Below are 72,089 nucleotides of genomic sequence, written 5' to 3' on the forward strand. Positions count from 1 at the left end.
TTACCTGCTCGCTCTCTGCAGTAGAAATAAGCTTTTTAGATCGCACAGATGATAGAAGGGCACAAATGAATGCGAAATTAGAAACAGAGCTAAGTAAGAGGACTTCAGTAGATCATTATGATTTTGCCGCAATAAAGACACAAGGGAGAATAGCTTTAGATGCTTGGCATGTAGGGAAATTTTGTATATATCGAGGTGAATCTTATTATGATAACATTTTCGTAGGAGCGAGTGAGTGTAAACATACGTTTATCTTTAAGGCCAAATGGACATTCATGATGAACGGACTTGACCCTGTCATTCCAGGTATATATTACATTTGTGGGTATAATGCCTATTATCGTCTTCCAAAGGGATGGTGGGGAAGATGTTATTTGGGTATAGTGTTCCCAAAAGTTTATCAACTGGATGACCTATCGATGATTCCAAAGACATCTGGATCCCATCGTATCCAGAAAAGAGAGACCGCAGCTGCTGTGGTAGGAGATATATTTGGAGCCATGATTCCTTCATTGGGAGTTGTGCTGAATTCCATCAAAATAAGAAAGTTGTCTACTATAGTGGATAACATGTTGACAAAGTTTTCAGGTGCTATAATCCTGATAGATGCTGAACTTGCAGCGGAAAGAGCTATGACTCTTCAAAACAGACTTGCCTTAGACATTCTTTTAGCAAAGGATGGCGGCGTTTGCAAAATGCTTGGTGCGCGCCACTGTTGCACGTATATTCCCGACAACAGTGTGAAAATTAAAACTATGCTTGCTAATCTAACAAAAGAGAGTGCAGATTTGAAGGAACTGAAAGAACCAGGAGTGTGGGAGAAGGTTGGAAAAGGACTTGCTTCAGTGGGAAATTGGATTGGGGGAATTTGGAATGGAATATTACTAAAGATAATACAGGGAATTTTAATAGTACTGATTTGCATATTTGGAATTTGGGGAATAAAAAGGTGAATAATAATGATTATGGAAAGAATTAAAAGAAGGAAGGAAGAGAAAATGATGAAAAGAATGGCAGAAGAATACAAAGCGAAAACTAGGGGAACTAAAAGGAAAAGAGAACTGACAGAATTTTAATGGAATAAAATTTGTGGGAATAGTTTGTGTGATGACAAGTAGTCATCAGAGGAGGGATTGATGACGCAGAAATGAAGGTTTTACATTTATTAGCCCATAAACGTAGTGTGAAATAATCATGTGTGACTTTAACCGAACTAATAAAGATTGTACGGGGACAAAATGTGCCCTTAGAGTAGTTTGCCAACATTTATAAGCGTGCTTTATATAACGTGATGTATTAGAATTGCACTAATCTGACATAATCGTAAACGTGTGCTATGATTTGCTTGTTTGAAATGCTTTAGCTTAGCCTAACTTTAGTGGAGGCTTCGGCCTAGTTGCCTGGTCTCACGGTTTAGATGCTCGTATTTTTCCAATGTGCTATTAAACGTGTATTTTTGCTTGAAGCTGAACTTTTCCACTGAGATCGTTCACATGCTTATCTTAAGGTTTCGTGCCAGCCTGCCATTTTTTCTCTTTGCTCCAAGGTCAATCTGCAGGTGCGGACAATGGAAGCTCTGAAAATGAGTTAATTGGTATAAAATGTTGCAACTTGCGTACCCGTCTCCAAGGATAATGTATGCTTAAGTAAAAGCTTGAGAACTGTTGTTTTTGATTGGACAATTTGAAGCCAACCTATGAACCCTCCAATGGAAGACCCTACTGGATTTGAACTGTTGTCTATTTAAACCAGGTGCACGAGAAGAAAGCAGCCATTATTGCTGTTACCAGCCATTACCCGCCATTTTGCAGGACATTGCAGCTATTATGGCCCACCTTGCTGCGACGCCATTTTGAAAGAGACTTTGATGCTTTCTCTAATCGAGAGAAAGAGACTTAAATGATTCTTACCCTAGAGACTTTAACTTTGATCCCTTTGCATGAAGTAGTAGTTTATCTTGCCGCCGTGAGGCAAACTGCCCCGTCCACCCCTGCCCCTTTGCCCCGTCCCATGCTGATCGAGAAACGGTACCTGTGAGACGAAGACTTCCTTGAATGCTGATTGTAATTGGTAAATATGAAAGGAAATTGTACAATTGCATTGTGTTTCTTTTAGGTAACCAACTGCTGATTTTTGATAAGAGCCCTAGTTAGGAGTTTTTCTAAATTAATGTTGCTAAATTGTTTTTGCATGAAGTCCCACATGCCGATGCTAATTTGAGGTTAGATGAGGATTCCTTTTGTTGCACGATGCAATTTGAGACCTTGTTATGCTGACTAAATGTATGCAATTAGCTCATTACAGATTATAGTTTTAGTGATTTGCATTGCTATCATCGAATGCCTTGTTATTCAAATGCTGCATAGATTGCACCTGTTTCGTCGTTATGGACCGCTATTAATGTTCATTTACGTATATCATTTGGTGTTGAGACACATCTATATTGTGCTAGCTTTGTTAATATAGGGAAATAAATTCACTAACTTTGAATAAACTGGTGTGGTTATTCCTGACTGAAAGGTCAGGGTTCGCCGAAATGTATTCTGGATTAATTGTTAAGTGTTATGTTGATCAGGGTATTGCTTATGTTCGTTATTGATTATTGATTACCTTAAATTGACTGATCTCGGGTGAAGAGAGTCCCACTTAGCCAAAAGATTCATCGGCCTAAAGAGCGTCCAAATACAGGTAAATTATTAGTACGGAACGCTCTATCACCCCTCAGAAGGGACCCTATATCCCGGTGATGGACTGTCTGAACAAAGCACCTTATGCTCTTTTGTGATTTTTACAAAAACCTTAGTTGTTAATTAAAGCCCTTTTTCCTTGCCCACAATATTAGAGAACACAAGAAAGCAATGGAATACCTGTTTGCTCCTGGAGATCATTTTCTATGTTTTAATGTTGCGCTTTTTATACTGAAGGCTGTGGATCAGAGGAAAAGTAGGATATGCTAGATGTTGCCTTCAGAGGAAGAACCTTGTCTCTTTGATGTTTTCAGGATGTCTGAATAATATGTATATTTTATCTGTTTTATACTGTTTTTATTGTATGGACTTTTATGGCTGTTTTTAAATTGCTGAATAAAGTTTTGAAATGAACTGGATCCGATATGCATGTCTCAATGTTCTAATTCTTATAACGCTCAATTGCTAGGGATGAACCATACACCATCAGATAATAAATGAGTACATTTGTGGTTTGTGATAGAAACTAATTTAGAGTTCCTGATCCTAATGAGTCCGATAGTAAAAATAGGAAAAGATTGACATGACCTCGTAGCACTTTGCAGAATCTGGGTAACTAACTTTTTAAAAGAGTGGTTAATAGTGAGAAACACACAAAGAGTAAGCGAGGACAACCAAGCGTCGTTTAGATGAACAGACGCCTTAACAATAGTTAATAAATAAGGTATGACTTTTTAGACGTCAAAAGAAGTGTGTTGGTTTGATTTGTAGGATGTGAATCTCATATTTGCTGTCCCTTCTGCTCAAATATCTAAAGGAGACTGCATGAAGGGACATGCCTAACCAACTAATACTTTACTTTAGCCTAGTTATGTTCCTGCTGCCATTCGAGGTTTGAATTCCAAGAAGATTTTATTTCCAGGCAAACTAACCACTTGTGAATAAGTCTATAAAAGAGGGCCCTATCTGGTGTGTGCGTAGTGAAATAGAGGGTGGTCACAAACCGTCAATACTACTAATGTCATCAGACTACACTAGAACCTAAAAACAAGCTAAAACCAGATAGTCCTAAAAGTGAAGCAGGTTTGGCTATGTGGAATCCAAACCGGTGTGATGTGACTGCAAACCACAGCCTGTAGAGGACCCGCAGGAAGTCCAATGTCGTATCTGATTTAGATGCTTGCAAAACCGCAAACTGGCCTAGTTTAACTCGCGTCTCAAACAGAGTATGCCACCGAGCCTCTTGTAGCGCATTCTGAGAACATGTGATCTGAAATGCTACTTCAAAAGTGCAGCCTGCAATCCATTTGTGTTGCTAACCAGTCCGTACTGGCGCCTTCTTTTTTTACGAGACTGACCTACTTTTTTGTTTTAATTTAGATGTTTTGTCAGATTGCAAACAGCGTTCAGGAATCCATGCAGACTGACCTATGAGGCAAGCAGATCTCAGACATCCCAGATTTCTTGTCAGCGGGGCATAGCAAAGGAGCTGAAATTTGCATTTAAAATATTTTCTGCAGATTTTACCCTGAGGCAAGACATCGCTCATCGCAGCCAGTGAGATAAAAGTCTTGAGCTAAAATTATGATGAGTGCACTTTTGTTCAGTCAAGTAAGCATTGCAATTTCGTTCCCACAAACTAGCAGTTTTGCAGTACGAGAACTGCATAATGACGCATATTAAAATGAACCAGGGCGCCATTACCGAATCTATCATCAATCAGATTTTAATCATATGCCTTGCAGGTCGGACTGGCAGAAAATCAAATGTGCCGGTAATTTATACATGATGTTAAAAAATCAGCAAATAAACACGCAGAAGAGCTGATTGGGGCGAAATATATTGTAGTATCAGCATGACACTTGGCACGTGTTTGCAAACGCAGCCATGCTGAGGAGAACATTGGTTTGGCTTCGATTTCTGCTTTGAGGGGAACTAACTATTCGTGCTGCGGGTCTGATTGTCTGCCATGGCGAGGCTGCCCCGTCTTGTCAGATACCCGAGGAGGCTGCAGGAACAGACACGAGTTACCAGACATTGGGTTACAGCGGGCCAAGAATGCTGCACAGGTGACAAGCCTGTTCTTGCTACACGACCGTCCGGCTGCGGAGTTTTTCAGCGCCTCTTGTTCGTCTGCCTGGGGAATGGCCTTGACATTAGTGGCGAGGAAAAAAAAGAAACAACTCCCCCTCTCTCAATTTTGGAGAGCAGCCAAGTGCGCCTAGTGTGCCTCAGACAGAGAAGTGCCCAAAGAATTTTAAATACACCCTTGGAATGGCAGTCAGTCCTAGCTCTCACTGCAGTGCCAGCAGCTTTATCAGTATTCCAAACCGACCTAAAGGTGAGATTTTAACGTTGTGTGATAAATAAAGTCTTGTGTTCAAACATTCCCAAACCTGCTGTTCTGTTTTGTAATAAAACATATATTTCATAAACGAAAGTGAGCAAATGGTAAAAATGGCCTCTCTCTTCCCCTAGTCCGCCCGGGAACTGGTGGCGTTCATCAGATGCTTATTTCACGTCTTTTACAAGAGATCATGGTGCCCCATCATACTGTCTCAGGAACCATGAGCTCACCTGAAGGCATTTGGCCTCAGTGGCGATGATGAATACTCTGTTATGGACCAGGACAGCACTGAAGAATGGATGGGCCGCAGTGGAAAAATGAGCTTTGTAACCGATGAAACCAACCTCACCCCTGCTCTTCAACAACGTTGCCACTTTTCAACGTCAGCAAAAAAACTTATTGACCTAAGGGCCTAGTCCTAAAGTTACCTTTTCAAGTATGCCCCGTGCCTTTTTTTTCGAATAACTTAATTTTAGAAATGCCCCTCTGAGCTTCCCGATCCCTTGGTTTTAAAAGTCCTTATTGTTGTCAGCAGCCTATTTGTATTAATAAACCAAGCATTGGCAAAGCCAATAAATGTGGCTTATAAATGAATATGGTTATGAAATGGTGAGTACGTGTGTAGTATTACAAATGAGTGAGTGGGTGTAAGCGAGAAAGTCATTTGGAGGACAAATGGATGAATAAGTGCAAGGATGAGTGATTGAGTGCATGGAATGACCCATTTGACTCGTTGTATAAGCCATTCACCATACAGCACACAAACACTCTCATTACAATCAACAATGAAGAAGCTCTTCCAGTTATGTAAAAACTATTTTTTTTGTTCACTGTACCATTAAAAAGAGGCACGAGCATAGGTAATTCCGTCTTTGGCCGACTATAAAGTGAAAAGCCCAGTCCATACTGTTAGTTTAGTCCCCTCTAAGTAAGATCACAAGCCACCACAAATAAAGTGCACTCTTTTTGGCCCTCATAAGTGAGGCTGAACTTGAAGCCCAGCATGACTGAAGCATGCCTGGCATTGCTTACCTTTCTCTTTGGAAGAGGAGGCGTGGAGTAGAAGTCTGAGCTGAACTGTCTGCACCTTTTGGCTCAGGCCAAGTTGCATACAGTTAGTCTCTGTCATAACGAAATAAAGAAATTAGTGCATCCAGAGTAAGTATCTCTGGTTAAAATTAATTCATGCATTTCCAACTATCACGTTTTGTATCTGTCAATGAGTGGTATCTTGGTGTAGTCTCTCTATGGGTGAGATTCAAAATGACTTTGAATATGAAACTTGAAGGGGGATGATGTTGGCCCTAAAAGTTGACCTTGCTTGATTGAAGGTTATGAGATCATCTTAGTGAATGGAGGTAAAAGTAAGAGGGAAAAGGCTGCAGCGATTTTCACAATTAATCTGAACGTCCAGTTAAATACTTCAACAAATTTGCTTCTTTTCAACATCTGACATCTAAATTAAATTCTAGTTACCCCTAGATGTGCACAGTTATTTTAAGGGGGCCATTAGTTTTCAATTTCCACTGTTAGTCGTTTCAGACACGAGGGCAGAATTTTTACACTACTCCACTTTATTACCAACAACAGTCTTCTCCTTTGCTGCCGACAGTACCTTTGTCTAAAGCCCAGGTCACTAAGCTTATGCGGTCTACAATATATTTGTCAATTTCTACACCAATCCTCCGCCAATTTAGGGATTTTTGTAAGGCATTCTGTTTTTCTTTATCCCACCCTAATATATCAATATCTTGCTGCTATAATAAAATCATTTCTGGGGGATCTCTGCTTAATACATTTTGCACACTGCTTAAGCCAGCTGGTTTCACTGTCCACTGACAGGCCCAATGACGCATTAAGATTCTGTTCTGTCTCACTCCCTGTGAAGAAGGTTGCACTGTGTATCAGAAAGGGAGATGAGTAGAAGGATTAGGAGACAATCTACGACTCCTCTTGTCCCCTTATGCTTCAGCTAGATCATCTCCGTGGATTTCACTAGGTCAGCTCTCTCTGAAACCATCAATGTAGCCACGGCCATCAAGCCAAGCATCTGTGCTAATAGTGCGAGGGGCGAGTTTGACAGGAAAAACAGCGGTCTGTTAGACTTGACATGACTCAGCATGGTCTACTAAATAGCCAGAGGAGAGGGTACAGAACAGACTAGTGCATGCTAACCACTAGTGTGTGAGTCATAAACGATGTCGCCCTACTTGTCCAGTGAACACCAACTGGGTTCAGAACAGAGTAGTCCACAATTCCCACTAGGGGATGAGTCATAAAGGATAATACCTAACTTGTCTACACAATACCAAGCTGGTACAGAACAGAGCAGTGCACACCCACTAAGAAAACACGGTCAGCATCCATGATTATTACTGGTAAACTTCTATTACTTTCAAATAATCTTTACTCCAAAAATAGTATGACATACACTGTAAGAAATTGCGTTACTGGTTGAATGCAGTGAAACCCTACTCATGCAGCAACCACAATCCTTGTCAGGGTAAAGTCATCAAACTCTAAATTAACCTGTGCTCAACCCTCTGGCTACCTGGCAAAGAGCAGTCAGGCTTAACTTGGAGGCAATGCGTAAAGTATTTATGCAGCAATTCAAACAGTAATAAAGTGAAACAGAACACAAGAAAAATCACAAGCCAATCTAGAAAAAGACAGAATAATATTTAATAAATAGTTTAAGACCAACATTACAACAATCCAATTAGTAGAACCAGAGATATGCATTTTTAAAGATTGAAGTGCCAATAGCGGCAAAAAGCAAAAAGTACCAACTGTGTTTATCTGGTCACGCTGGACCAAGACAAAGACACAAGTGGCAGCCTGACCACGATGGAGTGCAGGATGAACACAGACACAAATTAGGCTCACTGAACAAGAATAAATTAAATCCTAGTTGCGTCACGAGATCCCACTTTGAGAATGCATCATGCAGCCCAGGCGATGTGAGGTCCTGGTGTGGAAATGTGTCATGCAGCGTTGGTTCTGGGAAGCTGCAAGACTGTGATGTGCGGCCCTGCGTCATCATTGAGGATGCCGTCATTGAAGGCTTGCGATGCGAAGTCCTACATTGAAGATGGGTCACGCTGTTTCGGAAGAAGTTGCAGGGCTGTGGTGCAGAGTCAAGCGCTGTCATTGTGGATGCTGTAGATGAGTGGCTTGCGATGCAAAGACATGCTTCAAGGATACATCGTGCAGTGGTGGTTCCAAAGCAGCTGCGATGCCACTGGTCAGGGATTGCTAGAAATTGTGATAGTGGTTTGACTGGGGTGTGAACCCTGGTCAAGTAGCAACCACAATCCCAGTCAGGGTAAGGCACTAGCAACCCCAAATTAACCTGTCCTCAACCCACTGGTAGCTTGCCACAAAGCTTAACTTAGAAGGAATGTGTAAAGTATTTCTGCAACACTTCAAATAATAAAGCAGTGAAAACACCACACAAAAAGATCCCACACCACCTTAGAAAAATAGAGCTAAATTTAATGAATAAATCACAAACAAAACATCAAAAATCCAATCAGTAGAACTGGAGTCCTAAATTTAAAAATAATAAACCACACTATAGCAAACAAAAGCATAACGTGCCAACCACGGCTATCTGGTTGTGCTGGACTGTATCAAAGTCAAAAGTTCAGGCAGACTGCAATGGAGCTTGGGTCAGATACAGTCCCAGATTAGTCCCGCTGAAGGTTTACCTTTTCAGGTTTTGTTCCAATAGTCTGGTTCGAATTGGAAAGAGTCTCTGGGAGAAAGATCATTGCATGGTATAAAGAGTAAGTTGGCATCGTAGACTGGTAGACTGGAGTTTCGCAGTGGCTGTCCTCTGCAATGTTGATGCTTGCTCTGTGAGGAGACAGGATGGTGGCTGCTCATTTACAACTTCAGTGGAAGAGGCGTGGTTCCAGTGCAAATTGGCCCATTCGTGGTCACAAAGAGACAAAAATCTTGTTTTTAGGATCCACACCAAGGATCCAGGATATGAGGAGCACTTCTTGGGGGGTAAGGATCTCATAGAAGACGGGTCCAGCAGCTGTTGGGAAACCTGTTACGTCCCTGATGCTCAGATCAGAAGGCCAGCAGACTAGCCCTTTAAGTCACTCTGGGGTCCTGGGTTAAAGATGGAGGTTGCAGGTCCAGTTCATCTTCCCTAGACATGAGGGCAGCAGTCAGCAGGTCAGTAAAACTGGGCAGCAGCTCCTTCAGAGAAGCAGTCCATCAGAGTGGCAGTCCTTGCAGCAGCATAGCAGTCCTTTTTCCTGGCAGAGTATCAACAGATCAAGAAGTGTAGTGAAGAGTTGGTGTCTGAGGTTCCCTTTTTATACCCAGGTACCTTGGTTCTGGAAGGTAAGAGACACTTCTTGACAGAGTCTTTGAAGTGCATGGAATACCCTAACTCCCCTGCCCTGATTCCAATCTGCCTAGAGTGACAATGCAGGCTTGTTAAGCCCTTTGCGTGGTGACAGTGCACAGCCTATTCAGGTGTAAGTGAGGCTGGGCTCACCTCCTCCCTCCCATTCTGTCAGTGATGGCCCCTCCAGTCACACATAAGCACCCATTGTGTGCAGCTATCTCAGAGGAATATAGAAAGCCCAACTGCCAGCTACACCCAGACATGTGACCAGAGACAGGCTGCAGGCAATAAATGGCTAAGGAAAGAAAATGCCAGCGTTCTCAAAGTAAATAAACACAAATGATGGACGGACTACAGAACCAATCAAACATTCACCCCCAATCACAAATCTGGGTTTAATCCATCAATTATTTTGCTCACCATGCCACCCCAGTTTGGACCCAGCCATATGCAAATCAGTCTTGACACTGTTCCCCATGGGAACAGCCCAGCCCGAACTGCCAGGCCAGGTCCTCCCTGGACCGGAAACAAGCACCCTGGGACCGGTTTCAGTGTATTACCCTTCATCAGCCAGGCTAGCTTGAATCCAGTGGCATAGTGAGCCCAGGACCCACGTCTGGGCATACCCGGCACACTGATGGCGGCAAAAGCAAACAAGCAAAAATGATGGACAGAATGGAGAACCTATCAAACATTCACCCCCAGTCACAGATCTTTGTTAATCCCTCAATTCTTTTGCTCACCATGCCACCCCAGATTGGACTCAGCCATATGCAAATCAGTCTTGATCCTGTTCCCCATGGGAACAGCCCAGCCCGAACTGCCAGGCCAGGTCCTCCCTGGACCGGAAATAAGCATCCTGTGACCGGTTTCAGTGTATTACCCTTCATCAGCCAGGTGAGCGTGAATCCAGTGGCATAGTGAGCCCGGGACCCACGTCTGGGCATACCCGGCACACTTATGGCGACAAAAGCAAATACAAATGATGGATGGAATGCAGGGCCAATCAAACATTCACCCCCAGTCAAAGATCTGGGTTTAATCCATCAATTATTTTGCTCACCATGCCACCCCAGTTTGGACCCAGCCATAAACAAACCAGTCTAGTCCTTGTTCCCCATGGGAACAGTCCAGCCCAAACTGCCAGGCCAGGTCCTCGCTGGACCAGAAACAAGCATCCTAGGACCGGTTTCAGGGTATCACCCTTCATCATTCAGGCTAGCTTGAATCCAGTGGCATAGTGAGACCAGGACCCACGTCAGGGCATACCCGGCACACTTATGGTGACAAAAGCAAACACAAATGATGGATGGAATGCAGAGCCAATCAAACATTCACCCTCAGTCAAAGATCTGGGTTTAATCCATCAATTATTTTGCTCACCATGCCACCCCAGTTTGGACCCAGCCATATGCAAATCAGTCTTGACCCTGTTCCCCATGGAAACAGCCCAGACCGAACTACCAGGCCAGGTCCTCCCTGGACCGGAAACAAGCATCCTGGGACCGGTTTCAGTGTATTACCCTTCATCAGCCAGGCTAGCTTGAATCTGGTGGCATAGTGAGCCCGGGACCCATGTCTGGGAATACCCAGAGCACTTATGGTGACAAAAGCAAACACAAATGATGGATGGAATGCAGAGCCAATCAAACATTCACCCCCAGTCAAAGATCTGGGTTTAATCCATCAATTATTTTGCTCACCATGCCACCCCAGTTTGGACCCAGCCATATCCAAATCAGTCTTGACCCTGTTCCCCATGGGAACAGCCCAGCCCGAACTGCCTGGACAGGTCCTCCCTGGACCGGAAACAAGCATCCTGGGACCGGTTTTAGTGTATCACCTTCATCAGCCAAGCTAGCTTGAATCCAGTGGCATAGTGAGCCCGGGACCCACGTCTGGGCATACCCGGCACACTAATGGCGGCAAAAGCAAACAAGCAAAAATGATGGACAGAATGGAGAACCTATCAAACATTCACCCCCAGTCACAGATCTTTGTTAATCCCTCAATTATTTTGCTCACCATGCCACCCCAGTTTGGGCCCAACCATATGCAAGCCAGTCTAGACCTTGTTCCCCATGGGAACAGTCCAGCCCGAACTGCCAGGCGAGGTCCACGCTGGACCAGAAACAAGCATCCTAGGACCAGTTTCAGGGTATCACCCTTCATCAGTCAGGCTAGCTTGAATCCAGTGGCATAGTGAGACCGGGACCCATGTCTGGGCATACCCGGCACACTCATGGCGACGAAAGCAAACACAAATGATGGATGGAATGCAGAGCCAATCAAACATTCATCCCCAGTCAAAGATCTGGGTTTAATCCATCAATTATTTTGCTCACCATGCCACCCCAGTTTGGACCCAGCCATATGCAAATCAGTCTTGATCCTGTTCCCCATGGGAACAGCCCAGCCCGAACTGCCAGTGCAGGTCCTCCCTGGACCGGAAATAAGCATCCTGTGACCGGTATCAGTGTATTATCCTTCATCAGCCAGGCTAGCGTGAATCCAGTGGCATAGTGAGCCAGGGACCCACGTCTGGGCATACCCGGCACACTTATGGCGACAAAAGCAAATACAAATGATGGATGGAATGCAGGGCCAATCAAACATTCACCCCCAGTCAAAGATCTGGGTTTAATCCATCAATTATTTTGCTCACCATGCCACCCCAGTTTGGACCCAGCCATATGCAAACCAGTCTAGACCTTGTTCCCCATGGAAACAGTCCAGCCCAAACTGCCAGGCCAGGTCCTCGCTGGACCAGAAACAAGCATCCTAGGACCGGTTTCAGGGTATCACCCTTCATCAGCCAGGCTAGCTTGAATCCAGTGGCATAGTGAGCCCGGGACCCACGTCTGGTTTAGTGTGAAAAGAATTGTATTAAAAGCCTTCTTTATTGGTAACGTCAGATTCTTTACAGCACAATGGGAAAGTTGGCATTCTTGTGTTAACCATTGCATACCTTGAACCTGTCCTTGGGTCACAAAAGCAAGTGTAGCTGGTAGTTGCTTCCAAACGGGGGACAAAATGAAGGTAGGTATTGGCAGGATGGGACACTCTGACTAAATGAGGGGGCGGAGCTGTAACCCATCACACTAGACAATCACTAAGGCTCTGCCTGACACACTCACAAAGGGTTTGTCACTAATTTTTTGTGTCCCCGTACAAGCTAGAGCCAGGGTAGAGAGGAAGGGGATGCCTGACCCTTAAGGTGGATGGAAACCTCTAGAAACCTTCTCCTACTTTAAAGTGGGCATCAGGTATAAATAATGAGTCCTCAGAACCAATTCTTCAATACACATCTGGACTTGTGGGAGACTCAGCAAAAGGACTGCTGTGCTCCTTTGTTGAAAGAAGAACTGTCTCTTTGCTTCACTGATGTGCTGCTCTGCTGCCCAGCTACCTCCTGACTGAATGAAAAGGTCTGGACCTGCATCTTAAACCCAGGACCAACAGATTGACTCCAAGGGGTAGTTGGCTGGCCTTCTTTTGATAGCTTCAGGGACCGAACAGGCTCCAACAACTTTGAACGCAGCACCCAAAGTCTGCAAGCTGTGAGTGCTGCCCTTCCAAGTGTTGCTATCCCAGTTCTGGACCCTTGGAACTGAGCTACAAGGTGGTCTGTCAACCCAACTGTGGACCCAGCAGAACCAATGCAGTTCAATACATTGCCTTCCAAAACTCTGCACAGGAGCTGCAGTGCGACCCATCATTTCATAGAACTGCACATTAGTACTGTTAGGCAATGCATTCCTTTTAGACCTGTCAGCCTTAGGGTGGTCTTCCCAGCTACTTTTTGCCTTCCTCCTTCATCTTTTCTGATCTTGGTTTTGCTGGTATTTGGACTCTGGACACTTTACCACTGCTAGCCAGTGCTAAAGTGCATATGCTTACTACCTTCAACATGGTAATATTGTCTTCTCTTCAATTTGCACATATAATTTACTCATTAGTCCCTAGTAAATTGGTACTACATGTACCCAGGGCCAGTAAATTAAATGATACTGGAGGGCCTGCAGCACTGATTGTGCCACCCACTTAAGTATCCTTTAAATATGTGCCAAGCCTTCCATTGCAGAGCCTGAGTATGCAGTTTTAAATTGCCATTTTGCCCTGGCCAAATAAACCTTTGTCATGCCAAAATCTCCCATTTTAATACACATAACTCACCACTAGTGTGTACCCTGGACAGCACTGAGCGCAGGATGTGCTGCTTTGCTGAAAGAAGAACTATCTTTTTGCTTCACAGCTACACTGCTCTGCTGCCTAGCTACCTCCTGACCGAATGAGGAGGACTGGACCTGCATCCTAAACCTCGTACCACTAACTGACTCCAAGGGGTAGTTGGCTGGCCTTCTGATGAAAACCTCAGGGACAGAACAGACTCCAACAACTTTGAACCCAGCACCCGAAGTCTGACATCTGTGAGTCCTTGTAGGAAGTTGGCTCTGTATATACTATCTCAAAGTGAGAGATATTGTGCACAGAGTCCAAGGGTTCCCCTTAGAGGTTGATAGTGCCAAAATTAGATAATACTAATGCTCTATTTTGTGGTAGTGTGGTTGAGTGGTAGGCTTATCAACGGATAGTGTTAAGCATTTGTTGTACACACAGGCAATACATGAGAATACACACCCACAGACTTAACTCCAGGCCAATCGGTTTTTATACAGAAAAATATTATTTTCTTAATTCATTTTAGAACCACAAGATTCAGAATTTAGTTAAGTACATAAATTGTAAGGCACCTCACACAGGTAAGTAGGGAACTTTGAATTAAAACAGTAATGTACACAGTTTTGGCAAAAATGGCAATAAGCCATTTTAAAAAGTGGACACACTGCAAAAATCAACAGTTCCTAGGGGAGGTAAGTAATAGTTTCTCAGGTAAGTTAAGCACTTACAAGTTCAGGCTCCTGGGCATAGGCAGCTCACCGTTGGGGGTTCAAGTTAACCCCAAACACCCAGCACCAGCAACACAGGGCCGAGGTGCAGAGGTCAAAGTGGGGCCCAAATAACATAGGCGCCTATGGAGAACAGGAGTGCTCCGGTTCCAGTCTGCTAGCAGGTAAGTACCTGCATCCTCGGGAAGCAGACCACGGGGGTTTGTAGAGCACGGGGGGACACACAGGCACACAAAATACACCCTCAGCAGCACAGGGGCTGCCGGGTGAAGTGTGCAAAGTAGGTGTCCGGTTTTACGTTGAAAGCAATGGAGGGACCCGGGGCTCACTCTGGCGATGCAGGCAGGGCACAGGGGGGCTTCTCTGGCCAGCCACTGACTGAGCTAGGATGAGTGCCACCTGCTGTTCACTCCTGCACCGGTAGTTGGTTCCTGTTGGTCTTGGGGGCTGCGGGTGCAGTACTTTGTCCAGGCGTCGGTTTCCTTTGTTACCAGGCAGTCGTGGTCAGGGTTAGCCTCTGGATCCTCTCTGCAGGTGTCACAGTGGGGGTGCAGGGAGGTCGGCTTAGGGTGTCCAAATCATTGAAATCACCTGGGAGTCCTCTCTGCGGTGTTGGTTTCTCCAAACTTGAGCCAGGGGCGTTGGGTGTAGAGTGTGAAGACTCACGCTTCTGGAGTGAGGCGGGAGTCTCTTTAAAGTTGGTTTGTTTGTTGAATTTTCTCGGGAGGTTCTTGGTCCTTTAGGTGCAGGTCAGTCCTCTGAGTCCTCAGAGGTTGCTGGTCCCACTGGATGCATCGCTGTGCAGGTTCTTTGAGTCTGGAGACAGGCCGGTAGGACTGGGGCCAAGTCAGTTGTCGTCTCCGTCGTCTCTGCGGGGCTTTCAGGTCAGCAGTCCTTCTTCTTTCTTCAGGTTGCAGGAATCTGATTTCCTGGGTTCAGGGTCACCCCTAAATACTCAATTTAGGAGTGTGTTTAGGTCTGGGGGGCAGTAGCCAATGGCTATTGTCCTGGAGGGTGGCTACACCCTCTTTGTGCCTCCTCCCTGTGGGGAGGTGGGGGTACAGCACTAATCCTATTGGGGGAATCGTCCAAAACAAGATGGAGGATTTCTTAAGGCAGGGGTCACCTAAGCTCAGGACACCTTAGGGGCTGTCCTGACTGGTGGGTGACTCCTCCTTGTCTTTCTCATTATCTCCTCTGGACTTCCTGCGAAAAGTGGGGGCTGTCTCCGGAGGGGCGGGCATCTCCACTAGCTGGAGTGCCCTGGGGTGCTGTAATACCAGACTTGAGCCTTTAAGGCTCACAGCCAGGTGTTACAGTTCCTGCAGGGGGAGGTGTGAAGCACCTCCACCCAGTACAGGCTTAGTTCCTGGCCACAGAGTGACAAAGGCACTCACCCCATGTGGCCAGAAACCTGTCTGGATGTGGCAGGCTGGCAGAAACTGGTCAGCCTAACACTAGGAATTGGACTGGTACACAGGGGGCATCTCTATGATGCCCTCTGTGTGCCTTTTTCAATAAATCCCACACTGGCATCAGTGTAGATTTATTGTGCTGAGAAGTTTGATACCAAACTCCCCAGAATTCATTGTAGCCATAATGGAACTGTGGAGTTCGTGTTTGACAGACTCCCAGACCATATACTCTTTATGGCTACCCTGCACTTACAATGTCTAAGATTTGGCTTAGAAACTGTAGGGGCATAGAGCTCATTCAACTATGCCCTCACCTGTGGTATAGTGTACCCTTCCTTAGGGCTGTAAGGCCTGCTAGAGGGGTGACTTACCTATGCCACAGACAGTGGGTTGTGGGCATGGCACTCTGAGGGGAGTGCCATGTCGACTTAGTCATTTTCTCCCCACCAGCACACACAAGCTGTGAGGCAGTGTCCATGTGCTGAGTGAGGGATCCCCAGGGTGGCATAATACATGCTGCAGCCCTTAGAGACCTTCCCTGGACACAGGGCCCTTGGTACCAGGGGTACCATTAACAAGGGATTTATCGGTGTGCCAGGGCTGTGCCAACTGTGGAGACAAAGGTACATTTTAGGGAAAGAACACTGTTGCTGGGGTCTGGTTAGCAGGGTCCCAGCACACTTTCAATCATAGCTAGCATCAACAAAAGGGGGTAACCATGCCATGAGAGGAATTTTTTTACAGTCCTGTACTCCCAAGTGTTGTTATCCCAGTCCAGGACCCTTAGAAGTGGGCTAGAAGGTGCTCTGCCAGCCCAACTGTGGTCCCAGCAGAACTGATGCAGTGCGATACATTGCCTTCCAAAACTCTGCACATGAGCTGCAGCGCGGCCTATCGCCTCATAGAACTGTGCATTAGTACTGGTATGCAATGCATCTCTTTTAGATCTGTGAGCCCTAGGGTGGTCTTCATAGCAACTTTTTGCCTTCCTCCTCCATCTTTTATGATGTTGTTTTTTTTTTTGTTAAACTTTCTTTATTGGTGTTTTTATGGTACAATGCAAATGGCATTTCAGAATAATTGATGGATTGTCATATCCCGCCGTGTGCTACATAGGAATACATCTTCAACAGAACATGGCTTACAGTGGCGTCCTATCAAAAAGTGGTAGGGGTACCCCTCCTAATCAAACCATATTGTAGCATGTTGACATAAGTACCAAATAACTAGTGTAAACAAGAAAAGAAAAACATAACAACAATACAATGTGTCCAAGCTAACTCAGCATAGCTAATGTGCCCGGGGAGGCATAGTCAGTGAAGTCGATCCGCGCCCCCTCAGTAGTACCATGCGCCACTAGGCCCTTCCTTCCCGAGACAGCCCCTCCCTATACATGGAATAGATGCAATGACCTGAGACGTGGGCTACAGGTTGTAAGTGGCAAGCCCCTGGAGAGGAACTGCACCAGGTGGTCCCATATATACTCAAAGCTTCTTCTCAGATCTGCCAATTTGTCTGTTATGCATTCCATGGAAAGGTTGTGCAATAGTCTAGTGTGCCACAGTTCTATAGGGGGCAGTTCTAGTTTCTTCCAATATGACGCCAAAGCCGTCTTGGGAGCTCCTAGTGCTAGCCACATATTGGAGCAGTCTCCCATTGTTTGGTATTTCATGGCTGGGGTCCGTATACCAAGCAAAATGTGTGCCGGTGATGTTGGGATGGGGTAACCCAGAATTTCCTTTATTTGTGACAGGATTTCCTCCCAGTTGGGACCAATAGTTGGGCAGTCACACCAGATATGTCTGAATCTCCCAACATGCCACATCCTCTTCAGCATCTATCGGACGTGTGAGGATGTATTTTTTAAAAGTTTTTCTGGGTAGAGGTACCAATTGTAAAGCAGTTTATAGTGTGCTTCTCATGCCTCCATAGAGCGATTGTATTTGGTGATATCGCGGAAGAGTAAGTTCCATTGATTTTCCTCTATTGTTGAGCCCAGGACCCGCTCCCAAAATGTAACATATTGAGGGGTGTAAGTGTGATGGGCCGATGTCAGTAGCTTATACAGCGTAGAAATACTTCCCCTTGCTACCCCCCACCCCTTGTTGTACAAATTGTTCAATCGGAAGGAGGTCCCTGGTGGCCGACAGATGCACGTCAGGCTGTGTAACCCAGTGTTTCTGTTGAGTGTCATGGAAGTGTTCTGATGGGGGTATCTGAAAATCCTTGCAGCAGTTCTCAAACGTGAGTATGTTTTCACCATGATACAAGTCCAAGATCCGCAGGCATCCTCCCTCCTTCATCTATCAAAGGGCCCTGGTGTCTACCTGGCCCCAATTGAAAGTTATCACTTATTAAAGGTAAAGCGAAAACCCAATGTTATCCTATGGGAGAGATAGGCCTTGCAGTTGTGAAGGCTGAATATAAGAGTTTTTCAATACCAGGACATGTAAAACACAAAAATACAAGTCCAACTTTTTAAATACACTACACCTTCCCTCCTGGCTTTTCAAGGCCTGCCTAGGGGTGACATATGTATTAAAAAGGAAGGCTTGGGCCTGTAAAAAGGCTTACTTTACCAGGCTGAAGTGGCAGTTTAAAACTCCACGCACAGTCTGCAATGGCAGGCCTGAGACATGTTTTATAGGGATACTTAAGTGGGTGGTGCAATCAGTGCTGCATGCCATGTCTGCCATGTTTAGGGGAGAGAGCACAGGCCCTTTTGCAATGGTTAGCAGTGGTAAAGTGCACAGAGTACGAAGGGCTACAAAAGGAGAACAGCAAAAATAAAAGGGGTAAATGGAAAAGTCTGGGGGAATACCATGCTAAGGCTGAGAGGCCTAACGTATGCCATGTATGTAGATCCACTGACAGTCATATTCAGATTTTATTATCACTTTAATACAAAGGTTTCAAAGAAAACTTAAACTAGTTATCATTATATAAATATACCACATCAAATAAATACAAAACAATATTTGAAAGCTTTAAAATACTTGAATTTCTATTTTTTTCATTTAAATGTATAAATCATAAAACAATCGTTTGCAGTTTGTCAGAGGTAAAGCACCTCCAAGCTCCCTCCTCTGAAAGTAAGGTATAGTAAACTATGAATGTAGAGGTAGAGGTGGAGAAGTTCTTCTTTTATGTTAACCTGTCCTAAACTGTAGAACTGCACCACTCTCAAGAATGGTAATAAAAAGTAAATGACAGTCAACATTTACACCTTCTACCCATCTGTTTTATAAACCATGAACCCTTCCATCTCCTTTCATCATTTTCTTTATGGTAAACATTTAAAGCTAAACTCCCCCTTCCTATCCAAAACAGGAGTACCTTTAAGCATTTTGGGAAGGTTTGACTTTTGTTTGGAAATTAATGGTAAAAATTGGCACTACCATATTGCAGAAACTTAGCAGTTGTAGTTCCTCTTTGTGTATCTGGCTTGTGGCCCAACATGATGCTGAGGGCATCTTTGTGTACCCGATGTGATCGCATTTGCATACCAAGCTAGAAAAATTGAAATCATGAAGAAGAGAAAGTAAAATCAGGAGAAGAATGACTGCTAAAAGAGGAGCCTTGATGTAAAGATTGTATTATTTTGTAAGCGAAATGGAAAACAGTTTAAAACCTAGGAAATGTATGAATTTTTAAGTAGAATGTAAGGTAAAGAATTGCCAAAGTTATTTCAATGATAGTATGGGAGAAAAGTGCATTCCAAGTTTACACATGAGAAAATGTTTAGGAATGAGAGAGAGTCAGGAACTAAAAAAGGCATTGAGGCAGTACAAAGTTGAACTGTGGAGATGGATGGGAAAAATAGGCTATCAGTTTTCACAGAAAGGTGGGAAAAGATAAAAAGCATTCTTGTTAAATACACCTGATCCAGTAATGTATACCTCAGTGTAGAATTGAAGGTCTATGCATGGTGTAACCACAAAATTGGAAAACAACTTCAGGAACCCATTCATAAACCAGTTCAGTTTAATTAAGACAAATAATTTAGACCTGTCAACACCAGAGCAGTACGTGCTCTTTTGGCGACAAAAATGCAAAAACCCAGCACTCTCAAAACAACGTAATTTATGCATTGTGCTGATATGTTGTGGTTTAACCATTTGCATTACAGAGTTCAATCCTGAAAACTTATTTTTAATATGCTTACAAATACTATTCCTTTGCAATGTATTGCTGCAGGCTTTCAGAGTGCGTTAGGGTGTGGCCCTTTCCAGGGCCTTCCAGAGACTTTCCCTGCAACATGCCTGGGCGTGGTTCTGGGCTGGGCCAAGACTCTATAAAAGAGAGCCAGCCCAACTCCCAGTGCTCACTATTCAGAGGTCCCGGTGCAGAGCAGCAGCTTCTTCCTGAGCTCCTGTCACGGCGGCCTATTTGGATCTTCCAGTCTTCTGCCCTTCATCCTTCATTGGTGATCATTGTTCCAGGCGGTAAGACGGTGGTTGGACTGTTCTGACACCGTTATTGAGAATTTTCATATTCTTGGTTTAATTCTTAAATGAGTAACAGATTACTTGCGCGCTACCATTTCTTGACATTTATATGGTAGTTTACAAAAAGGCAAGACGCACGATTTGTTTCATAAAGGTTTGACTTTGTTATTCATTGCGTGCTACCATTTCTTGACATTGGCATGGTGGGTTAAGAATCGGCAAGACGCGCAATTCGTTTTATGGTGTTTAAACATTGTTGTCCATTGCGCGCTACTATTTCTTGACATTTACATGATGTTTTACTAATTGGCAAGACGCGCAACTCGTTTCATGAGGATTTAACTTTGTTGTTCATGGCGCGCTACCATTTCTTGACATTTACATGGTGGCTTAAGAATCGGCAAAAGAAGTGCGATTTGTTTCATTGTACTTTGATCTTGTTATTTATTGTGAGCTGTTATTTCTTGACATTTACATCGTGTTTTACGAATCAGCAAGACGCGCGATTCGATTAATGATGATTTGACTTTGATATTCATTGCTTGCTACCATTTCTTGGTATTTTACATGGTGACACTCGAATCATCAAGACGCACAATTCTCTCCTCAAGTTTATTTCATGTTGTTTATTGTATGCCACTATTCTAAGATATTTATTATGTAATATTCGAGTTGACAAGTTATGTGATTTCTTTCCTGAATCCATATTGTGTTATTCATGGTGCACAATCCTTTTATGGTGTTTACTATACATATATATATGCCTGCAATATGCGCAATTTGTGTTGAAACATTTTAAGAGTACACAGAAGGCCAGAGTTTCTAGATGCAATATTGTATGGTCCTAGTATACATTCTCAAAACAGGATTTATATGACTGGTTTAAAATTTTGTCAGAATGTTTTTTCTGATTCTCATGTTAAGGAAAGTACTTGAATAAGAAAGTTTTCATTTAATTCATCTTGATTCCCTTACAGGTATCCAGCCATGTTGAAACTTAGTCATTTTAAACTTAACTCTTAGATTGGTTATGTTTTCAGAGTGACTAGGCTTAGAATCATAGTCTAGTATTGATTTCAGGAGATATCATTTTCATATTGTGTGTTCTAACCTTTTTCTTACTACAGGTCTCCTTCCCAGCTGTTCCCTTCCTAATACCCTCTTCCCCTCTTGAACTCTCTCAGTCTCTGTGATTTATATATCAGAGTCTTGGAGCTGTTCAGTGGTGGACGTGTTGGGAACGTGCACAGACCCTGAGGATCTGCTAACTCTGACAGAATAGTGAGCCCACAAATTGTTTTCCTCCTGGCTTGTGTATGTTCTCAGCATGGCCACGCTAGACGAGTTAGTCAAGGCTATCACCCAGCTCCAAGCAGAGGTGGTATCATCCAAAGAATTGACAACTAGCTTAGCAGAGAGAGTGAGTCAGTTGCAAGATAAGGTAGAGAAGAAGGAACAAAATCCCACAGGTGTGTCTTGGCCAGGTACTTCTTCTCAGGCTTCTGGAAGTAATCCGATTTCCCTAAATGTTCCTTCTGCAATTCCTTTATCTCCCCCAGAACGTTTCTCAGGTGACCCTTTGAAGGCGCAATCTTTCCTGTTTCAAGTGGAACTACACTTCACCTGCAGACCAAATACTTTCCCCGATGCCCAGTCCAAAGTAGCTTTCTTGTTATCATATCTGTCTGGGGATGCAGCTACTTGGGCAATTCCTCTTGTGCATAAAAATAGTCCCTTGTTGTACAACTGGAGACATTTTGTTCGTGAATTTGAGAGAGTTTTTGATCGTAGGACTGTAACACAGTCAGCAGATCGTGAATTATTAGATTTACGCCAAGGGAATCAAGACCTAGTGTCGTATTTAGCCAACTTTAACCGGCTGGTTGCCGAGACATCCTGGCCTGAAGAAAAACAAGCGGTCTTGTTTTACAATGGACTCAAAGAGGAACTAAAAGATATCTTAGCGCAAATCAACCCACAACCTACAGACTGTCAAGAATTAATAAATCTAGTCTTGAGACTTGATCATCTTTTAGCAGAACGTAAAGGAATGTGCAAAAAGATTGAAAAATATTCATGGCGCATTCATGATAACAGAGACTCAAGAACTCCGAAAGAAAGAACGCCGGAACTGATGGAAATTGGAACCATCAGAAGACCTTTGACCAAAGATGAAAAGGACCTAAGCAGAAAAAATTGACAATGTCTTTATTGTGGGTGAAAAGGTAATTTTGCCAAAGATTGTCCAATCAAACCAAAGAACAAGCAATGTCCAGTTCAGAAGGTCGCAGCCAATGCACCAGTCGAGTTGGAAAACTAAAACACCCAAGATGCTAGGAAGGGTTCCTCCTGGGTGTCTCCATGGACCCTTCACAATCTAGACATCTTAAACTGGAAATAAGAGTTCAGGTCAAGAAAAAGATCTATTTCAAAAAAGCTCTAGTCGATTCTGGGGCTACTGGGAACTTTGTTGATGTCCAATTGGTTCGTGCATGGGGGATCCCATGTATTGAAAAGAAGACCCCAGAAATCATCCAGGCAGTCGATGGAAAACTCTTGACTGGAGGTCCGGTAACTCTTCAGACTATCCCCTTGTCGATGATTTGTGAAGATAAGAATCAAAGAAAGAAACATAAAGAGAAAATCATCCTTGACGTGATCCATGCTCCCCAATATGGGATTATCCTCGGCTTGCCATGGTTAACTCATCACAATCCGGAGATCAATTGGGCAGAACGAAAAATCGTGTTCTCATCTGCGCTATGTAACGAACAATGTCTCCAAAAGATTAAAGTACCAAAAGTTTGCAACTCTTACATAGCTACTGCCGCGGAGAAAGAAATTCAGCTGCCCAAACAGTATTCATCTTACAAAGATGTATTTGATGAGAAAGGAGCAGAGACTCTACCTCCTCATAGATCTTATGACTGTCAAATTGATCTAGCCCCAGGTGCGATACTTCCCAACTGTCTTGTGTATGCCCTGTCAGAACATGAAAATCAACATTTACGAAAATACCTAGATCACTTTTTGGAGAATGGCTTAATTCGCCCCTCTAAGTCTCCTGCAGCTTCGCCTTTGTTTTTTGTTCCAAAAGCTAATGGAGAACTTCGAACTTGCATCGACTATAGGGGTTTGAAAAAAGTCACCATCAAGAATAAATATCTTTTACCCCTAATTCCGGTCTTATTGGAACAAGTAAAGAGAGCAAAAATCTACACAAAGCTTGACCTTCAAGGTGCTTGTCATTTGGTCAGAATGAGAGAGGGTGACGAATGGAAAACAGCGTTCAAGACAAGATATGGCCTTTTTGAATACACCGTCATGCCTTTTTGTGTGCGTAATGCTCCAGCATCATTTACATTTTTCTTTAATGACGTTCTTAGAGAGTACCTCGACATATTTGCCATAGTCTACATCGATGACATTTTGATCTACTCAGACAATGAAAACGAACATGTCCAACATGTCAAGAAAATTCTTGTAGCCCTTCGAAAATACCATTTATATTGCAAACTAACCAAGTGTGAGTTTCATGTTACCACAGTTGAGTTTTTAGGGGTTAATCTTACCCCTCAAGGTATGGTGATGGCAGAAAAGAAAGTAAAAGCCATATCTGATTGGCCCACCCCAAAGACTGTTCGTGATGTACAATGTTTCCTGGGGTTTGCAAATTTTTACCGGAGGTTCATAAATCATTTCTCCCAGACAGTGGCTCCAATCACTAAGCTACTAAGAAAGAAAGAAAAGTTTGTATGGTCCCCAGAAGCTGATCGAGCCTTCTCGACTTTGAAGGAAGCTTTCTCCACTGCCCCAGTCTTGACTCATCCTGATGCAAATCAACCTTTCATAGTGGAAGCTGATGTTTCAGATGTAGCAATAGGAGCCGTCTTATCACAACGAAATAAAGAAACTGGTCAACTTCATCCTGTAGCTTATATGTCTCGGAAGTTGAACGAAGCCGAACAGAACTATGTCATTGCTGAAAAAGAGCTTCTGGTGATTTGTGACGCCTTTAAAGAATGGAGACATCATTTGTTGGGTGCCAAATACACTGTCACAGTATATACTGATCATTGTAATCTTCAATTCATGAGTTCCGCCAGACTTTTGACCCCTCGGCAATTACGCTGGATGCTTTTTTTTGCCGAATTTGATTTTGTAGTAACCTTCCGGCCTGGTAAAGATAATCGCAAGGCTGATGCCTTGTCCCGTCAAGAGTCTACCACGTTGCCTGCATTTCAAGCCTCCAGAGCTATCATTGCTCCTGACAAGGTTCTATGTATCATAAAAACTGAAGATTTCTTTGAAGAAATTCACAACTCTTTCACTGTTGAAAAATGGCAAACATGGGCCCAAGCAGATCCCAAAAGGTCAATCAAGCAAGGTTTACCCTTTCATGACGCTCGTTTGTTCGTACCCACTACCAAACTTCGCAAGATAGTGTTTCATTGGTTGCATGTTATACCTACGGCAGGTCACCCAGGTACTCCTAAAACTCTTGAACTGATCCAACGCTATTTTTGGTGGCCTACCCTAACAAAATATCTAAAAGCAATGGTAAACAACTGTGAAGTTTGTGCTTGCATTAAAACAAGTCATTCAAAAGCAAAAGGATTGTTACATCCACTTCCAACCCCAAGTCGTCCATGGGAGCACATTTCTGTAGACTTTATTACCGGTCTGCCAGTGGTTCAACAGCATTCAGTAATTCTGGTGGTAGTAGATAGTCTCACGAAATATGGACATTTCATCGCCTGTAAAATATTGCCCACTTCTAGTGAATTGGCAACTATTTTACTGAACAGAGTGGTTCGTTATGATGGACTGCCAAAGGTTATCCTCCCCGATCGGCGGTCACAATTTTCCTCCAATTTCTGGAAGACATGGTGTAAAACACTCCAAGTTACATCTACGCTATCTACTAGTCACCATCCTCAAACAGATGGTCAAACGGAAAGACTAAATCAGACTTTGAAACAATATCTACGTGCCTACGCTGAAAAGGCACTTCATTCTTGGACATCTATGCTCTGGTTAGCTGAGTTAGCTTACAATAACTCATTCCACACTTCTATTGGCATTGCACCCTTTTTTGGTTTATTTGGCTATCATCCTGACACCTTGCCCATCACAATTCCTCAAGAAAGTTCTCTTACTCCAGCTGTGTCAGAAACCATTCAGCATTTACATCAAACCCAGAAACTGATTCAACAGCATTTAGAAAAAGCCAAACAAAAATATAAAAGGCATTATGACAAGAAACATTGTGAGGGACCGCAATATCAACCAGGTGACAAAGTGTGGCTCTCCACAAAACATATAGGCCCTCATTCCAACCCTGGCGGTCGGTGTTAAAGCGGTGGTCAAACCGCCAACAGGCTGACGGTAACAAATATGTAATTCCGACCCTGGCGGAAACCGCCAACAGAGACCGCCAATTTAACACACCGCCCGCCACGGCGGGACAAACAAACAGCGCGGCGGTCACCACCAACAGACAGGCGGGAGACAATGTACCGCCTACCCTATCACAACCCACCAATCCGCCACCTTTTCGGGGGCGGTAGCCCCGCCGATAAAAACACGGCGGAAACAGACATTTCAAACGGAAAACGCTCACCTCCATACACCCCACGAGGAATCTGGACAGCATGGAACCCGAACTACACATCCTACCAGCCATTGTCTTCCTGCTCCTCTACCAGGAGCACGAACGCCGGTGCAGAAGACAACGGTGAGTACTGCCCCTACGACACAGGGGAGGGGGAGGAAAAAAATTACGGGGCACACATATGCGACACACCCACCCTCACCCTCAACCACTACAACACACACATCAATGCATAGCAACACATCACAGTTACACCCCCAAACCCCCCGGAAGAATGCAAAGGCAAAAGGAAATGATTATAAATATAGAATTATATTGTAAGACTGAGTATAAAATATATCACACATCTATAACTTCATATACATAAATTGTTCAGTCCGATATGTCCATCAGCCATTGGTCGTTGGCCACTGGGCCAAAACACATGGGCAAAGCCCACACAGGATACCTGCCTCCAACGGAGAGAACACTGCAGGGGCATCAAATAGGAAAACTACAGGCACCTCAGGGGGAAGGGAAAGGGGGGCACCTCAGCCTGATCAGTCCATGACGCCAGATCCACGAGGGGCCTCCATGGCCACTGTGCCATCCTGGGGAGTGCAAAGCCACAGTCTCTCAAGTCTCTACAGTGGGTGGGTTGCCCACTGTGCCATCCTGGGGAGTGCAAAGCCACAGTCTCTCAAGTCTCTACAGTGGGTGATTTGCCCACTGTTCAATCCTGGGGAGTGCAAAGCCACAGTCTCTCAAGTGGATAACAGTCTCCACTGGTACTGGAGGGGGACTAGTGCCCAGAGTGCTTCGTGCAGCCCTGCCCGACACAGATGCGGGCCTGCCCCTTCCGCCAATGGGCCAGCGGTGCTTGAGATGAAGGGCCCAGTTCAGCGGTGCTTGAGACGGCGGTGCCCAGTTCAGCGGTGCTTGAGACGGCGGTGCCCAGTTCAGCGGTGCTTGAGATGAAGGGCCCAGTTCAGCGGTGCTTGAGATGAAGGGCCCAGTGCAGCGGTGCTTGAGACGGCGGTGCCCAGCGGAGCGGTGCTTGAGATGAAGGGCCCAGCGGAGCGGTGCTTGAGATGAAGGGCCCAGCTGAGCGGTGCTTGAGATGAAGGGCCCAGTGCAGCGGTGCTTGAGATGAAGGGCCCAGTGCAGCGGTGCTTGAAACGGCGGTGCCCAGCGGAGCGGTGCTTGAGATGAAGGGCCCAGCAGAGCGGTGCTTGAGATGAAGGGCCCAGTGCAGCGGTGCTTGAGATGAAGGGCCCAGTTCAGCGGTGCTTGAGATGAAGGGCCCAGCGGAGCAGTGCTTGAGATGAAGGGCCCAGCGGAGCAGTGCTTGAGATGAAGGGCCCAGTTCAGCGGTGCTTGAGACGGCGGTGCCCAGCGGAGCGGTGCTTGAGATGAAGGGCCCAGCGGAGCGGTGCTTGAGATGAAGGGCCCAGTGCAGCAGTGCTTGAGACGGCGGTGCTCAGTGGAGCGGTGCTTGAGATGAAGGGCCCAGTTTAGCGGTGCTTGAGACTGCGGTGCCCAGCGGAGCGGTGCTTGAGATGAAGGGCCCAGCGGAGCGGTGCTTGAGATGAAGGGCCCAGCGGAGCGGTGCTTGAGATGAAGGGCCCAGTGAAGCGGTGCTTGAGATGAAGGGCCCAGTGCAGCGGTGCTTGAGATGGCGGTGCCCAGCGGAGCGGTGCTTGAGATGAAGGGCCCAGTTCAACGGTGCTTGAGATGAAGGACCCAGTTCAGCGGTGCTTGAGATGAAGGGCCCAGTTCAGCGGTGCTTGAGATGAAGGGCCCAGCGGAGCTGTGCTTGAGATGATGGGCCCAGCGGAGCGGTCCTTGAGATGAAGGGCCCAGTTCAGCGGTGCTTGAGACGGCGGTGCCCAGTGGAGCGGTGCTTGAGATGAAGGGCCCAGCGGAGCAGTGCTTGAGATGAAGGGCCCAGTGCAGCGGTGCTTGAGACGGCGGTGCCCAGCGGAGCAGTGCTTGAGATGAAGGGCCCAGTTCAGCGGTGCTTGAGACGGCGGTGCCCAGCGGAGCGGTGCTTGAGATGAAGGGCCCAGCGGAGCGGTGCTTGAGATGAAGGGCCCTGTTCAGCGGTGCTTGCCTTGGCGGTCCTTGCCCTGTTCAGCGGTGCTTGAGTTGGCGGTTCTTCATTGCCCAGCTGGGCTGCTGGGCTGTGGCTGGCGGGGCCCTCCTGGGCTGCAGTACCGGGCCTGTGTGTGTCCTCATGCACACCTGGGATGGGGCTGGTGGGGCCCTCCTGGCCAGCTGGCCTGCTGCCGGACTTGTCGGGCGTGCTGCCCTTCCCACCCTTCCCTGCACGCTTGTGGCCCTTTCCCACCTTTGGCGGTGTGCCAGGTGGCACCTCACTTCCTGACGGTGTCAATGTAGGGATTTTGGTCCCTGGGGTCTTTGGTCGCTCGCGCTGGGCACTGGCAATCTTAGGATGCTTTTCCGGTGGTGGGCTGGCCGTGCCTTGGCTCCTAGCTGAACTGGATGCCCTTGAGGGTGGGGGACTCCACAGTCCATGGACAACAGTCTTCACTGGTCCCGGTTTTGTGGTGGCTGAGGTGCTGATTGGAGTCTTATGAGATGGACGGGGTGGGGGAGTTGTAGGAAAGAGGTCAAGTTTGGAAAGGAAAATCAATTTGGAAAGAGAGGGACGGGTAGGTGTAGTGGGTATGGGAGTGGAGGAAGAGGATGTGGTTGTAGGAGTGTGAAGTCTGGTGTCTTTGGGTGCAGGTGCTTGGGCTGGAGGCTGTCGTGAGGTGGATGGCTGTTGGGTGGGTGGCTGCCTGCGTTTGTGTAGTTTGGAGAAGGGGGTGACAGACACACTTGGAGAGGACACAGGGGACGTGTAAATGGTAGTGGGGGTGGTGACTGCACGTGTGCGGAGTGTTCTGTTGGGTGTGCTGGTGATGGACCTAGTGGCTGAAGATGTTGTGCATGCAAGTGTGAGTGGAGATGTCACAGGGAGGGAGGAGGGAGACGAGGAGGAGGGGGACACAGTGGAGGCAGTGGGTTTTGGTGTGGATGTTGCTTGTGTGAATGCTTGTGTGATGTGTGGTTCTTATGTCTGGATGAGCTTCCCTTGGGTGTTGAGGTGTGTGCAGGCTGGTCTGCTGGTGTGTCTGGGATAGGCAGAGGTACAGGGGATTGGGTCTGGGTGGAGGAAGTTGGAGGGGGGAGGCTAGAGACAGGGACAATTGCTGCCGTCAGTGCTGAGGCCAGAGCGTTGAACGATCGCTGATGGGCAACCTGACCCGAATGCATGCCCTCCAGGTATGCATTACTCTGGTGCACCTCTCTTTGTACACCCTGGATGGCATTCAAAAGGGTAGACTGCCCAACAATGATGCTCCTTAGGAGGTTAATGACCTCCTCACTGAGGGCAGCAGGGGTGACAGGGGCAGGGCCTGAGGTGCCTGGGGCGAAGGAGATGCCCACCTTCCTGGGTGAGCGGGCAGGGGGCAAACGCTGAGGGGCTGCTGGGAGGCTGGTGCTGGTGCGCTGGGTGGGGGCTGTACCTGTTGTTGCGGGGGGCACGGATGTTGCCGCCACCACAAGGGAGCTCCCTTCAGAGGACGAGTCGCTGTCACTGACATCAGCACGAGTCCCCGCTGTGGAGCTCCCCTCGCCCTCCGTCTCACTGGTGAAATCCGAGTCAGTTGCATGGCCCGCCATGGCCATGTGAGATGCAGCTCCCTCGTGCTCCGATGCCACTTCTCCTCCGCCTGATGATGCTAATGCACACATGAACAGGAAGACCACAAAAAAGGGGGGGGAGTAGAAATATAGACATGTTGAGTGCATGGATTACCGCTACCGTTGGCGGACAAGACAGACACAGAAGCCCCCTGCACTACGCCACGCACTTGGGGTCCACTACGCAATATGTGGGACATGGCCTACAAGCCTATGGACGACAACTGCACACATAGAGGACACAGGGCCATGGATACCTGTACTTGGCACCCTGCAGAGGTGGGGGGCGGGGGCACAGGGCCATGCCTTACGGAGGGGCCTAGCCTACAGAAATCGCCCTGGCCTAGGGATACCCACAGCCCTCCTCCCCCACCCAGACACCTCCACTGCGCGCAAAGTCAGCAGAATGTATTTGTACTCACCCCCTTCTGTCTGCTGTGATGTCCTCACGCGCCCATCCAAATCGGGGTAGGCCACCGCCAGGATCCGGGACATCAGGGGGGTCAATTGACGACTGGCACCCCTCCTACGTTGGGAGGCCATCCCCAGCAGAGCCTCCGCCGTCTTCCTGCTCCCGCGTCGGATGTCCTCCCACCTCTTCCGGCAGTGGGTGCCCCGTCTGTTGTGGACCCCCAGGGCCCGGACGTCCTTGGCGATGGCACGCCAAATCGTGACTTTCTGGTGGGCGCTGACCTATGTGACATGTACAGGGAGAGAAAAATGTTCATCACCTTCTGCATGCTCGATGTGAGTGGCCCCCCATCCCCACCCTTGCCATGTGGCACATGCTCTCATCTGTCGTTTGATGCATGCCTCAATCGCTCCCCTCCCCACCATCTTTCATCCACCCGACTCAACCCAGGCATTGCCCACTAAGCATGGTCCCAGTGTACTTATCTGTTGGTCTGGAGGACCGTAGAGTTGCGCATACTGGGGGAGGACCCCATCCACAACTTTCTCCAACTCCTCCGCAGTGAAGGTAGGGGCCCTTTCCCCAGTCGCATGAGCCATTGTCTCTTCCAGACCGAGGTCACAGCTGCACTTGCAGTGTAGGTCCTCTCCTGTCGAAGATCAGGTATTGAGTGATTAAGCAGATAGAAAATGGCGGTCACGCCCGCGGCGGTGCGTACCGCGACGGTGCGTACCACGACCGCCGGCGCACATCGTCATTGGCTCCTGAAACCCATAGGGTTCTATGTTAACCAATGCGGCTTAGCGCCGCGGTCTCCGACCGCCTACCGCCGCGGTGTGCTACTCCAGCGCATTGACCTCACATCCCACTGTCGCACTTCACAGGTCAGGCAGCTGCCATTTCAAGGGCCCACATGGCCTATTTACCAACTGCGTCACACATACCTAGGCCATGCACCAACACTCATACAAGCCATTCAATGCATTGGGAATCGTGCTATGTGCAAGCTGTGGTTACGTACCTGTGGGTTGCTTGACTCTGTGCTCGCTGTTGTCCTTCATAGGCACCGTCCGCTGGGACATGCAACGAGATGGAGGAATCTTCCCGTGTACAGACCGCTGGTGGACCTGTCGACAATGGAGGAACGACATGTCATACTGACATACAGGCTTGACCGAGCCACTATACAGGAACTGTGTTCCCAGCTGGAGCCAGACCTGATGTCACCCATCCGCCAACCCACAGGGAACCCTCCTCTAGTGCAGGTGCTGTCAGTACTCCATTTCTTAGCAAGTGGGTCATTTCAAACAACAGTGGCCATATCATCAGGGATGTCCCAGCCTATGTTTTCCAAGGTGTTGTCCAGAGTGTTGTCTGCCCTGCTGAAACACATGCGGAGCTACATCGTTTTCCCTGAGGTGGGGGATTTGCCTACAGTGAAGGGTGACTTCTATGCCCTTGGACATATCCCCAACATCATCGGTGCCATTGATGGGACCATGTTGCTTTGGTCCCCCCCAGCAGGAGTGAACAGATGTACAGGAACCGGAAGAGTTATCATTCGATGAATGTACAGATGGTGTGTTTGGCTGACCAGTACATCTCCCATGTTAATGCCAAGTTCCCTGGGTCAGAGCATGACGCCTACATCCTGCGGAATAGCAGCATCCCGTATGTGATGGGTCAAATCCAGAGGCACCGGGTGTGGCTATTAGGGGACTCTGGTTACCCCAACCTGTCCTGGCTACTGACCCCAGTGAGGAATCCCAGGACAAGGGCAGAGGAACGGTACAATGAGGCCCATGGGTGGACTAGGAGGGTGATCGAGCGAACCTTTGGCCTCCTGAAGGCCAGGTTCAGGTGCCTCCATATGACAGGTGGATCCCTAATGTACTCACCAAAGAAGGTGTACCAGATCATCGTGGCCTGCTGTATGCTTCACAACCTGGGTTTGCGCCGCCAGGTGCCTTTTCTGCAGGAGGATGGTCCAGATAGTGTGTTGTAGCAGCTGTGGAGCCTGTGGAGAGTGAAGAGGAGGAAGCCGAAGAGGACGACATAGAGAACAGGAACACAGTAATACAGCAGTATTTTCAGTGACACACAGGTAAGAGTAGACACCAGCATATTACATTTACTTAATGACTCCTACCTCTCTACTGTCTGACATTTTCCCCCAGTGTATGGTTAATGTGTTGTGACTTTCCCTCCCGTTTTCAGAGCTGTGAGCCCCACTGCGTGACATCTGCTTTGTTTCCCCATGGACTACAGCTGTGTGACAGCGGTTTGTTACCATCACAATGTGAATGAACATTTTGGCACGGTCAAGTCTAATACATTTGTTCAAAATCACAGCCAGACTCCAGATTGTTTTGTGCAATAAGTGTTTTTATTCAAGTGCTCTAAATTGGATGGGTGGTTGCAAATCGGTGAGGGGTGATGGTGGAGGATTGTCCATGGCAGAGTCCAGACTATCAGTTTCACAGGTGCATTGTCCAAATGCCTGTGGGAAGTGGAGCAGGGGCAGTTTAAGGTTGGACAGGGTGACAATGTGGGATAGTGGGATGACAATCAGGGCGGTATCCTTTGCTGACGGGGGTCTTGACATCTTACTCTGTCTTCTTCCTGGATCTCAGGGCCCGCTTGCGGGGTGGTTTTCCTTCTGCAGGGGGTGGGGTTCTGGTGGCCTGTTGGTCTTGTGTCGGGGCCTCCTGTCCACTAGCGCCGGCGGAGGTGGTAGGCAGTTCTTGGTGCATCCTAGTGTCAGGGGCCCTTTGAGGTGCCACAGTGTTCCGCAATGTTGTGACTACCTCATTCAGGGCCACTACGATGGTACCCATGGCGGAACTGATGTTTTTTAGTTCCTCCCTGAACCCCATATACTGTTCCTCCCGCAGAAGCTGGATCTCCTGAAACCTAGCCAGGACCGTCGCCATCGTCTCCTGGGAGAGGTGGTATGCTCCCATGATGGAGGAGAGGGCCTTGTGGAGAGTGGGTTCCCTGGGCCTGTCCCCCCGTTGCACAGCAGCCCTCCCAGTTCCCCTGTTTCCCTGGGCCTCTGTCCCCTGGACCGTGTGCCCACTACCACTGTCCCCAGGTCCCTGTTGTTGTTGGGGTGGTGGGTTAGCCTGGGTTCCCTGTAGTGGTGGACACACCGCTGATTGACGTGTCCTGGGGACAGAGGTATGGGCCCGCTGGGTGGGTGCTGTGCTGGTGTTCCCAGAGGGGGGAAGGTCTACTGTGGCCTGTGGCTGTGTGAGGGGAACCGACTGTCCCGAGGTCCCCGATGGACCGGGCTGGTCATCTAGGTCCAGGGAGACAGAGCTGTTGTCCTCACTGTGGGCCTCTTCTGGGGGTGGAGGGGACATTTGTGAACCCTCCTGCGCGGTGACGTGGCGTTCGGGTTCTGCAGGGGTATAAAAGCATGGTTATTGCTTCTGTGTGTGTCATAGCGTGCAATGGGTGGGTGCCCGTGTACCCCAGTGCTGGCATTCCTTTGTGGGGGCTGTCGTGACGGTGGTTGGGGGGGTTTGTATGTGTATGTGCAGTGGGCATGCTTAGGTGATGGGTGTCCATGCTTTGTGGACGCATGCAGGGCTAGGTGTTGGGATGGGTGGGTTGTGATGGTGAGAAAGTTGCAAGGAGTAGGATGTGATGGGGGTGAGGGTGGGGGTATGAGTTGGCATGCAGGTGGGGTGGGGGGGAGAAGTAGTTAAGATTTGCCTTACCAGAGTCCATTCCTCCGCCTACTCCTGCGAGGCCCTCAGGGTGCAGGATGTTCAAGACTTGTTCCTCCCATGTTGTAAATTCTGGGGGAGGAGGAGGGGGTTCGCCGCCAGTCTTCTGCACCGCGATGTTGTGCCTGGATACCATGGAACGCACCTTCCCCTGTGGGTCGTTCCACCTCTTCCTGATGTCGTCCCGATTTCTTGGGTGCTGTCCCACAGCGTTGACCCTGTCCACTATTCTGCTCCATAGCTCCATCTTCCTGGCAATGGTGGTGTGCTGCACCTGTGCCCCGAACGGCTGTGGCTCTACTCGTACAATTTCCTCCACCATGACCCTGAGTTCATCATCAGAGAACCTGGGGTGTCTTTGCGGTGCCATGGGATGGTGTGGGTGATGTGTGGGGTGGATTGTGTGCTGCTGAGTGTGGTGATGTGTATTGTTGTGTTGTGTGAAGTGCATGCAAATATTGCTGGGTGACAGTGAATTGGGCGTCTGGGTGCTCGGATGTCTTTTCTCGATGAGCGTTCACGAATCTCTAGGAATGGAGGTTTGCGGGTGATGTGGGTGTGTGTTTTATATTTAATTGGGTGTGTGGGAGTGGTGTGTGTATGTGTCTCAGGTGTGTGCATTTTGAATTGTCCAATGTGGTTGTTTTTTGTAAGTGTGTGTATTTTGACCGCGGCGGTGTGTACTGCCAATGGAATACCGCGGTTAAAAGACCGCCGCGTGGATTCGAGGGTCATGATAGTGTGGGCGTATTTCTGTTGGCGTGACGGTGGAGGTTTGGTCATCGCCAGTTTCCCGCTGGCCTTTGGTGTGGCGGACTTTTGTGGATGTCTGTATTTTGGCGGTTTCCCTGTTGTGGGTCAGAATGGCCGTGGCAGTTTACCGCGGCCGCAGCGGTGTTATGGCGGTCTTCTGAACGGCGGTAAGCGCCTTTTACCGCTGAGGTTGGAATGACCACCATAGACTTTAAGAAGAAGCACATGTTTAACCCCAAATTCATAGGTCCTTATACTGTCCTTCAGCAACTCAATCCGATGACCTATAAACTACAATTGCCCAGATCCTTACGGATTCATCCAGTGTTCCACACTTCCCTCTTGAAAAAGGCAGTCCAAAAGGTCCACCCTCATCCAGCTCCTGTTCTAGTACAAGGGGAAGAAGAATACGAAGTCAAGAAAGTGTTGGATTCTAAACTGAGAGGGCGTAATCTATGGTACTTAATCTCATGGAAAGGTTATGGTCCTGAAAGTAACTCATGGGTTTCCGCATCTGATGTTCATGCTCCAGTACTTGTGAGACGCTTTCATCATCTTAATCCAAGCAAACCAGGCCCTAGAGCGCGTCTGGGAGAGGGGAGTACTGTCAACACCAGAGCAGTACGCGCTCTATTGGCGACAAAAATGCAAAAAGCCAGCACTCTCAAAACAACGTAATTTATGCATTGTGCTGATATGTTGTGGTTTAACCTTTTGCATTGCAGAGTTCAATCCTGAAAACTTATTTTTAATATGCTTACAAATACTGTTCCTTTTGTAATGTATTGCTGCAGGTTTTCAGAGTGTGTTAGGGTGTGGCCCCTTTAGGGCCTTCCAGAGACTTTCCCTGCAACATGCCTGGGCGTGGTTCTGGGCTGGGCCAAGACTCTATGAAAGAGAGCCAGCCCAACTCCCAGTGCTCACTATTCAGAGGTCCCGTTGCAGAGCAGCAGCTTCTTCCTGAGCTCCTGTCCCTGCGGCCTATTTGGATCTTCCAGTCTTCTGCCCTTCATCCTTCATTGGTGATCATTGTTCCAGGCGGTAAGGCGGTGGTTGGACTGTTCCGACACCGTTATTGAGAATTTTCATATTCTTGGTTTAATTCTTAAATGAGTAACTTGCGCGCTACCATTTCTTGACATTTATATGGTAGTTTACAAATAGGCAAGACGCGCGATTTGTTTCATAAAGGTTTGACTTTGTTATTCATTGCGTGCTACCATTTCTTGACATTGGCATGGTGGTTTAAGAATCGGCAAGACGCGCAATTCGTTTCATGGTGTTTAAACATTGTTGTCCATTGCGCGTTACTATTTCTTGACATTTACATGATGTTTTACGAATTGGCAAGATGCGCAACTCGTTTCATGAGGATTTAACTTTGTTGTTCATGGCGCGCTACCATTTCTTGACATTTACATGGTGGCTTAAGAATCGGCAAAAGAAGCACGATTCGTTTCATTGTACTTTGATCTTGTTATTTATTGGGAGCTGTTATTTCTTGACATTTACATTGTGTTTTATGAATCAGCAAGACGCGCGATTCGATTAATGATGATTTCACTTTGATATTCATTGCGTGCTACCATTTCTTGGTATTTTACATGGTGACACTCGAATCGGCAAGACGCACGATTCTCTCCTCGAGTTTATTTCATGTTGTTTATTGTATGCCATTATTCTATGATATTTATTATGTAATATTCGAGTTGACAAGTTATGTGATTTGTTTCCTGAATCCATATTGTGTTATTCATGGTGCACTATCCTTTTATGGTGTTTACTATACATATATAGATATCTGCAATATGCTCAATTTGTGTTGAAACATTTTAAGAGTACACAGAAAGCCAGAGTTTCTAGATGCAATATTGTATGGTCCTAGTATACATTCTCAAAACAGGATTTATATGACTGGTTTTAAATTTAGTCAGAATGTTTTTTCTGATTCTCATGTAAAGGAAAGTACTTGAATAAGAAAGTTTTCATTTAATTCATGTTGATTCCCTTACAGGTATCCAGCCATCTTGAAACTTAGGCCATCATTCCGACATTGGCGGGCGGGCATTTGTCGCTCCGCGGTCAATAGACCGCGGAGGCCATTCTGGCTTTCCCGCTGGGCCGGCGGGCGCCCACCAAAGGAGCGCCCGCCGGCCCAGCGGGAAAGGCCGTGCAACAATGAAGCCGGCTCCGGATGGAGCCGGCGGCGTTCCAGGGGTGCGACGGGTGCAGTTGCACCCGTCGCGATTTTCACTGTCTGCAATGCAGACAGTGAAAATCATTATGGGGCCCTGTTAGGGGGCCCCTGCACTGCCCATGCCAGCAGCATGGGCAGTGCAGGGGCCCCCAGGTGCCCCCACGACACCCTTTCCCGCCATCCTGTTCCTGGCGGTAAAAACCGCCAGGAACAGGATGGCGGGAAGGGGGTCGGAATCCCCATGGCGGCGCTGCAAGAAGCGCCGCCATGGAGGATTCCCCCAGCCGGGGGAAATCCGGCGGAAAACCGCTGGACCCGGCTGGGCGACTGCGGCTTCACAGCCGCGGTCGGAATCCAAAATGAAGCACCGCCATCCTGTTGGCGGTGCTTCAGCCGGCCCTATGACCGCCAGGGTCAGAATGAGGCCCTTAGTCATTTTAAACTTAACTCTTAGATTGTTCATGTTTTCAGAGTGACTAGGCTTAGAATCATAGTCTAGTATTGATTTCAGGAGATATCATTTTCATATCGTGTGTTCTAACCTTTTTCTTACTACAGGTCTCCTTCCCAGCTGTTCCCTTCCTAATCCCCTCTTCCCCTCTTGAACTCTCTTAGTCTCTGTGATTTATCTATCAGAGTCTTGGAGCTGTTCAGTGGTGGACGTGTTGGGAACGTGCACAGACAGATCTGGTGACTCTGACAGAATAGTGAGCCCACAAATTTTTATCCTCCTGGCTTGTGTATGTTCTCAGCATGGCCACGCTAGACGAGTTAGTCAAGGCTATCACCCAGCTCCAAGCAGAGGTGGTATCATCCAATGAATTGACAACTAGCTTAGCAGAGAGAGTGAGTCAGTTTCAAGATAAGGTAGAGAAGAAGGAACAAAATCCCACAGTTGTGTCTTGGCCAGGTACTTCTTCTCAGGCTTCTGGAAGTAATCCGATTTCCCTAAATGTTCCTTCTGCAATTCCTTTAGCTCCCCCAGAACGTTTCTCAGGTGACCCTTTGAAGGCGCAATCTTTCCTGGTTCAAGTGGAACTACACTTCACCTGCAGACCAAATACTTTCCCCGATGCCCAGTCCAAAGTAGCTTTCTTGTTATCATATCTGTCTGGGATGCAGCTACTTAGACAATTCCTCTTGTGTGTAAAAATAGTCCCTTTTTGTACAACTGGAGAAATGTTGTTCGTGAAATTGAGAGAGTTTTTGATCGTAGAACTGTAACACAGTCAGCAGATCGTGAATTATTAGATTTACGCCAAGGGAATCAAGACCTAGTGTCGTATTTAGCCAACTTTAACCGGCTGGTTGCCGAGACATCCTGGCCTGAAGAAAAACAAGCGGTCTTGTTTTACAAGGGACTCAAAGAGGAACTAAAAGATATCTTAGCGCAAATCGACCCACAAGCTACAGACTGTCAAGAATTAATAAATCTTGTCTTGAGACTTGATCATCGTTTAGCAGAACGTAAAGGAATGTGCAAAAAGATTTAAAAATATTCATGGCGCGTTCATGATAACAGAGACTCAAGAACTCCGAAAGAAAGAACGCCGGAACCGATGGAAATTGAAACCATCAGAAGACCTTTGACCAAAGATGAAAAGGACCTACGCAGAAAAAATGGACAATGTCTTTATTGTGGGCGAAAAGGTAATTTTGCCAAAGATTGTCCAATCAAACCAAAGAACAAGCAAGGTCCAGTTCAGAAGGTCGCAGCCAATGCACCAGTCGAGTTGGAAAACTAAAACACCCAAGATGCAGAGAAGGGTTGCTCTTGGGTGTCACTGTGGACCCTTCACAATCTAGACATCTTAAACTGGAAATAAGAGTTCAGGACAAGAAAAAGATCTATTTCAAAAAGCTCTAGTCGATTCTGGGGCTACTGGGAACTTTGTTGATGTCCAATTGGTTCGTGCATGGGGGATCCCATGTATTGAAAAGGAGACCCCAGAAATCATCCAGGCAGTCGATGGAAAACTCTTGACTGGAGGTCCGGTAACTCTTCAGACTATCCCCTTGTCGATGATTTGTGAAGATAAGAATCAAAGAAAGAAACATAAAGAGAAAATCATCCCTGACGTGATCCATGCTCCCCAATATGGGATTATCCTCGGCTTGCCATGGTTAACTCATCACAATCCGGAGATCAATTGGGCAGAACGAAAAATCGTGTTCTCATCTGTGCTATGTAACAAACAATGTCTCCAAAAGATTCAAGTACCAAAAGTTTGCAACTCTTACATAGCTACTGCCACGGAGAAAGAAATTCAGCTGCCCAAACAGTATTCATCTTACAAAGATGTATTTGATGAGAAAGGAGCAGAGACTCTACCTCCTCATAGATCTTATGACTGTCAAATTGATCTAGCCCCAGGTGCGATACTTCCCAACTGTCGTGTGTATGCCCTGTCAGAACATGAAAATCAACATTTACGAAAATACCTAGATCACTTTTTGGAGAATGGCTTCATTCGCCCCCTATTCTCCTGCAGCTACGCCTTTGTTTTCTGTTTCAAAAGCTAATGGAGAACTTCGAACTTTCATCGACTATAGGGGTTTCAACAAAGTCACCATCAAGAATAAATATCCTTTACCCCTAATTCCGGTCTTATTGGAACAAGTAAAGAGAGCAAAAATCTACACGAAGCTTGACCTTCAAGGTGCTTATCATTTGGTCAGAATGAGAGAGGGTGACGAAAGGAAAACAGCTTTCAAGACAAGATATGGCCTTTTTGAATACACCGTCATGCCTTTTGGTCTGCGTAATGCTCCAGCAGTATTTAAATTTTTCTTGAATGACGTTCTTAGAGAGTACCTCGACATATTTGCCATAGTCTACATCGATGACATATTGATCTACTCAGACAATGAAAACGAACATGTCCAACATGTCAAGAAAAGTCTTGCAGCCCTTCGAAAACACCATTTATATTGCAAACTAACAAAGTGTGAGTTTCATGTTACCACAGTTGAGTTTTTAGGGGTTAATCTTACCCCTCAAGGTATGGTGATGGCAGAAAAGAAAGTAAAAGCTGTATCTGATTGGCCCACCCCAAAGACTGTTCGTGATGTACAATGTTTCCTGGGGTTTGCAAATTTTTACCGGAGGTTCATAAATCATTTCTCCCAGACAGTGGCTCCAATCACTAAGCTACTAAGAAAGAAAGAAAAGTTTGTATGGTCCCCAGAAGCTGATCAAGCCTTCTCGACTTTGAAGAAAGCTTTCTCCACTGCCCCAGTCTTGACTCATCCTGATGCGAATCAACCTTTCATAGTGGAAGCTGATGCTTCAGATGTAGCAATAGGAGCTGTCTTATCACAACGAAATAAAGACACTGGTCAACTTCATCCTGTAGCTTATATGTCTCGGAAGTTGAACGAAGCCGAACAGAACTATGTAATTGCTGAAAAAGAGCTTCCGGTGATTCGTGACGCCTTTAAAGAATGGAGACATCATTTGTTGGGTGCCAAATACACTGTCACAGTATATACTGATCATCGTAATCTTCAATTCATGAGTTCCGCCAGACTTTTGACCCCTCTGCAATTACGCTGGATGCTTTTTTTTGCCGAATTTGATTTTGTAGTAACCTTCCGGCCTGGTAAAGATAATCGCAAGGCTGACGCCTTGTCCCGTCAAGAGTCTACCACGTTGCCTGCATTTCAAGCCTCCAGAGCTATCATTGCTCCTGACAAGGTTCTATGTATCATAAAAACTGAAGATTTCTTTGAAGAAATTCGCAACTCTTTCACTGTTGAAAAATGGCAAACATGGGCCCAAGCAGATCCCAAAAGGTCAGTCAAGCAAGGTTTACCCTTTCATGACGCTCGTTTGTTCGTACCCACTACCAAACTTCGCAAGGTAGTGTTTCATTGGTTGCAAGTTATACCTACGGCAGGTCACCCAGGTACTCCTAAAACTCTTGAACTGATCCAACGCTATTTTTGGTGGCCTACCCTAACAAAAGATCTAAAAGCAATGGTAAACAACTGTGAAGTTTGTGCTCGCATTAAAACAAGTCATTCAAAAGCAAAAGGATTGTTGCATCCACTTCCAACCCCAAGTCGTCCATGGGAGCACATTTCTTTAGACTTTATTACCGGTCTGCCAGTGGTTCAACAGCATTCAGTAATTCTGGTGGTAGTAAATAGTCTCACAAAATATGGACAGTTCATCGCCTGTAAAAAATTGCCCACTTCTAGTGAATTGGCAACTATTTTACTGAACAGAGTGGTTCGTTATCATGGACTGCCAAAGGTTATCCTCCCCGATCGGGGTCACAATTTTCCTCCAATTTCTGGAAGAGATTGTGTAAAACACTCCAAGTTACATCTACGCTATCTACTAGTCACCATCCTCAAACAGATGGTCAAACGGAGAGACTAAATCAGACTTTGAAACAATACCTACGTGCCTACGCTGAAAAGGCACTTCATTCTTGGACATCTATGCTCTGGTTAGCTGAGTTAGCTTACAATAACTCATTCCACACTTCTATTGACATTGCACCCTTTTTTGGTTTATTTGGCTATCATCCTGACACCTTCCCATCACAATTCCTCAAGAAAGTTCTCTTACTCCAGCTGTGTCAGAAACCATTCAGCATTTACATCAAACCCATAAACTGATTCAACAGCATTTAGAAAAAGCCAAACAAAAATATAAAAGGCATTATGACAAGAAACATTGTGAGGGACCGCAATATCAACCAGGTGACAAAGTGTGGCTTTCCACAAAACATATAGACTTCAAGAAGAAGCACATGTTTAACCCCAAATTCATAGGTCCTTATACTGTCCTTCAGCAAATCAATCCGGTGACCTATAAACTACAATTGCCCAGATCCGTACGGATTCATCCAGTGTTCCACACTTCCCTCTTGAAAAAGGCAGTCCAAAAGGTCCACCCTCGTCCAGCTCCTGTTCTAGTACAAGGGGAAGAAGAATACGAAGTCAAGAAAGTGTTGGATTCTAAACTGAGAGGGCGTAATCTATGGTACTTAATCTCATGGAAAGGTTATGGTCCTGAAAGTAACTCATGGGTTTCCGCATCTGATGTTCATGCTCCAGTACTTGTGAGATGCTTTCATCGTCTTAATCCAAGAAAACCAGGCCCTAGAGCGCGTCTGGGAGAGGGGAGTACTGTCAACACCAGAGCAGTACGCGCACTATTGGTGACAAAAATGCAAAAACCCAGCACTCTCAAAACAACGTAATTTATGCATTGTGCTGATATATTGTGGTTTAACCTTTTGCATTGCAGAGTTCAATCCTGAAAACTTATTTTTAATATGCTTACAAATACTGTTCCTTTGCAATGTATTGCTGCAGGGTTTCAGAGAGTGTTAGGGTGTGGCCCCTTTCCAGGGCCTTCCAAAGACTTTCCCTGCAACATGCCTGGGCGTGGTTCTGGGCTGGGCCAAGACTCTATAAAAGAGAGCCAGCCCAACTCCCAGTGCTCACTATTCAGACGTCCCAGTGCAGAGCAGCAGCTTCTTCCTGAGCTCCTGTCCCGGCGGCCTATTTGGATCTTCCAGTCTTCTGCCCTTCATCCTTCATTGGTGATCATTGTTCCAGGCGGTAAGATGGTGGTTGGACTGTTCCGACACCGTTATTGAGAATTTTCATATTCTTGGTTTAATTCTTAAATGAGTAACAGATTACTTGCGCGCTACCATTTCTTGACATTTATATGGTAGTTTACAAATAGGCAAGACGCGCAATTTGTTTCATAAAGGTTTGACTTTGTTATTCATTGCGTGCTACCATTTCTTGACATTGGCATGGTGGTTTAAGAATCGGCAAGACGCGCAATTCGTTTTATGGTGTTTAAACATTGTTGTCCATTGCGCGCTACTATTTCTTGACATTTACATGATGTTTTACGAATTGGCAAGACGCGCAACTCGTTTCATGAGGATTTAACTTTGTTGTTCATGGCGTGCTACCATTTCTTGACATTTACATGGTGGCCTAAGAATCGGCAAAAGAAGCGCGATTCGTTTCATTGTACTTTGATCTTGTTATTTATTGTGAGCTGTTATTTCTTGACATTTACATCATGTTTTACGAATCGGCAAGACGCGCGATTCGATTAATGATGATTTGACTTTGATATTCATTGCGTGCTACCGTTTCTTGGTATTTTACATGGTGACACTCGAATCGGCAAGATGCACGATTCTCTCCTCGAGTTTATTTCATGTTGTTTATTGTATGCCACTATTCTAAGATATTTATTATGTAATATTCGAGTTGACAAGTTATGTGATTTGTTTCCTGAATCCATATTGTGTTATTCATGGTGCACAATCCTTTTATGGTGTTTACTATACATATATATATATATCTGCAATATGCGCAAATTTGTGTTGAAACATTTTAAGAGTACAGAGAAGGCCAGAGTTTCTAGATGCAATATTGTATGGTCCTAGTATACATTCTCAAAACAGGATTTATATGACTGGTTTAAAATTTAGTCAGAATGTTTTTTCTGATTCTCATGTAAAGGAAAGTACTTGAATAAGAAAGTTTTCATTTAATTCATCTTGATTCCCTTACAGGTATCCGGCCATCTTGAAACTTAGTCATTTTAAACTTAACTCTTAGATTGTTCATGTTTTCAGAGTGACTACGCTTAGAATCATCGTCTAGTATTGATTTCAGGAGATATCATTTTCATATTGTGTGTTCTAACATTTTTCTTACTACAGGTCTCCTTCCCAGCTGTTCCCTTCCTAATCCCCTCATCCCCTCTTGAACTCTCTCAGTCTCTGTGATTTATCTATCAAAGTCTTGGAGCTGGTCAGTGGTGGACGTGTTGGGAACGTGCACAGACCCCGAGGATCTGGTAACTCTGACAAGATCCTTCTTATTTTCAAAATGTTCAATAAATAGTTGCTTCAGAATACAAAGCTTTTTTGCTGCTGTTAAACGAGAAGACACCCCAAAGTAGCTCACTGTGTGCACCGCAGAAAGTCAGGTTGTGTTGTGTTGTATAGCACACAATGCAAAGGCAACACCTTTGGACTTCACGTTTCAGCTATATAATCTAAATGTCAAGCAGTCATTCTAACGAGTGATACAACTCCCCCAGCAACTGTACAGATCATAATTGATATCTTTCAAGACAGTAAGGTCAGCATCCAGGATTAGCCCATCCTACAGAACAGTGGACTGTGCCAAAGGAACACCTCAGTGAAAGATGTTCACTTCATATTATATAGTATATATACTGAAATAAACAAAGGTTAAAGTGACATTTTAGTTAGGCCTTTTAATGATGTAAAAAATACTGTTTTAAAACAAAAAAGCACTGAAACTCATCAGTTACAGTTTACTGAGCTAACTAAAACTTGCACCCCGAAAACATACAGCTTATGTTACATATTACATCACTCATGACATATTCAATGACGCCCTGGATGCTATCACTGATATCATCTAAATTACATTATTTATGAACCTTTTTTCTGGCCCCTGCTTGACAGATCAATCCGAAACTTTCCAGGAAGGAGCTGAGGTGGATGAACATTTTTTGGAAAGGTTCTTAAAGATCATCAAATTGTGCTAAAGTTTTTAGCAAAACAAAAAAATGCTCTGACCTAAGTACAACCACACCACTGTATAATATAAATATATAATGTAAACTTTTGGAGCCACTGCTGTCATAAACCCTGTTTGTGATAATAACTGCACCCAGTGCTTGAGATGTAATTGCCATATTCAATCAATTAATGTTACTGTTATCATTTCAGTGTAAGCAAAAAGAAAGGGAATTGAGGCATGTTAGATGCTGCTCATTGTTGTTTAAGGGCATGTTAAGGATTGAATTTATAATAAAATAGTGTTGTAAGGTTTTCTGATGCTTTAATAAGAGAGAGAAGTGTAGGACTGCAATCCACTGACGAAAGCTGCATAGCATAGTTTAGCATAGTGCGGAGGCAATTTACAATGCCTTCAACAAACCTGGTCTGACTGTTATGGGTTCTTCATTAGAGGGAGTTGCAGTAAAGAAGGACACCTACAATACCATTGAAAAAAATAAAGAGAAAACAAAAACCCACATTATGCAATGGCTAATCCACCTGTATCATTATACACCATACCATTATAAAAGATAAGTGGTCACTTTGGTTGAATCCTGCCAGTGGGAATGTCTCTGCAGTGAACTCTGGCAGATGGAAGGGTAGAACAGCATTTGCACTGGAATTTTGTAATGCAAAATTCCACATACTGTTACCACTAGCAATAAAACTGATTCTGTCTTAGGTTGACAGTGGTGATAGGGCACGTTTTGTTCAAGACCAGGCATGCCTTTTCCTGTGCATGAGGCAGGCATGACAGTGATGTGGAATCCCACACATCCAATCCACTATTGAGGAGGGGGAAAGAGTCCCCTATCTAGGAGGAATGACAAAGTCCCCTCAGTCAACTGAGAAATTCCTGGCAGGTTCTACTTTCAGTGAAAAATAGTTTACTTAACTTTCTTTTCTACATATGCTAGGATGGTGAGGGATTACATTTTGCAACCTTTATTTGCCAATATCTTGCTGTCCAGTGTAGAAAACATAAGGCCACAAAGGCAGAGTGTATTTTTACATGAGTAGATCCTTTTAACCTTATTTGATGCAGTATATCATATGTGCCTTAAACTACACATTCCCATTTGTTTAAAGCTGAGCAGCAAGTGCTTAGCTAGTGGCCAATGGCATCACAAGTCAGATTTTAAGAGCATGTCTCACTTTATTTTTAGTTGTGAAGGCGTTATAAATATCAAAATATGTTCGCTTATTTTAGACAAGGTTGAGCTTTTCACTGATACAACAAAAGATATTAGTGTTGCAGCGGGAATGGGATTTGCACCATGAAAATTGTTGTTCTGCAGTGCAAACTGCACTCAAGCTGGTGGACCTATATTCCTGGGCTGAGGTTTAACATCAACAAATCAGCAATTCATCAATGATAGCGAAGCATATTAGGCCCCACAAGAATGACAGAGTCAATTTGCACACTATGAAAGTTTAATGTGAAAATAGTAAAGTTAAAAGCTCAAATCATTTAAATTAGTCACAAATCAATGATTATCATGAAAATGCATTGGTCAGTATAATTCAAAGTGATTCAAAGTAGCAAATACAAAGACGAAGGGCCTGATTTTGATCTTGGCGGTAACTGCCCCACTGTTGGTTTTCAATCTAAAACCCATCCGTCACCATGACAGTCCACCTGACAGATTTAGATGTTGGCCACCCCATAGACTTCAATCTGCCTGAGTCCCGCCGACTCTACCAAGGCTTCCCATCCACCGCAATGGCACCATTGAAAAGTGTGGCTGAAGGAGGGACTCCAGCCACACTTCCCCCCGAGCAGATTTGGATGTGCCTTACCACCAAGCAAAAAGTGGTGGTCCGACTGTTGTGTAGCCATTTTAGTTATAGCTCCATGCACATTATTTTAACATATTGGGGGTCATTACAACATTGGCGGTAAAAGCCGCTTACCACCGTGCAGAAGACCGCCAATACACCGCCGCGGCCACGGAATTCCGCCACAGCTATTATGACCCACATCTCGGAACCCGCCGAAATTCAGATACCCACACAAGTCCGCCACACCAAAGGTCAGTGATAAACTGGCGAAAACAAAACCTCCACCTCCACGCCAACAGAAACATGCCCATGCTATTACGACCCACGAATCCACGCGGCGGTCTTTCAACCGTGGTATTCCATTGGCGGTACACACCGCCGAGCTCAAAATACACACACATCTCCAAAACACCGACACATTGGACAATTCCAAATACACACACCTGATACACATACAAACACCACTCCCACACACCCAACACTATAAAAAACACAAACCCACATCACCCACAAACCCCTACGACCACAATTTATTCATGAAGGCCAGAGAGACAGCACAGAATAGACAATCCCACCACACAGAGGCACACAACACCATCACCCACACAACATCCACGCACAAAACACCACACACCACTACACATCACCACACACATCAACACTCACACCGCCCCACACATCACACACACCACCCTATGTCACGCCAAAGACACCCCCGCTTTTCCGAGGAGGAGCTCAGGGTCATGGTGGAGGAAATCCTACGGGTAGAGCCACAGCTATTTGGCTCACAGGTGCAGCACACATCCATAGCCAGGAAGATGGAGCTATGGCGAAGAATCGTGGACAGGGTCAACGCTGTGGGACAGCATCCAAGAAATCGGGAGGACATCAGGAAGAGGTGGAACGACCTACGGGGGAAGGTGCGTTCAGCAGTCTCCAGGCACAACATCGCAGTACAGCGGACTGGCGGCAGACCCCCACCTCCTCCCCCACAACTAACAACATGGGAGGAGCAAGTCTTGACCATCATGCATCCAGAGGGCCTCGGAGGAGTCGGTGGAGGAATGGACACTGGTAAGTCAATTCGTAACTATCATATCCCCCACCCAACCTGCATGCTATCACACACCCCCACCCTCACACCCTCCCCTTTCACCCAAACTCCTCACTAATGTACTAATAACACAAACCACACATCCCAACACCAAGCCCTGCATGACACAACTAAGCATGGACACCCATCACTAAAGCATGCTCACTGCACATACCCATAACAACCTCTAACCATCATCACACAAGCCCCCACACAGAAATGCTTGCACTGGGGTACACGCTCACCCACCCATTGCACACCATGACACACACACATGCAATAATCATGCTCTTATGCCCCTGCAGGATCACGAAGGACCGTCACCACCCCGGAGGGTCCAGACAACTCCACTCCACCAACAGAAGAGGCCCACAGTGACGATAGCAGCCCTGCCCTACTGGATCCTGATGACCAGCCCGGACCATCGTGGGCCTCGGGACAGTCGGTTCCCCTTTCACAGGCACAGCCCAACACTGACTTTCCACCCTCTGGTAACACCAGCACAGCACCCACCCAGCGGGCCCATACCACCGTACCCAGGACACGTCAATCAGCGGTGTGTCCACCACTACAGGGAACCCAGGATAACCCACCACCCCAACCACAACAGGGACCTGGGGGCAGTGGAAGTGGGCACACGGTCCAGGGGACGGAGGCCCAGGAACACAGGGGAACTGGGAGGGCTGCTGTGCGACAGGGGGCGGACAGGCCAAGGGAACCCATTCTCCATGAGGCCCTCTCCTCCATCATTGGAGCATACCACCACTCCCAGGAGACGATGGCAACGGTCCTGGTCAAGTTTCAGGAGACCCAGCGCCTGCAGGAGGAACAGTATTTGGGCTTCAGGGAGGAACTCAAGTCCATCAGCTCCGCCTTGGGCACCATCGTAGGGGTGCTGAAGGACATACAGCAGACCTTGAGGGACACCGTGGCACTCCAAGGGGCCCCTGACACTAGCATGGACGATGAACTGCCCACCACCTCCGCCGGCGCTAGTGGACAGGACGCCCCGCCACAGGACCACCACACCAGCACCCCACCCCCTGCAGACGGACAACCACCACGCAAGCGGTCCCTGAGATCCAGGAACAGGACAGAGCAAGATGGCAAGACCCCCACCAAGAAATGAGACCACCCTGATTGTCCTCCCACTGTCCCACTTTGTCACCCTGTCCATACTTAAACTGCCCCAGCTCCACTTCCTTTGCCCATATGGCCAGTGCACCTGTTAGACTAATAGACTGGACTCTGCCAGGGACATTCCTCCACCATCACCATTTTACAACCCCCCTCCAATTTTGAGCACTTCAATAAACACCCTTGAACTACAAAACAATGTTGAGTCAGTCTATGATTTGGTAAATTGTATTATCAATGACAGTGTCAAAATGCGTTTCTAGTTGTAAAGGCAACACACCTATGTCACACATCACAAGTCCTTGAAGGATGTATGCAGATGACACACGTTGGTAAGCACACCTGTGAAACCGTAATGTAAAGGAACAACTCAGTTACCAAATAATCCTATGAAATTACACACAGGATAGAGGAAGACGTGTGACAGTGAATGTAATGGTAAAAATGAAAATGTTCTCACCTGTGTGTCACTGGAAAATATTGCTGTATGACTGACTCCCTGTTGTCGTTGTCTTCTTCTTCAGCTTCCTCCTCATCACTGTCCACAGGCTCCACAGCTGCCATCTGGACCATCTTCCTGCAGAAAAGGCACCGGGCGTCGCAAAGCAAGATTGTGAAGCATCGAGCAGGCGATGATGATCTGGCACAGCTTCTTCGGTGAGTAGAATAGGGAACCACCTGTCATATGGAGGCACATGAACTTGGCCTTCAGGAGGCCGAATGTGCGTTCGATCACCCTCCTAGTCCGCCCATGGGCCTCCTTGTAGAGTTCCTCTGCCCTGGTCCTGGGATTCCTCAATAGCCAGGACAGGTTGGGGTAACCAGAGTCCCCTAATAGCCACACACGGTGCCTCTGGAGTTGACCCATCATATCAGGGATGCTGCTATTGCGCAGGATGTATGCGTCATGCACTGAGCCAGGGAACATAGCATTTACCTGGGAGATGTACTGGTCTGCCAAACATACCATCTGTACATTCATGGAATGATAACTCTTCCGGTTCCTGTACACCTGTTCACTCCTGTGGGAGGGGACCAGAGCTACATGGGTCCCATCAATAGCACCTATGATGTTGGGGATATGTCCAAGGGCATGGAAGTCACCTTTCACTGTAGCCAAATCTTCCACCTCAGGGAAAATGATGTATCTCCTTACGTGTTTCAGCAGGGAAGACAACACTCTGGACAAAACGTTGGAAAACATAGGCTGGGACATCCCTGATGCTATGGTCACTCTTGTCTGAAAAGAGCCACCTGCAAGGAAATGGAGCACTGACAGTACCTGCACATCAGGGGGGATTCCAGTGGGATGGCGGATTGGTGAAATCAGGTCTGGCTCCAACTGGGTACATAGTTCCTGGATAGTGGCACGGTCAAACCTGTAGGTGACGATTAAATGTCGCTCCTCCATTGTCAACAGGTCCACCAGCGGTCGGTACACGGGAGGATTCCGCCATCTTCTCAATTGTCCCAAATGGCGGTGCCTAGGAAGGACAACAGCGACCACAGAGTCAACTATTTACCAGGTATGTACCCACAGTTACACAAAACACGACACCAAACACAAAACCCTTCCTGTATGTGTGTTGAGTGTAGGCCTAGCTATGTGTGACGCAGAAGTAAATGAAGCCATGTGGGCCCCTGAAATGGCGGCTGCCTGACCTCCAAACTGGGACAATGGGATTGTGGAGTAACTGCTTTGCCATTGCACACCGTCGCGGTAGGCGGTCGTAGATCGCGGCTCAATGCTGCATTGGTTAACATTGGACCCTATGGGTCCCATTAGCCAATGAACAAGTGCGCCGCCGGTGATGATACGCACCGCCGCGGACGTCACCGCCCCGGACGTCACCGCCATTTTCTATTTGTTCAATCACTAGATACCTGATCTTCGACAGGAGAGGACCTACACTGCACGTGCTGCTGTGACCTCGGTCTGGAAGCGACGATGGCTGCTGCGTCTGGGGAAAGGGCCCCTGCCTTCACTGCTCAGGAGTTGGAGAAACTAGTAGACGGGGTCCTCCCCCAGTACACGCTACTCTACGGTCCTCCAGACCAACTGGTTAGTACACAGGTAGCACGTTGTATGGGCTAGGCCTGGGTGGAGAGGGCTGGTTGTAAGAGGGAAGGGGGCAGAGTTCAGGGAACATTAATGCATGTGAATGAATGTGCCACATGGCTAGGGTAGGGAGGGGGGACACTCACATCGACGGTGCAGTTGGTAATGACTCCTCTTCTTCCCTTGTGCATGTCATGTAGGTCAGCGCCCACCAGAAGAAGGATATTTGGCGTGCCATCGCCAAGGAAGTCCGGACCCTGGGGGTCCACCAGAGACGGGGCACCCACTGCTGGAAAAGATGGGAGGACATTCGCCGCTGGAGCAAGAAGACGGCAGAGGCTCAGCTGGGGATGGCCTCCCAACGTGGGACGGGTGCCCGTGGCACCAAGGCCCCCCTGATGTCCCGGATCCTGGCGGTGGCCTACCCGGAGTTGGATGGGCGCTTTAGGGCATCACAGCAGACACAAGGGGGTGAGTACACTCTCATTCTGCGGACTTTGCGTGCAGTGGAGGGGTCTGGGTGGGGGAGGAGGCCTGTGGATGTACCTAGGCCAGGCAGAAATACGTAGGCTAGGCCCCTCCGTAATGCAGGCCATGTGGCACTCTACCCCACCGCAGTAGAGTGCCTAGTACAGGTATACATGCCCCTGTGGCATCCATGTGTGCAGAAGTCCACCAAAGCCATGTAGGCCAGATCCCAGAAATTGCATCTGTAGAGGCCAGGAGCACGGCGTAGTGCAGGGGGCTGCTGTGTCTGTATTGTCCGCCAACGGTAGCGGTATGCCATGCACTCAACCTGTCTTTCTTCTGTCTTCCCACCCCACTTTTGTGGTCTCCCTGTTCTTTTGTGCATCAGCATCATCTGACGGAGGGACAGTGGCACCGGAGCACGAGGGAGCTGCATCCCACATGGCCATGGAGGGCCACACCACGGACTCAGAATGCACCAGTGGGACGGAGGGCGAGGGGAGCTTCACGTCGGCCACCGGATCACCAACCAGCGACACGGACTCGTCTGCCGATGGGAGCTCCCTTGGGGTGGCGCCACCATCTGTGCCCCCCACTTCTATAGGTACAGCCGCCACCTCCCCTACCAGCACCGCCCTCCCAGCAGCCCCTCAGCGTTCGCCCCATGCCCGCTCACCCAGGAGGGTGGGCATCACCTTCGCCCCAGGCACCTCAGGCCCTGCCCCAGTCACCCCTGCTGCCCTCAGTGAGGAGGCCATTGACCTCCTCAGGTCCTTCACTGTTGGGCAGTCTACCATTGTGAATGCCATCCAGGGTGTAGAAAGGGAGTTGCAACACGGTAATGCATTCCTGGAGGGCATTCATTCTGGTCAGGCTGTCCTTCAGAGAACCCTGCAATCTCTGGCCTCAGCACTGATGGCAGCCATTGTCCCTGTGTCTAGCCTCCCCCCTCCAACCTCCTCCACACAGACCCAATCTCCTGTACCCCAGCCTATTCCAAGTACACCGTCAGACCAGCATGCACACACCTCAACACACAAAAGTAGCTCAGGGAAACATAGGCACCACACAACCCACAGGCACACACACGAGCATCACCCACATGCAGACACAGCAACATCCACTGCCTCCACTGTGTCCCCCTCCTATTCGTCTCCCTCCTCCCTCCCAGTCTCGTCTACACTCTCACCTGCATGCACTACATCTACAGGCACCAGGACTCGCACCAGAACACCCAGCACCACACCCCGCTCACCTGCACTCACCACCTCCACTGCCATTTACACGTCCCCTGTGTCCTCTCCCAGTGTGTCTGTGACTCCCCCTCCCAAAGTACACAAACGCAGGCACACACCCACCCAACAGCCATCCACCTCACGACAGCCTCCAGTACCTGCACCTGCACCCAAAACACCTAAAGTGACACCTCCTACAACCACCTCCTCTTCCTCCACTCCCAGACCCCCTCCAGCTACCCATCCCAGTGTTCGTCCGAAACTGTCCCTCTGTAAAGTTTACCTTTTTGGCCCCACCCCCCCCCTCCACTTCATCAGTCCCGTCGTAGCGCCTCAGCCAAAAATCCTCCTGTACCAGTGGTGCTTGCTCAAGGTGTGTGGAGTGCACCGGCCACCAGGGCAGGCAGTGTGACACGGAGCCAACGCACTGCCAGTCCACCCCTATAAAGGCTCTGAAATTGGAAAGTGGCCAACGGGACCGTGTGAAGACTCCTGGAGGCAAAACAACTCACAGGGGTCCCAGGGGGATAGCAGAGTCAGCTGTGACTCCTCCAAAGGTGGGGAAGGGCCAGAAGAAGTCTGCACAGCCTGGTGTGAGCATCACGGCGGAGAGGGCGGCATCCTTCCCGGCGGCCGGGACGCCACCGCCAGCACCGTCGTCACTGGTCCGGAGACCACCGCCACCGCCAGAGTCAGTGTCCAGGAGGGCCCAAGTATCGTCACAGGTCAGGAGACCACCGCCACCGCCACCGCCGGAGTCATTTCCCAGGAGGGCCCAAGTATCGTCACAGGTCAGGAGACCACCGCCAGAGTCAGTGCCCAGAGGGCCCAAGTATTGTCACTGGTCAGGAGACCACCGCCAGAGTCAATACCCAAGAGGGCCCAAGTATCGTCACTAGTCAGGAGACCACCGCCACCGCCGGAGTCAGTGCCCAGGAGGGCCCAAGTATCGTCACTGGTCAGGAGACCACCGCCAGACTCAGTGCCCAGGAGGGCCCAAGTATCGTCACTGGTCAGGAGACCACCGCCACCGCCGGAGTCATTGCCCAGGAGGGCCCAAGTATCATCACAGGTCAGGAGACCACCGCCAGAGTCAGTGCCCAGGAGGGCCCCGGCAGCCACAGCCCCACTGGGCAATGAGGGACCGTCATGCCACACACCAATGTCCAGTCCAGAGAACGTCATGCCACACACCAATGCCCAGTCCAGAGCCCGCCATGGCTAAGCACCGCTGAACAGTCCAGAGACCGCCATGGCAAAGCACTGCTGAACAGTCCAAAGACCGCCATGGCAAAGCACCGCTGAACAGTCCTGAACCGCCATGGCAAAGCACTGTTGAACAGTCCAGAGACCGCCATGGCAAAGCACCGCTGAACAGTCATGAACCGCCATGGCAAAGCACTGCTGAACAGTCCAGAGACCGCCATGGCAAAGCACCGCTGAACAGTCCAGAGACCGCCATGGCAAAGCACCGCTGAACAGTCCTGAACCGCCATGGCAAAGCACCGCTGAACAGTCCAGAGACCGCCATGGCAAAGCACCGCTGAACAGTCCAGAGACCGCCATGGCAAAGCACCGCTGAACAGTCCAGAGACCGCCATGGCAAAGCACCGCTGAACAGTCCTGAACCGCCATGGCAAAGCACCGCTGAATAGTCCAGAGACCGCCATGGCAAAGCACCGCTGAACAGTCCAGAGACCGCCATGGCAAAGCACTGCTGAACAGTCCAGAGACCGCCATGGCAAAGCACCGCTGAACAGTCCTGAACCGCCATGGCAAAGCACCGCTGAACAGTCCAGAGACCGCCATGGCAAAGCACCGCTGAACAGTCCAGAGACCGCCATGGCAAAGCACCGCTGAACAGTCCAGAGACCGCCATGGCAAAGCACCGCTGAACAGGGCATGCACCACTGAAGAAGGAAAAGAACGCCACATCAAGCATCGTTATCCCATGTGCAGCTGGTACAGTGACGGGACAGGAACTGTCAGGGGGAGACTAATCCAGTCTGGGCACCAGTCCCCCTCCAGAACCAGTGGTGGCTGTTATCTACTTGAGAGACTGTGGCTTTGCACTCCCCAGGATGGTACAGTTGGCAAACCATCCACTGTAGAGACTTGTGAGACTGCGGCTTTGCACTCCCCAGGATACATCAATGGGCATGGAGCCCCGTCGTGGATCTGGCTTTGCACTCATCCGGCTGAGGTGCCCCCCCTTCCCCTCCCCCTGAGGTGCCTGTTGTATTTCTCTCTGATGCCCCAGCAGTGTTCTCTCCGTTTGTGGACAGGTATCTTGTGTGGGCCTCGCCCATGCATTTTTGGACTAGTGGTGCACGGACATTGATATGTGCATATCTGCACTACTTCTCGTAATGTATATACTTTTGAATGATTTTATCATATTTCTGTACATATTTGAGACATGTATATTGAAACATTACAATGTTTGAACAGATTTCGTTTTGTGTTTGCATTCTTCCGGGGGGTTGTGGGTTGTTACTGTGATGTTTGTGAATGCATTGGTGTGTGTGTTGTAGTGGGTGAGGGTGGGGGTGGGGCTGGGGGTGTTTCGTGTGTGTCCCCATGACTTTTGCCTCCCCCCTCCCCTATGTCGTAGGTGCAGTACTCACCGTTGTCTTCACCGGCGCCGGCGTTGCTCTTCGTAGATGAGTAGGAATACAAGTGCCGGTAGGATTTGTAATTCCGGATCCATGGAGTCCTCCTTCCTCGTGGGAATTGTTCAGGTGAGCGTTTTCCCATTGCAGGGACTGTTTCAGCCGTATTTTTATCCACGGTGAATCCGCCCCGGAAAAGGTGGCGGATTGGCGGGTTGTGATACTATGGGGGGTACATTGTCTACCGCCTGTCTGTTGGCGGTGCCCGCTGCGCTGCTTGTCTGTACCGCCGTGGCGGGCGGGGTGTTAAAGTGGCTGTCTTTATTGGCGGTTTCCGCCAGGGTCATGATTCCCTTTTTTGGTCCGCCGGCCTGTTTGCGGTATTACCGCACCTTTAACACCGTCCGCCAGGGTTGTAACGACCCCCATTATGCCTGCCGCTGTGCACTTTAACCTAGATATATTTTATTCAGCTTTGTTTTATTATTGTTACAATAGCCACTTTTACGGTCTTGTTTTATTTCTCTCTATCTAGCTGTTTTTGCCTAGGCCAACACTCTGTTCTCAAATAAGACATTCTTGCTCACTCTGTGCTTCTTCCAAGACTGCAGTAAGATAGGTTGCCGGTGAACGTGATTTTGTCTCTGACATTCATAGAAAAAAACATATCCTTACTTAGGGACATTTTCTCAGAACATCAGCTGTTTTATTATAAAAACACTTCCCTTTCCCTTACACGTTAGAGGGAGATTCCACAACTGTATGCTGATTGCTGAACGCTTTGCTAAAGCTGCTTATGCAGACTTCAGGCCTTTGCTCCGATTTGGGGGATGATGTCTTCCCAGGGGAACCTAAAGGGCAGAATTAGAGCTTAACACACTGTGCTTTATTATAGCCTTGGTAGGAATAAGTCTATTGATTCTAGTGACAATATGGTAGCGTTATTTCTATGCTGTACTCTTCTTGTCACTATTTTAATCTTGTCATGCTGTATCGTCCTGGGTATTGCAGCCCATGCTTTGCTATCTAAGATGTAATCACTTCATTAAAACATTATTGAAACATATACTGCCTCTGTTTGTCATTGTGTATGTGAGACTAATATCACTGAGAGAAATGGATGAGACCTGAGTGACCACGGTTTCCCTGAGAAATCAATTATGTCAGGCGCTCACCTGCCCAATCATCCCTGCCTTTGGGTGGAGATGAGGCACTGCTAGTTAGCCGGAGCAAAACCCGGATTGGGTTCACAGGTGTCACCTGTAGTGGGTCAGACTCAGTCTCCCACACCGGAGGTGATTCTGCCGCTCAAAATCCAGTAGTCTCAATAGGATAGTGAGAGCCTACGCGACACGACCTCCACTTCTGAGTGGGCGGATTGGGGGGAAGGAGTGAAAACTCACCTCTTCTCCCAGTTCAACTTCCATTTCTGGCTGGACAAGACTGGACAGGACCCTCTGTTGCTACTGTCACAGGACCACTGAGAAAACACAACTCCCCCATTGCTGGACGTGAAGGTAGGCAACCTGATTGGCTGTGCACTTTGGGGGGTCACTACACATTAGCACAGGACTACTACTGACATATACATGTCACAGTAATTTGTTTTCATCTCTGTGGCATGTGTATGTCAGAGACATGAGTGGGTCAGACACAGGGTGGGGACACACTGGTATACAACACATATCGAACATATAAACAAGTGTCATAATGGTGCTAGTATTCATTGCCAAATGAATGCTTGCACACACACAGTACAATCACACTTGTCAACTGTGTCTATGTGTGCACATTGCAAGGGTACCCATACCTGTCATGTTGTGCATTGAGTTGTGTGTGTGACTCAGTATGTGTATGTATGTGTATAATGCGATTGGCTGGGTGAGGCAGAATTAGATGTTGTGGGTGATATGGCTGTTTCAGTATGTGTGCCACTTACATATGGCATCAATGTTGTTGTGTATGTTGTTTTGTGTTTTGTGTTGTTTTGCTGCATGCATCATTGAGGTGCATGTGTGTGGCGGTCATTGTCACAATATGTGTAGTTGTACGTGCATGTGTTTGTGTAGGTGAGTGTGTAGTTGTTATGGTTGTATCATGTGTGGGTGCAGTGAAAATAGTGTGTGCTTTTTGTGTCATGGATGTATGACAATGTATGTAGTGTTGTGGAATGGTAAAGGATAATGGTGTGTATGTGGTGTGTTGTGTCATGTGTGATGCAGTGGGATGCATATGTCAAGGGTAGGGTGTGTGTGTGTGTGTGTGACTTACATCTATTTTGCGGCTACTGCCATTGTCCAGTGTCCATTGGGTCCAGTGATGTCCTCCCTCCATCAGCACAATGCAGCAGTACATTGCCTGAACAACTGTGACATCTAAATGCGACCGGTGGGAACCCGCTTGCCAGACAGCCAGGAAGAGCACTCAGTTGTGGCAGTCTGTGGCTCAGCCTCAATACTTCTAAATACGGCAGTTGGAACACCGTCAACTTAATGGTCTTTTCAGGCCCGTCACCGGCGCAGATTGGCGGTAACACCATCAATCAATCAATCAATCACTGCATTTGTAAAGCGTGCTACATACCCGCGAGGGTCTCAAGGCGCTGGGAGGGGGGGTGCTACTGGTCGAAGAGCCAGGTCTTGAGGAGTCTTCTGAAGGCCAGCAGGTCCTGGGTCTGTCGTAGGATGGTGGGGAGAGTGTTCCAGGTCTTGGCGGCGAGGTAGGAGAAGGATCTGCCGCCGGCGCTGGTTTTTCGGATGCGGGGGACTGTGGCGAGGGCGAGGTTGGCTGAGCGGAGGCTTCGGGTGGGGGTGTGGAAGCTGAGTCGGTTGTTGAGGTAGGTGGGTCCGGTGTTGTGCAGTGCTTTGTGTGCGTGGATCAGGAGCTTGAAGGTGATCCTTTTGTTGACGGATCAAGATCTAAATCAGGTCCAAACTATTTAAAAGTCTCATAAGTAAATTGAAAAAATCTGTTTCACATGAATGGGAGTTTCCTTAATATCCAAAGCTAAGGAACTCAGGAAAAATGTGAGAGAAGTTAAGCAGGAGGTGTCAGCAATTAAACCCTCAAAAGGCAGAACCAAATAAAGATTCAGTCAGATAAATGAGAATGGGTTTGTTCAGGAGTCTAGCTCTTTCTCAAACAGAGAGAACTCCATTACAGAACTGGGAGTGATTCTATATGCACGTAGGGTTGCTTTTAAAGCTTTCCTCTAATTGATTTCCCACACTGACTGCCAACTGAATTGATTGGGAAGTTCTACATGCCCAGTAGCCTCAGGATATCCCATACATTTTTTGGGGGGTTTGGACCGGACATCTTTCAAGATAAATCACACATTTGGGCCTATTGAATTGTAGTATGTGATAAGAAACTATAGATTCTGAAAGAGCTTCATGCCTAAATATACCCTCAAGGAAAATAATCAGCTTGTCAGATGAGATATTCTCAACCACTCTGATGTTAGGCCACTTTGTACATCCCACCTTTGTCACCAGTGTTGTAAATAAAGGTGAGCAGATACGTTCTATAATACTCAGAATAGCAAGGTCCACACATTGTGCATGTTAATGAAATGATTACTTGAAGTATGATCTAGATATTTTTTAACAGCACCATACTATTAGTTAGGTATTACTTTTAAGGAAAATGTTTCTTATGTGCAAGAAAATCTACATCAAAAATGAAAACATAAGATTTTATTGAAAAGCACAACCTGGGACGTATTAATATAACTTTACCTATCTATGTAGTCATTTTTCGTATCACAATTTCTGCAGGGTTTGTTGGCACCATGCTTCTCTTTTTGTGCTTCGTTGCAGCAACTTGTGTTTGCTGACTCTTGCTGATGATTAAAGATGCCTAAGGGACAGGATGTAGCGCAACGGTCACAGCAACCGCCTCAGGAGCTGGACGTCCAGGTTTGACTCTCGGCGCAACGTCCTGTGATTCTAGGAAAATCACTTAATCTCCCTGTGCCCATAGATAACTCCTTGAGACCCTTGAGTGATAAGCCGTGCTATCCAAATATACATTTCATTTCATTTCCAGGAGTTTGCCAGCAGTTTACTCTCTATGGAGTTCCCCACTGGCAAGCCATGTACTACTGCTGTACATTTCTCTGTAATGCTCTATGCTGCTCTCACTCACAGTCTCACATCTGACAGCACACAGCTTCCTTTTCCTATACGGGTGTCATTTGTCTGTGTCTTGGCTTCTCACAAAAGCCTTCGGAGTAACAGTTTCCAGCCTGTTTGCAAGGTCAGGGTACGCTAAGCACTCTCTGTGAAGAGCAAACTCCACAAAGAGGACCTCCTGGTTTGATGGCTAGGACATCTGCCCTAGAGTCAAGAGATTTTGAGTTTGAGCCTCTTTGTAGAGGTTTTCTCTTTAGTATTGCTGAAAATGGTGAAGTGGCATTAAAGGGAACAGGCAAGTGTGCCCAGGTTAATTCTTTGGAAGGCATATTCCCTGGACAGTGATACTGACACTGCAAGTACATGCCTATCTCTGCAGGGCTTTACCACTGATAACGCGTCCCGTCTTAGGTAATTTACTTTGTCTGGGACTCCTTTTAGGCCAATGAATCTTTTGACCCTGATTGAAGACACCTTAGGACGAGACAACTAATCAGCATATATATCACTAGGTCAATAATTTTCTCAATATTCAATATGTCAAAGTACACCAATCTAGATAAATGCATCAATAAAGTTTGATCACACCATGACCTTCCAACCATGAATGACCACACAAAAATTAGTATGATTTACGTTATTTTATTCCCTCTTGGTTACACTCTACTAGCAAGTTTATTAGTCTCAAAACCAGAAAACACATCAGCAATGTCACAATATGGCAACTAGAATGAGATTTAATTTACGCAAAGATCATAAACATCAGAACAAAGCGCAACGTCAATATGGATTAACTTTAGCAGAGCATCATTAGCGCATTATTCAACAAAACATTGATTCAGTCATTTGTCTATTTGCGTCCATTTTAATGAACTCCTTAACTAACCTCTAATTAGCATTAGCATGTTGGGCTTCATGCAAAACAATTTATCAACACAAATTTAGAAAACATCTAACTATGGTCTCTATCAAAAGCTATCAGTTGGTACCTAGAAAGGAAAGGCAAACAGACAATTACAATCTCATCATCATATAGTTACCCCCCGTAATTGGTCAGCATACAGAGTCAGTCTTCGTCCTCAGGACATCAGTTGATTCACCATCAGCCAGGAAACACAGCAAAATTTAGCAAGACAGGCAATACGGGACACTTGCCTCTTAAGGAGGAAAAGTATGAATCGGGCAAAATAAAGACAAGGATGGTTTGAAGAATCAAACAGCAAAGTCAGAGTGACAAAGTGTCTAGGTAATTGCAAAGGCATGTAATGGCTGATTTCTCCTCGCGTCACAAGGTTATATTAAACTTGTTGTACAGTCCCCTAATTTCCAATTGGGCAAAATTTGGTGCATCATTATCTCCATCCAATAATCAGGTAATCACCTCATTAGAATTGTCACTTTAGAACAGTTCTCACGTAGTTTATTGGCTGCTGTAATTGATGTCTCCAACGGGTAGAATGTCAGGTACAGATTTTTATTCTCTCAGGCTCAGTCAGTAGTTCCATTGTCTTTACCAGTTCAGGCGACCTTGTACCTGTTGCAAGTTTACACTGTTGCATTCAGCAAGAATGTCCCCTTGAGCAAGTCGAGTCTCATGAGAAAGAATTTACTACGGTTACACACATCTCCTAGCTTCTGGAAAAGTACATGTCCTTCAGCAAGTCAGCACATTGCACGTTAGAAAAACGCATTTAATATGAGACCGGCAGCTAGGCCCCGACTCAGGCTAACTAATGCCTAGAAATCAATTCAGCAAAAACCTTAACATGTAATTCTTAATGCTAACATAAAATCATACATTAGTACATTAATAATTCATTATTAGTCAATTTCATTAATCATCGTATACATTGGTGGCCACTCCCCATGGGCACATTTCAAACACGCGTTTAGTAAAACACAGCAATATAATTTCTATGCAGCATCATTAGGCATTAATTTGCAAACATTTCATTTTAATTTTGATTATAATAATTACACCCCAACAATCCCTCCTCTGATGACACTTGTCATCACACAAATCCATTCTTTACCAATCCTTCACCTTTTCAATTCCTTAATTTCGATTTCCTCTTTCTGCTTCACCTTTTCATATTTTGCTCTGAACATTTTCTCCCTTTTCTTTTCCTCCCTCCTCGCTTTATATTTTGCCCATTTTACTTTACTTCTTTCGCAAATTTTGCTTTTACCCATAGTCCAAATAAACAAGCCAAAACAATTACTATTCCCTGTATTAGTTTTCCCAAGAACCCATGCCAAAGACCACTAAACCAACTTCCCACACGCGCAAATCCTTCTCCAACCTTTTCCCAGACTCCTGGTTCTTTCAGTTCCTTCAAATCTGCACTATCTCTTGTTAGGTTAGTAAGCATACTTCTAATCTCATTACTATTGTCCGGTATGTAGGCACAACAGTGGCGTTCATTATGCATCTTACAGACTCTGCCCTTTTTCGCTAAAAGAATGTCTAAAGCAAGCCTATTTTGAAGAGTCATAGCCCTCTCCGCAGCAAGTTCAGTATCCATCAGGTGTATAGCCCCTGTGAAGTTTGTCAGCATGTTATCCAGAATAGTAGACAACTTTCGAATCTTTATGGAGTTCAAAACAACTCCTACTGAAGGAATTATTGCTCCAAATATGTCTCCTACTACACCAGAAGCAGTCTCTCTCTTTCGTCTAGCATGAAGAAATTCCGTCACTTTCGGTTATTTCTTTAAATCATCTAGTTGATAAATCTTTGGAAAAACTATTCACAAATAACATGTCCCATACCATCCCTTTGGAAGACGGTAATAAGCACTAAGTCCACAAATATAATAGACCCCCGGGATCGCTTGATCCATTCCATTTAGCATGAAAGTCCATTTATTCTGAAACAAAAACACATGCTTATACTCACTCGTTCCCACAAACACAGTGTCATAATATGACTTTGGTCGCGTTATGCAAAGCCTTCCTACATGTTTCGCATCTAAAGCTAGCTTCCCTTTTTCCCAAACCCCATTATTACTATTACTAAGGAATGATCGTTGCTGCAAGCCCTTTTCTAATTTCCCCTTTAAAACCCTCCTTCTATCTCCTGTGTGATCTAGAAAGCTCTTTTCTACGGATGTAAACAAGCATGTCAAATTATTGCGGTGCGCATATGTAGCACTAATTGTCGTTCTAGGCTCAAAGAATCCCTTAATCAGCTTTATTGCATAATACTTAGCTACAGTATTCAAATCTTCTATGATAGGCACATAAGAGAACACTAAGGGGGTTATTCTAACTTTGGAGGAGGTGTTAATCCATCCCAAAAGTGACGGTAAAGTGACGGATTTACCACCAGCCGTATTACGAGTCCATTATATCCTATGGAACTCGTAATACGGCTGGTGGTATATCCGTCACTTTACCGTCACTTTTGGGACGGATTAACACTCCTCCAAAGTTAGAATAACCCCCTAAATCATAGTTCGAATAAAAATATTGCACTTCTTCTTGATAAATAGAAATGCGTTAGTAGCAGACTACAACTAATCCCGTATGTTAATGGCAAGCTGTGATATGTAACTCCCTCTTGGACTGAAAGAGAAATTTGTGTACACACGTAACAAGCCTTCGCATCCATAGTGTCAACATACTCACTCAGCAATCGATAGAAAACATTAGTAGACAGCTCCCCTTTTGTATTAGTTTCATCATGCAAGTACTTCGAATCTTGCTCAAACTTATCCCACGGCGTTAGTGTAGCAGTCTCAGAAACTGTAGCATTGTTAGCTTCACTCTCATCCACCAAACGCCTTTCCACAAACAAGGCTATGATGAATATCACACACATAACACCCAAAGCAATACCCAAATATTTACAGCGCTGATTCCCATCAACGTCATCTCCTGACCTAGGCATGATCTGTAAAGAATCAGAAGGTAAAGTACCACAACCATAATCAACTAATAGGAGGATGGTTAATAACTCTTCCACAAAGCTAATGCAAAAGTCTTTCGTCAGCAAGTATTTACAGCTCTCTCATTCACTCCAGGGTCTTTTGTCAATTCAGTTAGCAGCTTGTCACAATCGGGTTTTTCAAAAGTCAATTCAGGTTAGCAATGTCACATCCGGTAATTTATTAATCTCTTTTCTCAGATTTCCCTTTATTCAATTTCAGCTTAACACAGTCTCTTTTATTTGTACCCAACTTCAAGTACCATAATATTGGCCTGGAGCTTCACGATCAAAACAAAATGCCAAGAACTCTTGTTGCCACTCGGCTGACGTTGCATAAGCCCATTCAGGACCTGTGTATCTTCTGTTTGCTATTCTCTTTCTTTTCAACTTGCAGTCACCCTGCAATTCTCCTTCACTCAGATCTTCTTTCCTTGTGGTATCGACCTCTTCCTCTATTGTTTCATTAATGACCACTTTCCCTTTCTCAGTTTACGATTCTGGCCACTTATCTCCTCTCAGTGTCCTCTTACTGTTTGGCTTTTCAGGTTGCTGTTCAATGCCCTCCTCCTGTGCTATGGTGTTTTCTCTTGATGGATCTGCAAGTGGCTCCGGAGGAGTCTGAACACTTTGACTTCCTTCTGACTCAATTCCTTTGCCTTCTGGGTCTGTCAGGGGTTCAACCTCAAACCCATATCCGTCTGCTTCTGGAAGAACCTCTCTTTGGGTCGGTTCTCCTGGTGCCTCAGTTGAGATAGGCTCACTATCACCCTTCTGGATCTTGTTTGCTGTTTGAGTGACCAAGCCGTCCTCAACGGGCTCCCCTTCAGTCTCAGTTCCCCTTTGACTACTCTCCCTCCCTGAGACTTCCTTCTCTGTAGCTGTTCATTTCGACAACTCAAGTTCCTCATCAGTTGCACACATCACCTTCTTTGTGTGACTGGCATGTATCCAGTTTGGAATTCCCGCACATTTCACAGCAGTAGCAGTTGTCAGTATCACTTGATACAGCCCCTTCCAACGTGGCTCCAAACACGACTTCCTCACGTGTTTCTTGACAACAACCCAGTCACCGGCTTTCAGATTGTGACCTGGATCATTTATCAGTGGCAGTGTGGTTGCCTCCACCTGGTGAGAGAAAGAGCGGACCACGCCAGCCAGACCCTTGCAGTAGTCCAACACCATATCATTCGTGATATTCACAAGAGCATTTGCAGGCACTGCAGGCAATCTCATAGCTTGGCCCATGAGAATTTCATGAGGAGACAGTCCTGTTTTCTTGTTAGGTGTATTTCTCATTGACATTAGCACTAAGGGCAATGCATCCGGTCATTTCAAATTGGTTGCTGCGCACATTTTCCCCATTCTCGACTTCAAGGTACCATTCATCTGCTCCAATAGACCTGAGGCTTCAGGACGGTAGCTACAATGCAACTTCTGTTCAATGTTCAGTGCGGCACACAAGAGTTTAACCACCTCATTGTTGAAGTGACTTCCTCTATCTGATTCTAAAGAGATCGGGAACCCGAAAAGTGGTATTAATTCCCTAAGCAGCAACTTCGCTACTGTGAGACTGCCATTCCTACGTGTAGGGTAAGCATCAATCCAGTGACTAAAGATGCAGACAATCACCAACACGTACCTCAGACCTCCACACGCAGGCATCTCAATAAAATCCATCTGCATCCTGCTAAATGGACCTCCAGCTCTCCCAATGTGGCTCAAATTCACTACAGTCCCTTTCCCCGCATTCATCTGTTGACAGATGATGCACCTGTGACAGATTACTTCTGCAGCTTGTCTGAATTTTGGATTGAACCAATTGATTTTGAACAACCTGATCATGGTGTCTCTCCCAATATGTGCTTGACCATGGTAAAACCTTGCAAACTGACAAAAGACTGTTTGGCAAAACCATTTTCCCCTCATCTGAAACCCACAAATCATCAGGTCTTTATACATATTGCATTTGAAGCCAAGAACGTTTCTCTTCTCTGCTGGCACGTCCCTGCAACAATTTAAACTCTTCCATTGTGTCAACCACCCTCAATGCGTAACCTGTGCATGTCTCATTTTTGGTTTCAGGTACCAATTCCCACTGATCCTTGAACGATATACAGTTCAATGCACAAAACCTTGCGACTTAATCTGCATATCCGTTTCCCATTGACACAAAGTCTTGTGATTTCACATGAGCACTGCATTTCACCACGGCAATTTCAAGAGGTAACTGAATTGCATGCAACAACTCCTTAATTCTTTCACCATTTTTCACTGGGGAACCAGAAGAGGTCATGAAACCCCTCTGTGACCACAAATGTCCAAAATCATGAACAATTCCAAATCCGTATCTGCTATCTGTATAGATAGTGACTTTCAGTTTGTCAGCGGCATGGCAAGCTCTAGTAAGAGCCACCAATTCAGCCACTTGAGCAAAATACACTCTCTCGAGCCAAGATGCTTCCAGGGTACCGGTGCTTGTACACACAGCATATCCGGCTGTTAGTACTCCTACCGATTCCCTCAGGCATGAACCGTCAACAAAAGATAATGTAATAATTTTCCTCCAATTGAGTATCTTTAATGTCAGATCTCGCTTTGGTGCACAGTTCTGTTACCTCAAGACAATCATGTTCTACTTGCTCAGCCTCGTCAACATCTGTATTTTCATTGGGAGGCAAAGTTGCCAGGTTTAATACAGTACAGCGTTTCAATGATACATAGGTGACCACAATATAATCATTTCATATTTTGTTAGACCAGCATTTGTCATGTGCTGCGTCTTGGTTCTGGTGAGTAGTATTTCGACTGAGTGTGGGACCATAACCGTTAAGGGATGTCCCATCACTATGCCTTCACATTGAGTGAGGCTTTGACCAACTGCTGCAACTGCACGCAGACAGCCCGGTAAGGCTGTTGCAACTGGGTCCAAAGTAGCTGAAAAATATGCTACTGGGCGGTTTGCATTTCCATGGACCTGTGTCAGGACAGACAAAGAACAAGCATCACGTTCATGACAAAACAGTACAAAAGGCTTTGTGTAGTCAGGCATACCTAAAGCTGGAGCCCTGCACATGCACTCTCTCAGTTCAATGAATGCCCTCATCCCTTTCTCGGACATAGTCAGGGTATCCGGGCCATCCTTAACCTCCTTGACGGTCAACCTCACCAAAGGCTTAGAGATAATCGAGAAGTCGGGAATCCACTGGCGACAGTAGCCCACCATTCCCAAAAACATCCTCACATCTCTTTTGGATGTCGGGGGACTCATCTGTAATATGGCTGTCACTCTTTCTTTGGATATTCTCCTTGACCCCTTCTCAATCAGGTGGCCTAAGTACTTCACCTTTTTCTGACAGTACTGCAGCTTCTTTGGGGACACTTTGGGGTTTATTACAACATTGGCGGTAAAAGCCGCTTACCGCCGTGCAGAAGACCACCAACACACCGCCGCGGCAAACCGCCACGGTCATTATGACCCACAACTCGGAAACCGCCAAAATACAGACACCCACAGAAGTCCGCCACACCAAAGGCCAGCGATAAACTGGCGATAACCAAACCGACACCGTCACGCCAACAGAAATACGGCCACACTATCACGACACACGAATCCACGCGGCGGTCTTTCAACCGCGGTATCCCATTGGCGGTACACACCGCTGCGCTCAAAATACACACACATCTCCAAAACACCGCCACATTGGACAAATCCAAATACACACACCTGATACACATACAAACACCACTCCCACACACCCAATACAATATAAAACACACACCCACATCACCCACAAACCCCCACTACAAAAAAATCAGGACGACGCACAGAGAGACCACATAGAAGAATCGAGCACCCAGACGCACATATTACCATCACCCACACAAATACCACGCACTTCACACAACACACCAATCCACATCACCACACTTATCACCACACATTCCACCCCACACACCACCTACACCACCCCATGTCACCGCAAAGACAACCCAGGTTTTCGGAGGAGGAACTCAGGGTCATGTTGGAGGAAATCATCCGGGTAGAGCCACAGCTATTCGGAGCACAGGTGCAGCAGACGTCCATTGCAAGGAAGATGGAGCTATGGAGCAGAACAGTCGACAGGGTCAACGCAGTGGGACAGCACCCAAGAAATCTGGATGACATCAGGAAGAGGTGGAACGACCTACGGGGAAGGTGTGTTCCGTGGTATCCAGACACCGGATTGCAGTGCAGAAGACTGGCGGCGGACCCCCACCTCCTCCCCCAGAATTTACGACATGGGAGGAGCAGGTCTTGGCGATCCTGCATCCTGAGGGCCTCGGCGGAGTATCTGGAGGAATGGACTCTGGTAAGTCACATCTTCACTACTTCATCCCCCCCACCCCACCTGCATGCCAACACATACCCCCACCCTCAGCCTCCCCCTCATCACTCCTACTCCTTGCAAATGTCCCACCATCACAACCCACCCATCCCAACACCAAGCCCTGCATGCGACCACAAAGCATGGACACCCATCACCAAAGCATGCCCACTGCACATACCCATACCCCCCCAAACCACCGACACAAAAGCCCCACACAGGAAAGCAAGCACTGGGAGACACGGGCACCCACCCATTGCACACCATTCTACACACAGATGAAATAATCATGCTTTAATAACCCTGCAGGACCCCTACGCAACATCACCGCACAGGAGGGTCCAAAAATGTCCACCCCCCCCAGAAGAGGCCCACAGTGATGACAGCAGCTCTGTCGACCTGGATCTAGATGACCAGCCCACCCATCGGGGACCTCGGGACAGTCGGTTCCCCTCACACAGCCACAGGCCACTGCAGATCTACCCCCCTCTGGAAACACCAGCACAGCACCCACCCAGCGGGCCCACACCTCTGTCTCCAGGACACGTCAAGCAGCAGTGTGTTCACCACTACAGGGCACCCAGGTTAACCCACCACCCCAACAACAACAGGGACCTGGGGGGAGTGGCAGTGGGTACACGGTCCAGGGGACAGAGGCCCAGGGAAACAGGGGAACTGTGAGGGCTGCTGTGCGACAGGGTGGGAACAGGCCCAGGGAACCCACTCTCCACGAGGCCCTCTCCTCTATCATGGGAGCATACCACCACTCCCAGGAGACGATGGCTACGGTACTGGCCAAGTTTCAGGACACCCAGCGCATGCAGGAGGAACAGTATTTGGGTTTCAGGGAGGAACTCAGAACCATCAGCTCCGCCCTGGGCACCATCGTAGGGGTGCTGAATCTGGTAGTGACCACTTTGAGGGACACTGTGGCACCACAAAGGGCCCCTGACACTAGCATGGACCAAGAACTGCACACCACCTCCGCCGGCACTAGTGGACAGGAGGCATCACCACAGGACCAACAAGCCACCAGCACCCCACCCCCTGCAGAAGGAGAACCACCCCGCAAGCGGTCCCAGAGATCCAGGAAGAGGACAGAGTAAGATGCCAAGACCCCCCGCCAAGAAAGGATACCACCCTGATAGTCATCCCACTGTCCCACTTTGCCACCCTGTCCATCCTTAAACTGCCCCAGCTCCACTTCCCAGACCCATTTGGACAATGCACCTGTGAGACTAATAGACTGGACTCTGCCATGGACATTCCTCCACCATCATCCCTCACCAATTTACAACCCCCCTCCAATAATTAGCACCTTAATAAACGCCATTATTGCACAAAAAAATCAGGATTCTGTCTGTGAATGTGAATATATTTATCTGTAATTAAAGTGCCAAAATGCTTATTTACATTGTGATGCCAACATACCAATGTCACACAGCTGTAGTCCATGGGGAAACAAAGCAGATGTCACACTGTGGGACCCAGATCTCTGAAATCGTAAGGGGAAGTGACAACACTGGGTGAAAAGGACAGACAGTACAGAGGTAGTAGTGTTTAAGTACATGTAGTAGGCCGGTTTGTATTCTTACCTTTGTTCATTGGAAATGTTGCAGTATCACCGTGTTCCTGTTGTCTATGTCGTCTTCTTCGTCTTCCTCCTCTTCACTCTCCACAGGCTCCACAGCTGCTACAACAACACCATCTGGACCATCCTCCTGCAGAAAAGGCACCTGGCGACGCAAAGCCAGTTTGTGAAGCATACAGCAGGCCACGATGATCTGGCACACCTTCTTTGGTGAGTAGAATAGGGATCCACCTGTCATATGGAGGCACCTGAACCTGGCCTTCAGGAGGCCGAAGGTCCGCTTGATCACCCTCCTAGTTCGCCCATGGGCCTCATTGTAGCGTTCCTCTGCCCTAGTCCTGGGATTCCTCACTGGGGTCAGTAGCCATGACAGGTTGGGGTAACCAGAGTCACCAATTAGCCACACACGCTGCCTCTGGAGCTGACCCATCACATAAGGGATGCTGCTATTCCACAGGATGTAGGCGTCATGCACTGAGCAAGGGGAACATGGCATTCACATGGCAGATGTACTGGTCTGCCAAACATACCATCTGGACATTCATGGAATGATAATTCTTCCGGTTTCTGTACACCTGTTCACTCCTGTGGGGGGGACCAAAGCCCCATGGGTCCCATCAATGGCACCTATGATGTTGGGGATATGTCCAAGGGCATAGAAGTCACCTTTCACTGTAGCCAAATCCTCCACCTCAGGGAAAACGATGTAGCTCCGCATGTGTTTCAGCAGGGCAGACAACACTCTGGACAACACGTTGGAAAACATAGGCTGGGACATCCCTGATGCTATGGCCACTGTTGTTTGAAATGACCCACTTGCTAGGAAATAGAGTACTAACAGCACCTGCACTTGAGGGGGGATTCCTGTGGGATGGCGGATAGGTGACATCAGGTCTGGCTCCAGCTGGGCACACAGTTCCAGAATAGTGGCACGGTCAAGCCTGTATGTCAGGATGAGATGTCTCTCCTCCATTGTTGACAGGTCCACCAGCGGTCTGTACACCGGAGGATGCCGCCATCTCCTCACATGTCCCAGCGGACGGTGCCTATGAAGGACAACAGCGAGCACAGAGTCAAACATCCCAGAGGTACATAACCCCAGCTTTAAAAAAACACGGATCTTAACCCATCGAATGGCTTGTATGAGTGTTAATGCAAGGCCTAGGTATGTGTGACGCAGTACAAAAAGTAAGGCATGTGGGCCCCTGAAATGGCTGCTGCCTGACCTGTAAAGTGTGACAATGGGATGTGAGGTAACTGCGCTGGCGTTGCACAACGTGGCGGTAGGCGGTCGAAGACCCCGGCGCAATGCTGCATTGGTTAACATTGGACCCTATGGGTCTCAGGAGCCAATGACGATGTGCGCCGGCGATCGCGGTACGCACCGCCGGGGACGTGACCGCCATTTTCTCTCTGTTAATTCACTCGATACCTGATCTTCGACAGGAGAGGACCTACACTGCAAGTGCTGCTGTGACCTCGGTCTGGAAGGGACAATGGCTCATGCGACTGTGGAAAGGGCCCCTGCCTTCACATCGGAGGAGTTGGAGAAGCTTGTGGATGGGGTCCTCCCCCAGTACGCGCTACTCTACGGTCCTCCAGACAAACAGGTAAATACACTGGGAGCATGCTGTATGGGCTATGCCTGTGTTGAGTGGGGTGGATGAAAGATGGGGGGGGAGAGATTGAGGCATGCTTGAAATGACGGTGAGTGCATGTGCCACATGGCAAGGGTAGGGGTGGGGGGCCACTCACATTGATGGTGCAGAAGGTAATTACATTTTCTTATCCCCCTGTACATTTCATATAGGTCAGCGCCCACCAGAAGACGGATATATGGCGTGCCATCGCCAAGGACGTCCGGACCCTGGGGGTCCACCACAGACGGGGCACCCACTGCTGGAAGAGATGTGAGGACATTCGCCGCTGGAGCAGGAAGATGGTGGAGGCTCAGCTGGGGATGGCCTCCCAAAGTGGACCTGTCGGACTTTGACCCCCTTGATGTTCCGGATCCTGGCAGTGGCCTACCCCGAGTTGGATGGGCGCGTGAGGGCATCACAGCTGACACACTCACATTCTGCTAACTTTGCGTGCTGTGGAGGTGTCTGGGTGGGGGAGGAGGGCTGTGGGTATCCCTAGGCCAGGGCGAGTTCCGTAGGCTAGGCCCCTCCGTAAGGCATGGCCCTGTGCCCCCGCTCCCCACCTCTGTAGGGTGCCAAGTACAGCTATTCATGGCCCTGTGTCACCTATGTGTGCAGATGTCGTCCATAGCCTTGTAGGCCATTTCCCAGGGATTGCAAAGTGGACCCCAAGTGCGCGGCGTAGTGCAGGGGGCTTCTGTGTCTGTGCTGTTCGCCGTCTGTGCGGTAGCGGGAATGCATGCACTCAACATGTCTTTCTTCTGTTCCCCCCCCCCCTTTTTGTGGTCTTCCTGTTCATGTGTGCACTAGCATCATCAGGCGGAGGAGCAGTGGCACCGGAGCATGAGGGAGCTACATCTCACATGGCCATGGAGGGCCACACTACCGACTCTGAAATCGCCAGTGAGACGGAGGGCGAGGGGAGCTCCATGGCGGGGACACGAGCAGACATTAGTGGATCGGACTCGTGGTGGCGGCAACATCTCTTCCCCCCGCAACAACAGGTACAGCCCGCACCAGCACCGCCTTCCCGGCAGCCCCTCAGCGTTTGCCCCATGCCCGCTCACCCAGGAAGGTGGGCATCTCCTTCGCCCCAGGCACCTCAGGCCCTGCCCCAGTCACCCCTGCTGCCCTCAGTGAGGAGGTCATTGACCTCCTCAGGTCACTCACTGTTGGGCAGTCTACCATTTTGAATGCCATCCAGGGTGTAGAAAGGGAAGTGCACCAAAGTAATGCATACCTGGAGGGCATTCATTCTGGTCAGGCAGCCCTTCAGCAAGCCTTTCAGACTCTGGCCTCAGCACTGATGGCAGCCATTGTCCCTGTGTCTAGCCTCCCCCCTCCAACTTCCTACACCCAGACCCAATCCCCTGTACCTCTGCCTATCCCAAGCACACCATCAGACCAGCATGCACACACCTCAACACCCAAGGGCAGCTCACGCAGACATAAGCACCACACATCCCACAGGCAGTCACACAAGCAACATCCACATACAGACATACCAACATCCACTGCCTCCACTGTGTCCCCCTCCTCCACGTCTCCCTCCTCCCTGCCAGTCTTGTCTCCACTCACACCTGCATGCACAGCATCTTCAGCCACTACGTCCCTCAGCAGCACACACACCAGAACACCCCGCACACGTGCACTCACCACCCCCACTGCCATTTGCACGTCCCCTGTGTCCTCTCCTAGTGTGTCTGTGCCGCCCCCTCCCAAGATACACAAACGCAGGCAGCCACCCACCCAACAGCCATCCACCTCACAACAGCCTACAGCCCAGGCACCTGCACTCAAAGCCACCCCACTTACACCAACTACAACCACAACCTCTTCCTCCACTCCCTGACCCACTACACCTACCCGTCCCACT

The sequence above is a fragment of the Pleurodeles waltl genome, chromosome 1_1 (assembly GCF_031143425.1).
Source record: "Pleurodeles waltl isolate 20211129_DDA chromosome 1_1, aPleWal1.hap1.20221129, whole genome shotgun sequence".
In the NCBI taxonomy this organism is placed as follows: Eukaryota; Metazoa; Chordata; class Amphibia; order Caudata; family Salamandridae; genus Pleurodeles; species Pleurodeles waltl.